This window comes from Salmo salar, chromosome ssa21 (assembly GCF_905237065.1).
Source record: "Salmo salar chromosome ssa21, Ssal_v3.1, whole genome shotgun sequence".
Classification (NCBI taxonomy): Eukaryota; Metazoa; Chordata; class Actinopteri; order Salmoniformes; family Salmonidae; genus Salmo; species Salmo salar.
Window position 1 is genome coordinate 25884385 of NC_059462.1, and position 72089 is coordinate 25956473.

General features: G+C 43.4%; 3 protein-coding genes and 1 pseudogene across 11 annotated transcripts in view; 3 read left to right on the forward strand and 1 right to left on the reverse strand.

Moving 5' to 3' along the window:
• LOC106582005 (collagen alpha-1(VIII) chain-like) overlaps window positions 1-12341 on the forward strand; it is a 27110-nt gene extending 14769 nt beyond the window's left edge. Inside the window, exons 2-3 of the mRNA XM_014164635.2 lie at window positions 9318-9645; window positions 9893-12341. Of these exons, the coding sequence (XP_014020110.2) occupies window positions 9321-9645; window positions 9893-11847 (2280 nt within the window). The 5' untranslated portion in view covers window positions 9318-9320 and the 3' untranslated portion in view covers window positions 11848-12341. The remainder of the gene's footprint in view (window positions 1-9317; window positions 9646-9892) is intronic.
• Window positions 12342-18827: 6486 nt separating this feature from the next.
• LOC106581992 (protein jagunal homolog 1-A-like) lies at window positions 18828-19809 on the forward strand (annotated as a pseudogene).
• Window positions 19810-21455: 1646 nt separating this feature from the next.
• On the forward strand, window positions 21456-44237 carry tfg (trafficking from ER to golgi regulator). Of its 5 annotated transcripts, none has more exons than XM_014164611.2 (8): window positions 21456-21643; window positions 25978-26191; window positions 26492-26575; window positions 31267-31413; window positions 32609-32779; window positions 32930-33076; window positions 42396-42479; window positions 42643-44237. In XM_014164611.2, exons 2-8 carry the CDS (start codon window positions 26008-26010, stop codon window positions 43053-43055), a joined length of 1230 nt encoding a protein of 409 aa, XP_014020086.1. In that variant the 5' UTR covers window positions 21456-21643; window positions 25978-26007; the 3' UTR covers window positions 43056-44237. The 5 variants fall into 5 exon arrangements, with proteins under 5 accessions (XP_014020086.1, XP_014020087.1, XP_014020088.1 ...); XM_014164612.2 differs by having other exon boundaries at window positions 42646-44237; NM_001173811.1 differs by having other exon boundaries at window positions 21532-21643; window positions 25981-26191.
• A 6621-nt stretch (window positions 44238-50858) lies between these two features.
• LOC106582004 (target of Nesh-SH3) overlaps window positions 50859-72089 on the reverse strand; it is a 38144-nt gene continuing 16913 nt past the window's right edge. Inside the window, exons 9-21 of one of the 5 annotated variants that reach the window (XM_014164627.2) lie at window positions 71931-72008; window positions 67370-67558; window positions 66161-66226; window positions 61651-61725; window positions 60998-61111; window positions 60452-60529; window positions 56540-56749; window positions 55975-56080; window positions 55161-55240; window positions 52539-52568; window positions 52268-52426; window positions 51984-52106; window positions 50859-51745 (exon numbers count right to left, since the gene is read on the reverse strand). In XM_014164627.2, coding sequence (XP_014020102.1) covers window positions 51630-51745; window positions 51984-52106; window positions 52268-52426; window positions 52539-52568; window positions 55161-55240; window positions 55975-56080; window positions 56540-56749; window positions 60452-60529; window positions 60998-61111; window positions 61651-61725; window positions 66161-66226; window positions 67370-67558; window positions 71931-72008 — 1424 coding nt within the window. In that variant the 3' untranslated portion in view covers window positions 50859-51629. The remainder of the gene's footprint in view (window positions 51746-51983; window positions 52107-52267; window positions 52427-52538; window positions 52569-55160; window positions 55241-55974; window positions 56081-56539; window positions 56750-60451; window positions 60530-60997; window positions 61112-61650; window positions 61726-66160; window positions 66227-67369; window positions 67559-71930; window positions 72009-72089) is intronic. The other 4 variants (XM_014164629.2, XM_014164628.2, XM_045704657.1 and 1 more) reach the window with 4 other exon arrangements.

Here is a 72089-nt window from a genome sequence, read left to right on the forward strand (position 1 = left end):
TCCAAATCGGGTCTCGTTGACTCGACTACGTGAGCGAAGCCTCGATGTCTGAGGCTGCTCTAACCCAATTACAATGTATTTACATACATTTCATAGAAGCAATTTGAAGGAGCTCATTCAGTGGATCCTTTAGCTAAATGCAATGCTAGTGAATGATGGTCTCTTTCATAGCATATATGTTGTGGTAACAAGCTGCATCATGTATTGATAAGGCAAGGGTTGGTTGCCTGCCCTACACCTTACGCAATAGAGCAGGTTTCATGATGTAGGTCTACACGTGTCTGACAGCTAACTCTTGGGAGTCGATGACAACAGGTTGGGGGGTCTGACACTGAACAGAAATCATGTTCCGCATCTCTCATGTTGTGAAAATGTTTCCTATCCTCTCAAGTTTGTCACACTCACACACACGCACATGTCCACACACACACACACACACACGTCAACACACACATGCACATGTCTACACACGCACACACACACACACACACACACACACACTATGGTTTAAGTTACAGACTGCTTATCATGTATCACTTTGGGTCGTTTTAATGCTTTCTCAGTGTACACTCTGGCTGTCCTTGTACAGTTGATCATTTGTTAGTATGAGGCAATGAAAGATTAGTCACACGGCCTGCTATTAGGAAGTCATTGAAAGTTTGCACCTACTCCACAAAACCCCCAAACACTTTCACACGCTTACAGTTTTTCCCAATTGCTAAAACACAATTTTGCAAACTAGGCTGGTTTTATCAAAATACTTAACACAACTCACAAAACCACACACCCAAACTGCAAAATACCTCATATATCCTGCAAAATGAAGCACTGCAACCAAAACTACATATAGCATTATCAAAATCAAACGTTTTCACGAAATGGCACACACTTCATTCATTTTACCAGATTTTTGTCTAATCAACTACACACTGTTGGGCATAATGAAAAGCACTCTCATCTTTAGTATGCTTTGCCATAATACTAAAATAGTTCAAATTGTAGAAAATTCTTCAGATGCACAGAAATATTTGCAGATAAACACACATGCTGTTGAAACATTTTATTTTTCACCAAACAAGTCAGTGCAACATATGCACAGCAGATATATTTACATTGACTGAACAAAAATATGCTCACAAAAAAACAGTAAACTGAAAAAGAAAATTGCAGAAAAAATGTGCAAAAAAAATATATATATAAAAAAAAGAGGCAAGAAAAATAATTAGGCAGCATCTTGCCGCACAGCTGGGTCTGGCCACAACGCCTCATCCACATCACAGGCAATATCTTCCCTTGCCAGACATTGAGGGATTTTATGGTGTTGAATATGGTGTTGTCTTGGATGATGTGGCTTTGAATTTCTCGTAATCTCATTTCATTATTTTCCAAAACCAAGTTTACAATGGCAGATTCCTATACCCCGGTGAACATTTGGCCCCTTCCTCCACCATGGTTGCTTCTCTCAGTCCTTTAGGAAAACTAAAAAACTAAAATATAGGGCTTGGACAATGCAGCCTAAAGATATTTCCCCCACAGTAGAGTAAATTCTTGTCACGTCCTGACCAGTAATATGGGTTATTTGTTATTGTAGTTTGGTCAGGACGTGGCAGGTGGTATTTGTTTTATGTGGTTCGGGGGTTATGTGTATGTAGAGGGGTGTTTTATTTATGTGTTCCGGGGTTTTGGTGTATGTTCTTGTTTTGGTATTCTAGGTTTTTCTAGTTTGTATATTTTTTTGTTGGTCTGTGTGGCTCTCGATCAGGAACAGCTGTACATCGTTGTTCCTGATTGAGAGTCATATATAGGGAGCTTGTTTTCACCTGGTTGTTTGTGGGTAGTTGTATTTTACACTGCTGTTATTTATAGCCTGTGAAACTGTCGTTCTTTGTTTTCACTTCACTTTAATTAAATTAAATAAAATAATAATGATGAGCACGCAACCCGCTGCGCCTTGGTCCCCTTCTCTCTTCAATGACAGCTGTGACAATTCTACAGGAAATTTGTGCAGTTAGTGTATGACATCAGCCATTCATGAAGTAAACAGGTGTCACCGAACTGATACACTATGACATGGGGTGTACTACATAGTGTGAAAGAAATTTTGGTTACATACTGTACCTGTACTCCAGTCTAAATGTCCGGATGCCACAGGCGACAGTAAAACGGCTCAAGTTGGGCTGCACTCTCTGTCCAGCCTCTTGCATTGTCAGCCCATGGTTGATGACATGATCAACTAAGGTTGCTCTGATTTCATTTTAAAGTTGTCTTCTTTGGCCATGAACTCCTCTACCAGCTCTACCCCTACCTCTCACTCTTCCTCCCCCTCTCATTCTCACCCTCCCTCTTCGTCTCTCTGCAACGGCTTCCATTGTTGTTGTAAAACACAAGGTGCTCACCTGTGGTCTTTTCATAGTGCTTTCTTCCTGATTGAAGTGGTAACAACTAACCATTGAGGTGTTTGGCCAGGTGGCGCATGTATTGGCCAATTAGCTCATGTAGTGTCATTTTGAATGGCAGTGTTTTGAAATGGCAAACATGTGACTTTATGTCAGATTGTTGTGTCTTATGCAGAGAACCGTGTGCAGTGCATTTAAATAGTGTCATTTTGAATTGCAAAATGTGTGTAAAGCAGAAAATGTGTTTAGACTTTTGAAGACTTGAGAAGAGGTTTTGCTCTCTGTGTGTCAGTTTAAATAATTGTGCTGTGCATGTCATTTTAGTGTGTTAGCAATTGGAAAAAACAAAGAACTTTTGATGGATCTATTTACTCTGAGTTACAATTTGGTGGCGGAAGTGTGTGTGACAGTTAAACTGACCCTGTCAAATGTCTCAGCATCTAGGCATTTCACCCAACCCTGGTCCTGGAAAGGAGTTTCAGGTTACTTACGTGAATACTCACTCAAAATAACTCTGTATACAGGAGTCTGCTGAATGGCCAAAATGTGAATGTAACATAAAATACATCTGTGTCATTTACAGTGGGACCCTGGCCAAGCATGGATGGCCAAAACGGAATATCTATAATTTGTCAGAAAACACATTTCTGCTACAAAAGCAGCGATGAACAGAGCATGTCCTTAATCCACCTCTCAATTCTACTGTATTACAGTCTAGACTGTTCTGTCTCCACCATAATGGACCCTTATACACACACACACACACACACACACACACACACACACACACACACACACACACACACACACACACACACACACACACACACACACACACACTGAAAAAGTGTGTGCGAGCAAGGAGGCCAACAAACCTGACTCAGTTACACCAGCTCTGTCAGGAGGAATGGGCCAAAATTCACACAACTTCTTGTGAGAAGCTTGTGGAAGGCTACCTGAAACATTTGACCCAAGTTAAACAATTTAAAGACACTGCTACAAAATACTAATTGAGTGTATGTAAACTTCTGACCCACTGGGAATGTGATGAAAGCTGAAATAAAAGCTGAAATAAATCATTCTCTCTACCGTTATTCTGAAATTTCACATTCATAAAAAAAAGTGGTGATCCTAACTAACCTAAGACAGGGAATTTTTACAAGGATTAAATGTCAGGAATTGTGAAAAACTGAGTTTAAATGTATTTGGCAAAGGTGTATGTAAACTTCCAACTTCCAACTTCAACTGTATATATATATACATATATACTGCTCAAAAAAATAAAGGGAACACTAAAATAACACATCCTAGATCTGAATGAAAGAAATAATCTTATTAAATACTTTTTTCTTTACATAGTTGAATGTGCTGACAACAAAATCACACAAAAATAATCAATGGAAATCCAATTTATCAACCCATGGAGGTCTGGATTTGGAGTCACACTCAAAATTAAAGTGGAAAACCACACTACAGTCTGATCCAACTTTGATGTAATGTCCTTAAAACAAGTCAAAATGAGGCTCAGTAGTGTCTGTGGCCTCCACGTGCCTGTATGACCTCCCTACAACGCCTGGGCATGCTCCTGATGAGGTGGCGGATGGTCTCCTGAGGGATCTCCTCCCAGACCTGGACTAAAGCATCCGCCAACTCCTGGACAGTCTGTGGTGCAACGTGGCGTTGGTGGATGGAGCGAGACATGATGTCCCAGATGTGCTCAATTGGATTCAGGTCTGGGGAACGGGCGGGCCAGTCCATAGCATCAATGCCTTCCTCTTGCAGGAACTGCTGACACACTCCAGCCACATGAGGTCTAGCATTGTCTTGCATTAGGAGGAACCCAGGGCCAACCGCACCAGCATATGGTCTCACAAGGGGTCTGAGGATCTCATCTCGGTACCTAATGGCAGTCAGGCTACCTCTGGCGACCACATGGAGGGCTGTGTGGCCCCCCAAAGAAATGCCACCCCACACCATGACGGACCCACCGCCAAACCGGTCATGCTGGAGGATGTTGCAGGCAGCAGAACGTTCTCCACGGCGTCTCCAGACTCTGTCACGTCTGTCACATGTGCTCAGTGTGAACCTGCTTTCATCTGTGAAGAGCACAGGGCGCCAGTGGCGAATTTGCCAATCTTGGTGTTCTCTGGCAAATGCCAAACGTCCTGCACGGTGTTGGGCTGTAAGCACAACCCCCACCACCCTCATGGGGTCTGTTTCTGACCGTTTGAGCAGACACATGCACATTTGTGGCCTGCTGGAGGTCATTTTGCAGGGCTCTGGCAGTGCTTCTCCTGCTCCTCCTTGCACAAAGGCAGAGGTAGCGGTCCTGCTGCTGGGTTGTTGCCCTCCTACAGCCTCCTCCACGTCTCCTGATGTACTGGCCTGTCTCCTGGTAGCGCCTCCATGCTCTGGACACTACGCTGACAGACACAGCAAACCTTCTTGCCACAGCTCGCATTGATGTGCCATCCTGGATGAGCTGCACTACCTGAGCCACTTGTGTGGGTTGTAGACTCCGTCTCATGCTACCACTAGAGTGAAAGCACCGCCAGCATTCAAAAGTGACCAAAACATCAGCCAGGAAGCATAGGAACTGAGAAGTGATCTGTGGTCCCCACCTGCAGAACCACTCCTTTATTGGGGGTGTCTTGCTAATTGCCTATAATTTCCACCTGTTGTCTATTCCATTTGCACAACAGCATGTGACATTTATTGTCAATCAGTGTTGCTTCCTAAGTGGACAGTTTGATTTCACAGAAGTGTGGTTGACTTGGAGTTACATTGTGTTGTTTAAGTGTTCCCTTTATTTTTTTGAGCAGTGTATATATTGAGTGCACAAAACATTAAGAACACCTTCCTAATACTGAGTTGCATCTCACTGAGTTGCATCTCCCTGCTTTTGCCCTCAGAACAGCCTCAATTCGTCAGGGCATGGACTCTACGAGGTGTTGAAAGCATTCCACAGAGATGCTGGCCCATGTTGACTCCAATGCATCTCACAGTTCTGTCCAGTTGCCTGGATGTCCATTGGGTGGTGGACCTTTCTTGATACAAACCGGAAACTGTTGAGGGTGAAAAAACCAGCAGCGCTGCAGTTTTTGGCACAAACCGGTGCGTCTGGCATCTACTACCATACCCCGCTCAAAGGCACTTCAATGTTTTGTCTTCTATACTGTATATATTGAACAAAAATATAAACGCAACATGAAACAATTTGGTAGATTTTACAGAGTTACAATTCATATAAGGAAATCAGTCAATTGAAATACATTCATTAGGCCCTAATATATGGATTTCACATGGATGGGAATACAGATATGCATCTGTTGGTCACAGATAAAAAATGATTAAAGGTAGGGGCATAGATCAGAAAACCAGTCAGTATCTGGTGTGATCACCATTTGCCTCATGCAGCGTGACACATCTCCTTTCTGTAGAGTTGATCAGGCTGTTGGTTGTGGCCTGTGGAATGTTGTCCCACTCCTCTTCAATGGCTGTGCGAAGTTGCTGGATATTGGCGGGAACTGGAATGTGCTGTCATACACGTCGATCCAGAAAGTTGTATTTTTTTAGTTTTTATTTAACCTTTATTTAACTAGGCAAGTCAGTTAAGAACAAATTCTTATTTACAATGACGGCCTACACCGGCCAAATCCAGACGACGCTGGGCCAATTGTGCGCTGCCCTATGGGACTCCCAATCACAGCTGGTTGTGGTACAGCCTGGATTTGAACCAGGGTGTCTGTGGTGATGCCTCAAGCACTGAGATGGATTGTGTATGTGTTCCATCCAGAGGGTGAATGGGCAAGACAAAATATTTAAGTGCCTTTGAACAGGGTATGGTAGTAGGTGCCAGGCGCACCAGTTTGAACTGATACACTGCTGGGTTTTTCACACTCATCAGTTTCCCATTTGTATTAAGAATGGTCTTTGTAAATACTATATACCAGTTCAAATAGGAGTGTACAATAAAGCATTACCCCCTCCTCTCCCAGAACCAGCCGGCCAGACCCAACCCCAACCACAGAACGGAATCCCCTCTGGCCCAAGCCAGAGACACAACTAGACAGGATCAGGACCGCCTTTAAAGCCCAAATTGAAACAGACAGAGAAACACACACACAGACACACATACACAAACACACAATCCTTCCATAGGAGCATCAGCCAAAGACAACCCAAATGTCTGTCTGCATTACTGACCTTCAGATGGGACTGCACAAGATGGAGAAAAATAGTGTAAGACCAGAATGCAGTCTGGACTGCCTCGTTGGACCGCTCTTCTATCTGTTGGACCAGAGCTCTGCTCGTTGGATTGGACTTCTGGGTCCTGGATGTGGATGAAAAGTTCGAAAATACAGACAGATGCACATATGCATTAACAAACATATTCTTGTTTCTCTCATGTACAGACAGCAGCCCCAGACAGATAAATGTAGGAGAGGAAGCAACACAAGATCAGTAGAGAAGCGGAGAGTGATGAGGTCAGGGAGGTTGCGGGCAGTGAGGTGTTCCTATTTCCATTTGGCATGCCTGTGGGTTGGCTTTGGGGTGAGAGAAATACCTCTCACTGCAGTAAGATTACGCATGAGTGAGTGACACGCAGTGCGTAACCTGCTACACACAAACACACGCACACTATCACCTATGCACCACACACACACACACATCGCATGGACACTTTTTGGTCGACTTCTTGGGTCACACTCACTGCTGTAATAATTCTGTGAATTGTTGGACTTCCTTGAGGAAGAATGGTGTGACATTTCTCAGATAGCCTGTACCTATCTGTGTTGACTCCTGTTCACAATGTCACAATTGCAGCCCAACATCTGAGGACCTAACAGGACCTCTGTTAGGCTAGGAGTTCACCACAACCACATGAACTGACAAGGAACGGATATCCCTTACGACTTGACTTACCCATACCCTCTGTATCATTTCTCACTGTAGACCTGCATTGCTGCGTTAGACATTTTTGTATGTCAGTAGTTCTGACATCATTCATTCATACCTGTGGTTGAATCTTGTGCATGACTTTTAAGTAGTAGCCTATCTATTGTAAAATGGTATGTGTTGTAAATGCTGCTGCTGTGATTCGGAGGCTTGGCAGGAAACATACTTTAAAAACCTGTAAGAACCTAAGAAAGCAGCAATTTTTCTTTATTTATCTTCAGAAAGTGTGAACTCTATGAACTCTATGGTAAGTATGAATAGACAGAAACACTGAATAATAGCCTCTCCATCAAATGTATTCCATCCTTCTTCCATCAGCTGTGACAACCAATTGGAATGAACTGGCTACCTAACTGGCCAAGCCAACTCAGAAAACTCATTCCTGCTGCATATTTTGGCCAGACCAGCTCTCTGAACAAAAAGCTTTGGTTTGGAGGGCTGATCTCTAACATACTGGTGTTTAGCCTACAGTACAGACTTTGACCATCAGAGCTCTTTGTTCTGTATGAGAGAGGTGCAGAGTGAGGGATAGACAGTGACAGAGGGATTCAGTGAGGGAGAGAGAGAAAAATATATAGAGAGAGGTAGAGGGAGAGAGAGAGTGTGTGAGATAAACTGTGTGTGAGAGAGATCAAACAGTCAAACTACAGTAAGTGACAACATATTCAGTTCAATGGCGTTCTTGACATTTCCCAGCCGTTGTAAGTACATCACTATAACAACATATTTCTGAGACTGCGTACCAATCAATCAGTATTACTTCTCACATAATCTTTACTATTACAGTCAAACTCAACATTTTGCATTTTTATTTTAATTAACAGTGTTTTAATGGGTTAAAAAGTAATTGGCTACAGTCACACAAAAGAGGACCAAAGCCAAGAAACACCGTCTCCCAGTTCCAGGTCTGATGCTCTTTGTCGTACTGTGGCTGAGACCCTCATTTTCCAGGAACATCTGGGAGGGTTCACAGAAGGTCAGAGACACACACAAAGTCTAGCCAAAAACAGACACATTATATGATTCATTATTTAATGAAAGAAAGAACATGTTAAGAAACGTAACAGAGAATCATTTCTTTTCCCACCTCCCTATCTTGAGTAAAACTGTTTTTTTTCTGCTGTGACCTGTAGGCTGAAACGCATTTGAGTTTTTCCTGATCTGGTAGGTGATTTTCAAAAGCTTTCATGTGAAGTATAAATGTTCTTGTCAGTTCGTTTGTCTGATAGTATGTCTGATAACAGGGCTAATAGTCATGTTATCATTTTGCTCCATCAGCTGTTTGAAAGCCAAGGCATTGCTCAGTCAGTTATTAGGGTCTTAAACCTGACCCTAGGCAACAGCATTGGAAACATTGTGTTAGGCAACGGTCTGCAGTCTGCCTAGGTCAAGTGTAGCTCAGTTGGCAGAGCATGGCAAGCTCCAGGGTTGTGGGTTTGATTCCCACAGGGGGAACAGAAAAAAAAGGATTAAAATGTATGCACTAAGTACTGGAAGTTGCTCTGGATAAGAGCATCTGTAAAATGTAAATGTAGTCAGTTAGCAGTGTGGTTACAAGATTGAGCATGTAAAAAGAAAACTGTTTTGTGGTTACCATATCCTACATCTGGCAATATATGCTATTTTTATAAAGGCTGGCCCATGGTTAAGTGTTGAGTGACTGGTTGTAGTCAGCTGCGGGCATCGCGGTCTGTGTAATATATTGCTCTTCAGTGTCCAGTAGGTGGAGCCAGAGCAATGCGAAGGTGTATCAGGGGCATGAATCCCTTTCTATGGGGAAAAGCTTTCATATTACCAGTCATTGGCTTTTATTGCCATCTATGTATGTTTGACTGTTTGCATTTGATTGAAAAATACATACTGACAGTGAATTAGATTCCCTTGACTCATTGATTGACTTTTTTGATCAATTGATCAATTTACTGATTGTCTAACATAGTTCTCCTCTGCTGTCTTCCCCAGGCCATGGCCGTGCCTTCTCTCTCAGCCCCTCTCCTCGTGGCTCTGTTTCAGCTTGCAGTACTACCTCTCGTCCACGCGGGGGTATACTATGGACACAAGCAGCACCAGCAGCACCCCCAGCAGCAACCCCAGCAGCACCAGCCTATACCACACCTGTCCCACATGGGCATGGGCGGCAAAGAGCAACACCCTCAGCAGCAGTGGCCAGGAAAGGAGATGCCCCACATGCAGTACCCCCATTACAGAAAAGAGATCCCCCAGATGCCCATGCACATGGGCAAGGAATACCCCCGCAAAGGTGTGGTAGTCAACAGTGGACAGGACAAAGGTGAGATCGAATGGCAATCTCAAAGGACTTGTGGCTCTGGTCAAAAGTAGCGCACTACTATGGAGTAGGCCAATAGTATGTTGTTTATGTTGAGACTATGTCAATCTTCAATGTTCATTACCTAACCTAACTCTAGTTAAGACATACACACAAGCAGATTGTACTTAATTTTGCTCTTGTGCTGAATATTGTGCTATGCCTGCGATCTTCCAATGTTTAGACTGACTGGACATCTTATCCCCTACAGGTCAGACCATCCCCAGTGGGGCTGTGGGAGGTCTCCCTGGAGGCCTGCCAGGAGAGCAGGGCCCAGCTGGGCCTGCAGGACCTGAGGGACCCTCTGGGCCACCAGGTCCTCCTGGGGTAAGACAGCCAGGAGGTGAAGGAAAACCAGGCCCCGCTGGTCCCCCAGGATTCCCTGGTGTAGGCAAACCAGGACTCCCGGGAATTCCAGGCAAGCCAGGGGGCATGGGAGACCCAGGTGTACCTGGAGAGCTGGGCCCCAGCGGTGGAGACGGTCATATGGGGCAGCCAGGGCCTCAGGGCCCCCCTGGTCCTCCAGGTCTCCCGGGGATAGGTAAACCAGGGGTTGGGGGGTTGCCAGGGCAACCAGGGCCCAAGGGGGAACCAGGACATAAGGGCCTGCCAGGACTACCAGGATTACCAGGACCCAAGGGTGACAAGGGAATTGGACAGCCAGGACAGCCAGGCCACAAAGGGCCAGCAGGACCCCATGGACCTCCAGGCCAGGGAGGGATGCCCGGTGTGGGCAAGCCTGGAATGAGTGGCATATCGGGGCCACCAGGAGGACCAGGGAAACCAGGCCCTCCTGGAGAGCAGGGGCTGGCTGGACCAGCAGGAGAGGGCGGCGAGACCGGTCCACCAGGGCTGCCAGGCCAGGGAAAACCAGGCCAGAATGGTCTGCCTGGACAACCAGGCATGCCTGGTGGGAAAGGGCACCCAGGCCCTCCAGGTATGCCTGGGAAGCCTGGATTGCCCGGATTTGGAAAACCTGGATTCCCAGGACCCAAGGGAGATAAAGGAATGGGTGGGATGCCCGGAGGCCCAGGACCGAAGGGAGACAAAGGCCATGGAGGACTTCCAGGTGTGATAGGACCACCTGGACTAATCGGACCAGCTGGTCCCCTTGGCCCTATGGGACCCCCTGGAGGTCTTGGCCAACCAGGGTCAAAAGGAGAGGCTGGAGAGGGAGGGCAAAAGGGGCTGCCAGGTGGCCAGGGTGAGCCTGGTCCTCCTGGACTGCATGGTCAGAATGGCTTCCCTGGAGAGGGAGGAGAGCCAGGGCCAAGGGGTCCCGCTGGGCCTATAGGACCCCAAGGGGAAGGCGGACACAAAGGGTTACCAGGCACCCCTGGCATTCCAGGCCTATCTGGGCCAAAGGGAGAGGGAGGACTTCCAGGAGAGAAGGGTCCCCAAGGCCCTAAGGGCATTCCAGGTCTGGGAGGTGCAGGTGGGCCGATCGGACCTCCTGGTGCCCCTGGGTCTAAAGGTGACAGCGGATTACCTGGTCTTCCCGGCGTTGAGGGTAACGGAAACCCAGGTGTCCCTGGTCCTCTTGGACCTCCAGGTAAAGAAGGTCCTGGAGGACCACCAGGAAATCCAGGCCAGCCAGGTCTACCTGGTCCCCCAGGCCCACCCGGACCCCCCACCCTCTCCCCTAACATGGGAGCAGTCCTCCCTGAGATGGGTATTCCTCCTGGGCTGGACGGAGTAAAGACCACCGGCTATGGCAAGAAGGGGAAATATGGAGGAAACAGTGGAGAGGTGATGGGCTCCAACGGCCTGGAGATGCCCGCGTTCACGGCTCTGGTGACCACACCCTTCCCACCAGTGGGCACGCCTGTGGTGTTCGACAAGATCCTGTACAACGGTCGTCAGAACTACAACCCCCAGACAGGCGTGTTTACCTGCGACATGCCCGGAATCTACTACTTTGCCTACCACGTCCACTGCAAAGGGGCCAACGTGTGGGTGGCGCTGATGAGGAACGATGAGCCTGTGATGTACACGTATGACGAGTATAAGAAGGGATTCCTGGATCAGGCGTCGGGGAGCGCAGTGTTACCTCTACAGCCCGGGGACACCGTGTACCTCCAGCTACCCTCAGACCAGGCCGCAGGACTATACGCTGGCCAATATGTCCACTCATCTTTCTCTGGGTACATGTTGTACCCTATGTAACAACAACTATAGAGTGGAAGAGACAGTGACAGAGGGAGAAAATGTTGGAGAAATGTAAGCATTGATTATAGAAGTCTTTAAATGTATATGTTTTTTTTTTTAAACATCAACTATCTGTTGAGATCGATGCTGTTGAGATTGACAGCGATTGGAGGACGAGTCGGACCGTCCCTGGGAAAATCTGAGAGAGGAGTGTGTATGTGTGTGAGTGAATGTACATATATGCAGTTTTTATAACCATTTTGTGGTTGTGGTACAAAGATTTCTGTGTCTATCTACCGCTCTTAAGAGTGTTACAACGTTACAACACTGCATTAAAAGATGCCATTACATCAACAGGGTTCACATATTGTGAAATGTAGTCAAATGTACAGTTGAAGTCGGAAGTTTACATACACCTTAGCCAAATACATTTAAACTCAGCTTTTCACAATTCCTGACATTCAATCCTAGTAAAAATCCTCTGTCTTAGGTCAGTTAGGATTACCACTTTATTCTAAGAATGTGAAATGTCAGAATAATAGTAGAGAGAATAATTTATTTCAGCTTTCATCACATTCCCAGTGGGTCTGAAGTTTACATACACTCAATTAGTATTTTGTAGCATTGCTTTTAAATTGTTTAACTTGGGTCAAACATTTCAGGTAGCCTTCCACTAGCTTCCCACAAGAAGTTGTGTGAATTTTGGCCCATTCCTCCTGACATAGTTGGTGCAACTGAGTCATGTTTGTAGGCCTCCTTTTTCAGTTCTGCCCACAATTCTTCTATAGGCTTGAGGTCAGGGCTTCGTGATGGCCACTCCAATACCTTGACTTTGTTGTCCTTAAGCCATTTTGCCACAACTTTGGAAGTATGCTTGGGGTCATTGTCCATTTGGAAGACCCATTTGCGACCAAGCTTTAACTTCCTGACTGATGTCTTGAGATGTTGCTTCAATATATCCACATAATGTTCCTCCGTCATGATGCCATCTATTTTGTTTAGTGCACCAGTCCCTCCTGCAGCAAAGCACCTCCATAACATGATGCTGCCACCCCCGAGCTTCACGGTTGGGATGGTGTTCTTCGGCTTGCAAGCCTCCCCCTGGCCAAACAGTTCTATTTTTGTTTCATCACACCAGACGACATTTCTCCAAAAAGTTCGATTTACAGTTGCAAACCGTATTCTGGCTTTTTATGGTGGCTTTGGAGCAGTGGCTTCTTCATTGCTGAGTGGCCTTTCAGGTTATGTCGATATAGGACTAGTTTTACTGTGGATATAGATACTTTTGTACCTGTTTACTCCAGCATCTTCACAAGGTCCTTTGCTGTTGTTCTGGGATTGATTTGCACTTTTCGCACCAAAGTACGTTCATCTCTAGGAGACAGAATGCGTCTCCTTCCTGAGTGGTATGACGGCTGCGTTGTCCCATGGTGTTCATACTTGCGTACTATTGTTTGTACAGATGAACGTGGTACCTTCAGGCCTTTGGAAATTGCTCCCATGGATGAACCAGACTTGTGGAGGTCTACAATCTTGGCTGATTTCTTTTGATTTTCCCATGATGTCAAGCAAAGAGGCACTGAGTTTGAAGGTAGGCCTTGAAATACATCCACAGGTACACCTCCAATTGACCCAAATTATGTCATTTAGCCTTTCAGAAGCCATGACATAATTTTCTGGAATTTTCCAAGCTGTTTAAAGGCACATTCAACTTAGTGTATGTAAACTTCTGACCCACTGGAATTGTGATACAGTGAATTATAAGTGAAATAATCTGTCTATAAACAATTGTTGGAAAAATTACTTGTGTCATGCACAAAGTAGATGTCCTAACCGACTTGCCAAAACGATAGTTTGTTAACAAGAAATGTATGGAGTGGTTGGAAAACGAGTTTTAATGACTCCAACCTAAATGTATGTAAACTTCCCACTTCACCTGTATGTATCAGTTTAATTTAAAGTGCTGCACAGACGGATGTGGAAAGAGATATATCTCTTGTATTGCCACAGAGTACCATGTGTTTTCTCAAGTCCCTACATGTTCCTTTGCAAACTGGCAGCTGCCATTAATGAAACCGTGGCAAAGAATGTAAATTGAATAACTAAAGAAAACAAATGTAATATCTAGTAAAATGGCACCTGCAATGTGCTATTAAAGTACTTATAGAAAGGCAACTGAAAGCCAATAGAGTTCAAGATTCAAATAAAATGGTGCAATGGTTTATTTCACGTTTTAGTTTGTTGCGTAACTTTCTTGTTGTGTTTTTGATAGATTTGTTTGATTGATTATTTTTTTAACTTTTGCAGACAAGCATCATCTGTGATGTTTATAGGGGTGATTTTGTTGCATTAAATGGTTGGCAATATAATGTATTATGGGTGTATTAATGTTGTGCAAAGCAATGCCTCTTGTGGCAAGTAAAGAATAAGGCTCCAACAAAAATTGGAAGACCACTGCTGTCCTTACAAACCCTTTTATTGCTGTATGTGTCGGTTCTCAGCTGAATAAAGCAGTAGTGTTATACTGACAGACGTATGAAAAAGATCTGACCAAGACCCAGTCCCTCATTAAGAGGGGCCTAAAGTTTTCTGTAAGTAAGAGATACATTGATCATCAATTGTGGTTCTTTTGAATAACCTTTGAATTAGCAAATTAAATGAATGTTAGACCTGAAAAAGGTGTGTAATTCCTCTTGTCTCAGCAGTACAGAATTAAAATAATCTGATTATAGGTACTCTATGTGGAGGTTAAGAGTTAAGAATAATAAATACTTTGATGTCAATCAGAGAACATGATGGCCAAACCAAACCAGGAGTAAGTGAGGAGACTTATGGAATTAGGTTTCCTTGTGGAGCCCAAAGAATAAAGATAAAGGGTGCGTTCATAAATTCCCTCTGGCTATCTACTTCGATTTCAGAGCACTCTCATCTGAGTGTGCTAGAGCGAGAATAACTGATGAATTTACAAACGCTCAACACTCGTTGAATATGGCCGGTGTCAGTAAACGTTGGCAAAAAAAACGTAATTAACTTATTGCCAGCAGCACAGTTCCAGTCACCAATGCTCTGGATAACATAGAAACAGCCTAACCAACTCTGCTAGGTCGGAGAAAAACGGTCAGAGAGGTGCTCTCTCCTTTATGTCTGGAAGTAGCTTTAGCCAGTTAGCTTTTTGACTACTGACCTCCTGATTTAAAATGTGCAGAAGTGGAATAACATGTAGTTAAAACATTTTTGAGAAAATTGACTCTAGATATGAATTCAGTTTTCTTTCTTTATTTGGGCCTATGGCGCTAAAGATTCAGTAAACCAAAAGAAACCCTGAGTTTTAATGTTTTTACTGTTATACTGTTGATGTTGTTTAAAAAAAGTAATAAAGATGATTTAACTAGAAGGTAATTTGTTACTCTTTTTTTCAACATTCACTGAGTACACAAAACATTATGAACATTATGCTCTTTCCATAAAATAGACTGAAAAGGTGAAAGCTATGTTCCCTTATTGATGTCATTTGCCCCGACGAATTGAAGCCGAATATTAGGAAGGTTTATTTATGAAGGTTTTATTTTTATTTAACCTTTATTTAACTAGGCAAGTCAGTTAAGAACGAATTCTTATTTACAATGACGGCCTACCCCGGCCATAACCCACGACGCTGGGCCAATTGTGCGCCACCCTATGGGACTCCCAATCACGGCCAGATGTGATACAGCCTGGATTCAAACCAGGGACTGTAGTGACACCTCTTGCACTGAGATGCACCGCCTTAGACCGATATGCCACTCGGGAGCCCAAATAACACAGGTATTATTTCATTGTGTGACCATAATAAGTGCACATCAGATAAGCGCAGTTCACCAGTCCAAATGTAATAAACTAATTGTACTTGTTCCTGATCTAGGCTACAGTAAATATGCTCTGGTTTAATAATGCAGTCATTAATTATAGTCATGATCATTGCAGCTGACTGGATATGCCATATGGTGTAGAGATGAGGATACTGTGCTGCCAGACAGATAGGCCACTCTACCTTGACTCGTTCAGATGACTATTAAAATAGTCTATTATATCTTAGATTCATCCTATAGTTTTCAGGCACATCTATGGGGACATATAGATGTATTTCCTCATAATAAGAGGTGCTTTCTTTCTTCCGCAAACACAAAAATACATGTTTTGGTTTCTTACCAACAGTTCACATATCTCGAAATGGATGCTGCGAGAAAAAAGCTCAGTGGAAAAAAAGGGATGCTGCGACTGATCTCCCGCGCGTACGCACACACGTTACTGTCATTTATTCACCCTGCTTTTATTGTGCCGAGCTACGATTATCACAATTGATAACTTCCAATTTAATTAATTAAATATGGCCATTAATAATTACATAATAACACAAGGCTACAACAACAAACTGAGTTATAGGCTATTTATTTAATCCGTTTGCCAGGTCAAGGTAGGCTACACAAGTGGCTCAAATTGATTTGCAATGACTCCAGTGATATTGTAATTTCAATATATATTTATTGTATCAAATGGTAGGCTACAGTAGTCTGCAACTGCATAGAAATGTATAGCCTACTTGGTGGCCAACAGATGCAAATTCCATTTCAAATTTCCTCTAGCTCAGCGACATCGTTTTCAAATTAGCCCAATTTTCAGGAAAACTGCGAACATGGCAACACTGGCTGGGCTCAATAGATGTAGCTACTTGCTGGGCCAGTCATATTTATTGAAATTATACTGCTCAGAAAAATAAAGGGAACACTTAAACAACACAATGTAACTCCAAGTCAATCACACTTCTGTGAAATCAAACTGTCCACTTAGGAAGCAACACTGATTGACAATACATTTCACATGCTGTTGCGCAAATGGAATAGACAACAGGTGGAAATTATAGGCAATTAGCAAGACACCCCCAATAAAGGAGTGGTTCTGCAGGTGGTGACCACAGACCACTTCTCAGTTCCTATGCTTCCTGGCTGATGTTTTGGTCACTTTTGAATGCTGGTGGTGCTTTCACTCTAGTGGTAGCATGAGACAAAGTCTACAACCCACACAAGTGGCTCAGGTAGTGCAGCTCATCCAGGATGGCACATCAATGCGAGCTGTGGCAAGACGGTTTGCTGTGTCTGTCAGCGTAGTGTCCAGAGCATGGAGGCGCTACCAGGAGACAGGCCTGTACATCAGGAGACGTGGAGGAGGCCGTAGGATGGCAACAACCCAGCAGCAGGACCGCTACCTCCGCCTTTGTGCAAGGAGGAGCAGGAGGAGCACTGCCTCCAGCAGGCCACAAATGTGCATGTGTCTGCTCAAACGGTCAGAAACAGACTCCATGAGGGTGGTATGAGGGCCCGACGTCCACAGGTGGGGGTTGTGCTTACAGCCCAACACCGTGCAGGACGTTTGGCATTTGCCAGAGAACACCAAGATTGGCAAATTCGCCATTGGCGCCCTCTGCTCTTCACAGATGATAGCAGGTTCACACTGAGCACATGTGACAGACGTGACAGAGTCTGGAGACTCCGTGGAGAACATTCTGCTGCCTGCAACATCCTCCAGCATGACCGGTTTGGCGGTGGGTCAGTCATGGTGTGGGGTGGCATTTCTTTGGGGGGCCGCACAGCCCTCCATGTGCTCGCCAGAGGTAGCCTGACTGCCATTAGGTACCGAGATGAGATCCTCAGACCCCTTATGAGACCATATGCTGGTGCGGTTGGCCCTGGGTTCCTCCTAATGCAAGACAATGCTAGACCTCATGTGGCTGGAGTGTGTCAGCAGTTCCTGCAAGAGGAAGGCATTGATGCTATGGACTGGCCCGCCCGTTCCCCAGACCTGAATCCAATTGAGCACATCTGGAACATCATGTCTCGCTCCATCCACCAACGCCAAGTTGCACCACAGACTGTCCAGGAGTTGGCGGATGCTTTAGTCCCGGTCTGGGAGGAGATCCCTCAGGAGACCATCCGCCACCTCATCAGGAGCATGCCCAGGCGTTGTAGGGAGGTCATACAGGCACGTGGAGGCCACACACACTACTGAGCCTCATTTTGACTTGTTTTAAGGACATTACATCAAAGTTGGATCAGCCTGTAGTGTGGTTTTCCACTTTCATTTTGAGTGTGACTCCAAATCCAGACCTCCATGGGTTGATAAATTGGATTTCCATTGATTATTTTTGTGTGATTTTGTTGTCAGCACATTCAACTATGTAAAGAAAAAAAGTATTTAATAAGATTATTTCATTCATTCAGATCTAGGATGTGTTATTTTAGTGTTCCCTTTATTTTTTTGAGCAGTGTATATTGTTCTTGATTTTTTTTTAAACTTCAAGAATAGAGGAGCTTTTAATATTCAATTGTTTTAGGGTAGAAATAGAAGCCTGATCATCACATCGGTGTGTGTGTCTGCATAATCATTTCTTTGAATGAAATACATGTGAAAAACCCATATGATACTCATTATTAAAGGATCAGATGTGGGCTTAAAAAAACTACATTAAATATATTGGTTTGGATGTAGAGTTACTACATAGAATCTTCTAGAATTTCTGCTGAAAATGCACACTTCGGGCTCTATTCAATCTCGTAAATGTAGCCTTTTACTGCAGTGGGCTAAATCAGGGTCACACAGAGTGATTTTTTTGTAGTCTTAAACAAATCTACTTTGAAACAAAAGTCTACACCTCGCACACATGGTTATGGGCTTAAAAAAAGAAGACACCTGTACCATGTCAGATATCGAGTTGAAATGTATTACATTTTGAGTTTGCATCCCAAAATTACACTGTATATGCAGTACATCACAGAAGACTGAAATGTAAGAGAACTGTTTGACATAGAAACACCAGATTGTTGTCGTTTAAAAAAACATATAATCTCGATTAATTATGAAATCATCAAAAATATGAATAATATTAAACCCATGAGGCCAAAGAGGGTGCTTTTTGTCATTGACTGCAGGAAAGGGCTACAGGCCATTTCCAACTGATCTGACATATGCAACATGAGTACCAGTTGAGGTAATCATATCTGTCTGTGCTCTTGTCTGTCTGTATGCTTGTCTGTCTGTATGCTTGTCTGTCTGTATGCTTGTCTGTCTTGTCTGCCTGCCTTTCTATCGGATCATTAAACATACTGTCTCAACTTTCTCTCCCCTTTTTCCCTGTGCCTCCAGTGCCTTGATAAAGTAGGAGTAGCGGAAGCTCAACTTTGTCCACCTTCTGCTGTGGCTCGTGGTGGCGGCCCAGGTGACTATCAGCAAACTCGACCTGGTGCCCAGCGACCCGGCAGCCAATCCCTACAGATGGGAGTACCCCTACCTGATCAGTTTCTTTCCACCGGTCACCAGCAGCCTGTCACTGTACAAGAACAACATCAGCTACCTGGTGATCTACATGATCAGCTCAGGCCTGTTCTCCATCGCTCCACTATTCTACGGCACTATGGAGATGCTCGGCGAGGCCCAGTAGCTTTACTGCCAAGGCAAGGCCTACCGCTTCATCTTCGGCTGGGCGGAAGTCATCGTCATGTACCTGGTGATAGTGGTGGCAGTGCAGGTGGATGCCTGTCAGATATACTACAGCAAGAAACTGCTGGACGCCTGGTTCGATTTCACACAGGAGAAGAAGAAGAAGAAGTGATGAAGATGTATTGTGGGTTTTGAGGCAAGGGAAGAACTGTGTTTTGAAGGAGGAATGAGGGCTGAACAAGTTTGTTGCCATGATTTCAGTAAATGGAAAATCCGTTGACTAATCTGTCAAATATTGAAAGCACTATAAGGCATGCACACAAGTACTGTGCAAAGCTTGAGACTTAGAGACATGAGATTCTGTGTTCCAATGGCAAAAAAAAGATTTATTATCTCACTAAGTTGGCTTGAAAGGTTACACTGTGTCTTGACTGCTATCAAGGGGTCTTGATTTGCCTCCGCCGTGTAATGTGCCCAAACTGTAATGTTTATCATTCATATACCTCTTAAATGACAGATTGTTGTGCCTTTAGTTGTCTTGATTGTTACTGACCTTGTGATGTGCTTAATTAGTTTTTATTACAGCTACTTACACCACATAATAACTTACAGTACCAGTCTAAAGTTTGGACACACCTACTCATTCAAGGGTCTCTCAACCAACTCCACAAGGTAGTCACCTGCAATGCATTTCAATTAACAGGTGTACCTTATTAAAAATTCATTTGTGGAATTTCTTCCTTCTTAATGCATTTGAGCCAATCAGTTGTGTTGTTACAAGTTAGCAGTAGTATACAGAAGATAGCCCTATTTGGTAAAAGACCAAGTCCATATTTTGGCAAGGACAGATCAAATAAGCATAGAGAAATGACAGTCCATCATTACTTTAAGACATGAAGGTCAGTCAACATGGAACATTTCAAGAACTTTGAAAATGACTTCAAGTGCAGTCACAAAAACCATCAAGCGCTATGGTGAAACTGGCTCTCGTGAGGACCACCACAGGAAAGGAAGACCCAGAGTTACCTCTGCTGCAGAGGATAAGTTTGTTAGAGTTAACTGCACCCCAGATTGCAGCCCAAATAAATACTACACAGAGTTCAAGTAACAGACACATCCCAAAATCAACTGTTCAGATGAGACTTGCTTGAATCAGGCCTTCATGTTCGAAGTGCTGCAAAGAAACCACTACTAAAGGACACCAATAAGAAGAAGATACTTTCTTGGTAAAGAAACACGAGCAATAGATATTAGACCGGTTTAAATCTGTCCTTTGGTCTGATAAGTCCACATTTGAGATTGTTGGTTCCAACCACCGTGTCTTTGTGAGTCGCAGAGTAGGTGAATGGATGATCTCGACATGTGTGATTCCACCGTGAGGCATGGAGGAGGAGGTGTGATGTGTGGGGGTGCTTTTCTGGTGACACTGTCAGTGATTTATTTAGAATTCAAGGCACACTTAATCAGCATGGTTACCACAGCATTCTGCAGCAATACACCATCCCATCTGGTTTGTGCTTAGTGGAACTATCATTTGTTTTTCAGCAGGACAATGACCCAAAACACACCGCCAGGCTGTGTACGGGCTATTTGACCAAGAAGGAGAGTGATGGAGTGCGGCATCAGATGACCTGGCCTCCACAATCACCCGACCTCAACCCAATTGAGATGGTTTGGGATGAGTTGGACCATAAAATGAAGGAAAAGCATCCAACAAGTGCTCAGCATATGTGAGAACTCCTTTAAGACCGTTGGAAAAGCATTCCTCATGAAGCTGGTTGAGAGAATGCCAAAAGTGTGCAAAGCTGTCATCAAGGCAAAGGTTGGCTACTTTGTTGAATATAAAATGTGTTTTGATTTGGTTACTACATGATTCCATATGTGTTATTTCACAGTTTTGATGTCATCACTATTATTCTACAATGTTGAAAATAGTAAAAATAAATAAAAACCCTTGAATTAGTAGGTGTGTGAAAACGTTTTACTTGTACTGTGTGTCACTGCAACCATTGAAATGAAAAGAACGACCTGCAAAACACAGTACAAAGGAAAGCAGTCACACAGTCACACATTTATAATATAAAACTCAATTTCCCAACCTGCGCCTATGCAGAAAAAAATCTGCTGATTTCGCTCAAATGTCACTGTCAAACGTGTCAAATAGTTGAGCAGCTGCGACTGCGCCCTCCGCGGTATGCCACGTACAGGTTGACGTCGACAAGCGGACAGACTTCCTGATGAGAAGCTGGGTTTCTGTGTTTGCCAGCCTGGGTAACAGATTTTGCCTGACACGGTCTTCCCAGAACCACCGATACCACAGCGGGATCAAGACGTCCATTTACAGGTGGGATTCATATAATTTGTCTTTTTCAATATTCCTAATATGTATGTTGACAACATGAATCAGATTCTAAACGCTAGCTATCGTTAGCATTTCTAGCTAACGATTGATGCTAGTATCGGGTTTGTTGTTTTTATAGCCTAATTTATTTGATGGTAGAAGTGCAATGAAATTGTATTGCTACATGATGATAGAAATACAATGAAATTGTGTGTTTGTGTTAAATTAAGTCGATGAACTTGCGTTCTTTGACGCCGGTAAGAATGTTCAGTTTGGTTAAATATTTTGCAGGAAGTCAACATTATAACCACGAATGGGAGTTTTGAATGGGTCTTTATTTGTCAGGGTTCTACATCCTGTCAGTGACACAGGAAAATGGCCTGGTTATGTTTATGATACAACTTGGCTTGCATACCAGTTAGTTTCCTTTCGACACCTATTAACGATACAATTAGTTAGCTATCTAGGTTATAAATATAGACAGTACAACTGATTTTTGAGTTAGCTAGTTTATTGACCTCACAATGAACTGTCAAGTTAGCAAGCTAGCTATATTGAATCTCAGACAAAAAGACTACAAACTGCAATCCTGAACCTCGCCCTTTCATTAACTAGTACTATAACTGCGTGATTTATGTAACGTTACAAGCCGTATTATGTTGTCCTCGTTGGCGTAACATAACTATTAGCTAAGTGTAATTGTAGATAATTTTAGCTAACCTTGTTTGACACATTGTTGGTAATTTAATTTAGCTAGCTAGATACTGTACTGTTAGCTCTAGTTTGCTAGCCACTGCTGGCCAGACCAACAAGTTGTTGCAGGTCACGTGATTTGAAACTATTGTAACTATTTTCTTGATGGGCTCATTTTAGTGTGGACTGGATAGGGAATAGATTGTTTATCCTAATCTAATCAGTTAAGCTGATTAGCTAGCTAGCCCGTATTTTATTCTAACGACATTAAACAGTAGTGTTCCATGATCTAATCAACACATTCTGGTAATTCCCTCTTTCCATTTAAGTTCCAGTACTAGGCCTATAGGCCAAAGTCTGGTTGAACCAGACTGACGGCTCAGGCTAGCTCAGCTGTGTTCAGCCTGTTGTACTTGAACCTTAGACTTTTGGAAGCAGAGTGAAACTGTAAACTATATAGTAGCACTTGAGCAATGTTGTAAAGGGCAGTGACGTGTTTGCCATTCAAAGGTAAAGATGAGTGAATCCTAGGTTGATAGATTAATGATAACACCATTCTTCCATGATCCAAGCACTTTGTCTGTAACTGAAGTTTTTTTTTTTAAAGTGATGATGCTTGTTTTTCAATGGTGGTTTGTTGGCTTACTAATCATCTATATGACTGTGGTCCTTTAGTGTAGAGTGGCTTATTTGCATCATAGGCTCCTGTTATTGTTATGCCCTCTCTTTCCTTAACCCTAAAAGCACCAACGGAGGTCATTCTTTTTACCCCAAATTGGTAATGATTGAAAAGACAGTCTATCAAGCATTAACACTTTTTATTTTAATCACCTTTTGTAACACAAATGGTTTAAATTCCCCAAAATAAGCATCAGTTTTTTTTTCATGTTTGCACATTTATAGCAGGGCGGGGCTTACTAGATACTGGAAATCAGCACAATGCCTCTTGTGGCGAAATTATGGAAGTAAGAACTGCCAATGAAAATACATGGTCACTAATCAGGTTTCCAACCTTTTTCTGCGAGTAAAGTACATGTCGGGTAACTTTTTTTAATGACAGGCCTGATGTCGACAAAACAAAATACACTAGACAAGCTGGGATGTTTTTGTGTCGATGAAATGTCGGTCGGAATGCTTTAATTCTTAAGGATCGGCGTCCCATCGACAGGACAGTTGTAAATCATGCAGCGCGTTATGTCAAGATCACAGATTTTAGAGAAACAACAAATGTCGGTACATATGTCTTATATCGGCTGAAAGCTTAAATTCTTGTTAATATAACTGCACTGTCCAATTTACAGTAGCTATTACTGCGGGGGAAAAATGCCGTGCTATTGTTTGAGGAGAGCTCCTAACAACAACAACTTTTTTTCTCTTTGCGATAGGTTTGATAAATTCACCTCTTATGGTGAAATGTGTACTTACATTCTGAAATCTTGTTCTGATTTATCATCCAAAGGGTCCCAGAGATAACATGAAGTGTCGTTTTGTTAGATAAAATAATTTTTCATGTCCTAAAAAGATCCATATAGCATGCACGATCGATTTTGTATTTCCACTTGTTCAATTTTCAAAGAAGGGAATCTGTGAAAATCTCACCCTAAACGTTGTTTCAACGAGTCAAGTCACGTTTGTATCTATTCTTCAGAGATCCTAGAAGGTAACAAGACTTCACTATTTTGTTAGGGGTGTAGTATATCCTATAGGACACCATATTTGGTCAGAGAGCGATGCCTTCATGGCACGCCGATGACGCGGGCGGCCATCATTTGAACGACTTTCTTTGTCAAATAAGCACCAATTGGGGTCAAACAAAGCTATCTAGATATCCAATAAGCTGGGCTTTACCAGAGTATCCGGAAACCATGTATATGTTGTAAAATGTAGCTACTAACCTTGTATGGCAGCAAAACGACATCATTTTGGACCGAAATTATAAGGATTTTCAGAGTTATGAAAACTGGTTGTTTTGCAAATGTTGAACTTATAATATGGCTACTAATACTTGGAAAGCTAAATTGAAGTCCAAGTATACAGATTTAGCGATATTCTTGCAGAAAAATGGAATATGACTGCAAATGTCTCCTTCACATGGTAGAAAAAGACCGGTTGTTTTTCTTTCTTTGTATTTTCTTCTACCAGATCTATTGTTATATTCTCCTACATTCAATTCACTTTTCCACAAACTTCAAAGTGTTTCCTTCCAAATGGTACCAAGAATATGCATTTCCTTGCTTCATGACCTGAGCTACAGACAGTTAGATTTGGGTATGTCATTTATTGAAAAAAAGGGGGCTATCCCTAAAGTTTTAATGCGCTAATGTTGATATAATCATATCGAAGTAAACTTGGAGTCACGCGATGACAGCCTGTCTGCTACCCCTACGACTCGTCGGGAAAGCATGCAGTTCATTAGGGCTATAGATGAAATAAGTGATTAACTTCACAGGGTGGTGAAAGTGCAAGGTGATGAGCTTGACGCTCCTTTCCAATAAATATCGAGGGTCTTATTCTGGTGACGTAATCATCGATACCTTGCTGCCGTTTCACTAATAAAACAGTCTTGCTCTTTTATCCATTTTAATCTTATAATGTAGGCCATTCGTGTGCTATAGCCAACAGCGTGCAGATGCAGTATATGTATACTGTTGGCTGGAGTGCATGTGCCAATACCGGAATGGGCACACTTGCTATATAATACAAATGTCAATGTGAGAACCATCAGTAGAGTTAAAAATGCAATGGAAACCCATTTAACTTTATTTGGTACGTGGGATTTTAACCGCAAAAGGTATTTTTATGTGCACTACGTCATCACGCAGAGACTAATCTCTAATTTCATGAAAACATCTCAGGTGGGAAAATGTGCATGTTTTTATGCAGATTTTAGAATGTTTGCATGAAAGTCTGTTGCCAATTGGATGGAAACCAATTGGCAACGGGCTGTCGGGGTGCGTCCCACGCCACTGCCTATAACTATAAGAAATCTAAGAAGTCATTTATATCCAGCTCAGGGCTCCAGCTATGCATTTGGTTTGCTAACTTGTTAGCCAAGTGGCTGGATATCAAGCTTATTAGTTACAGCAGAGACATTCAAACCCTCCTGGATCAAGATCCCTGTTGCCTAAATTCTTCAGTGTCCCAAAAAAATAGAGCTTGTTGTGTGAACATTCGGTAATAACCTATACAGTGGTATGGGAGGCAGTCTGTACCATACCGGTGTATAGGGTATTACCGAATGTTCACACAAGAGGCTCTATTTTTTTGGGACGCTAAAGAATTTAGGCAACAGGGATCTTGATCCAGGAGGGTTTGAATATACTGGATACTGCCCATCCCTACTCTGTTCCCATTGCATCTGGAAGATGACTCTCGACCTGGTATAGACATTGACTGGAAGCTAAATATCTATTTAAATGTTATAGTGGCTGCCACGCCACCTAAGGGCCAAATCTGATTATATGACAAATGTTTTTTGTCGCAATCTAGTTGCTTGACAAATCCCAACATTTCAGAGGGATAAAAAACAAGCCCTGTTGGCGCTTTTAGGGTTAATGGTGATATAATAAGACACCATGATCCAACTTACATGATTCTCCGCATGCTCTAGGTGTGTTAAATCTCTCATGTACCCTCCCCCCCAGCAGTGGGAGCAGTAGAGGGCGGACGGCACCATGAACGGACAGCTGGACCTGAGCGGCAAACTGATCATCAAGGCCCAGCTGGGCGATGACATCAGACGCATCCCCATCCACAACGAGGACATCACCTATGACGAGCTGGTGCTGATGATGCAGCGCGTCTTCAGGGGCAAGCTGCAGAGCAACGATGAGGTCACCATCAAATACAAGGACGAAGGTAAACTGTGCTGCTCTAGACCAGCACTGGATTAAGTTTTATTATCACAATTGTGTTAGCTAGATGTCATCTGACCCCTCAACATCTAGCTGTTTCCTGCTGGTAATGGAAACAGAGGTTCTCTTCCAAACACTTGAGAATGCATCCCCCCCATCCTCCAGTAATCATCAGCCATAATAGTAGAGGTTACACAGGGTTCACCTATTCAGCCATTTCAGAATAGCCATTATCTCAAGAAATGGTGGAAAAAAGGACTGGAATGTGACCTGATTCTGATGCTGTTCTCTTCTCTTCCTGCAGATGATGACCTCATTACTATTTTCGACAGCTCGGATCTCTCCTTTGCCATCCAGTGCAGTAGGATACTGAAACTCACTCTGTTTGGTAAGATATTATCAGACACATACTTAACCATCCCTCCCTTTTTAAGAATAGGCCTATGTGCTGCTGTGCCAAGCATACCCATTTTGTAATAATCAAACAAACTTGATTTGTCCCATTAGAAATTAAAGTAGGTTCATTCTGTTATTCTAGTCTATGGTACCGTAGTATAAAGAACTTCTATCCTTTGTATCAACTTGAATACTCAGGCTGACTGTTCTGTTCCAACAGCCCCCTCTCCAATAGTTTTATGGTTCATGTACATTAACATGCCACTGGGAGGCAGTCTAGTCTCATATTTTGCCATTGAACCCGACACTCCTACTTCGACCCCCTTGACACTCATTCTCTCATGCTGGTATCGTCCCAAGGTCGGCGTCTGTGCTGCTGCTTGGGTAGTAGAGGCACCAAGCTATACTTGTGAAATTCTCTTTTCACATGACCCTCCTCAGAAGTCAAGCTCCAGCTTGCGCACGCTCCATGGCTGGGTGTCAACCCATTTTAAGAGTGTTCTGCAGAGGATGATAGATGGATTGACAATTGGCTTTTGTTTTTCAACAGAACACTTTAGGTCAAAGGGAGAGTTATGCTGGCTTTACTGCTTTAAGCATAATCATCATGATGCCCTTGTGTGTGAGAGACTTCAGGTGTGGTCTAGCTGTGGGTCCATTACACTGAATTGTACACTGGCCAGGTGTTATGGATCCACCTTTGTTTTACAGTGCAGATATGTGTTACCGTTTACACCACACACACACCTCTGCTCCCGCTCATCTCCAATGCTGTCAGACCTCATTCTGTTATTTCATGTGTTCTGCTCCCAATTGTACTGCAGCACAGTGTCCCTGAACTGTCCCTGCTATTATTAGATAGGGAGTGGCAAAAAAGACAGACAATGAAGAATGAGAAAATAAATGTTTGGGGATTTATTTATTTTTATTTTTTTACTCCATCCCGAGACCCAGAGCATCAGCATGCGCCGCAGTTGTGACCTCACATGGAGCCCATATTTCCAGACGTGTGCCAGGATTGGGAGCAGGAGGGAAGAGTGGGATCATCCCAGTGGGATGTGTCTCAATACAGGATCTTCTCCTGAACCCCTGGGTCTCTGCTAAATGTTACACACGCGGGGTTCTGGGATCCTGTCTGTAGAACGTTAAGAGAATTCTAAAAGGATTTCCACTCTCCTATTTGAGATTTGGTCTCCTGTAGTGTTGGACAGTGCTTATCTCTGTCTGTTCTAGTCATGGTCCAGGAGTTGAGTCCTCTCAAATGACACCCTGTTTCCCATATAAATAATAATTTGGTGGGTGCTTATAATTGTCCTATTTCTCACATGTATAAGTGTGTATTAATAGGCATGTGACTTAGAACATTTTAGTTGCGTATCCCACCCCTGAGACGCCCTCGGAGAGTGGGCTCACGGCAAGGATCTGCCATTATCAACGGCGACCCTGGAGCAATTCGTGTTAATTGCCTTGCTCAAGGGATCGACTGAATTTTCGCAAATGTTTCACCTTGTTGCCTCAGGGATTTGAATTAGTGACCCTTCAATTAGTCCCAACTCTCTAACCTCTAGGCTACCTGCCACCCATATCGTGCACTACTTCTGAACAGAGCTACAGCCTTCGTCTGGTTTGGGTCATATGGGGTTGCTGTGTCAAACCAGAGTCTACTGTGGGGCTGATTGTTCCCCTACTGGTACCAACTGACCATGTCCCATGATATCCCTGGAGGCGAAAGAAACGCACACCTGTTTAGCTGAGGTGCTGGCTAGCGGGGTAGAACACCTGTTTAGCTGAGGTGCTGGCTAGCGGAGTAGAACACCTGTTTAGCTGAGGTGCTGGCTAGCGGAGTAGAACACCTGTTTAGCTGAGGTGCTGGCTAGCGGAGTAGAACACCTGTTTAGCTGAGGTGCTGGCTAGCGGAGTAGAACACCTGTTTAGCTGAGGTGCTGGCTAGCGGAGTAGAACACCTGTTTAGCTGAGGTGCTGGCTAGCGGAGTAGAACACCTGTTTAGCTGAGGTGCTGGCTAGCGGAGTAGAACACCTGTTTAGCTGAGGTGCTGGCTAGCGGAGTAGAACACCTGTTAAGCTGAGGTGCTGGCTAGCGGAGTAGAACACCTGTTAAGCTGAGGTGCTGGCTAGCGGAGTAGAACACTTGGAAAGGAAAAGGAGAGCCGCACACTCTAGGAGCTCAGATACAATCATTTAATAACCAACGTTTCAACAGACAAGCTGTCTTCATCAGGGTTGAAATACTGGTGGTTAGGTTATTAAACTATTGCATCTGAGCTCCTAGAGTGTGCGGCTTTTCTTTTCCATGATATCCCTGGACCGTATTCTTTCCTCTGTGCCCCTATAACTCTTTCTCACCCCCATTCAGCCCTCTGCACAACACTGTCCCTGTGAGGTTCCTGTGTGGTGATTTAGCACCTCTGGCCTTCTACAGATGAGGCTCATATGAGGGATGGACGCCTTCCTCTGTTGAATTATCACTCTGCTAATTCCATCCCCGTCCAGTCAGTGCTGGTGAGGATTGTGGTGCTATGGCAGCCTGTAAGGCCTCTAGAGCAGCACTGGGACTCATCGAGATGAGACATGGTTCCTCTAGTCTCTCAGGCCCAGATGTATGCTGGGGTGTTTAGCACTAGGCAGGGATCCATCTAGGGCTGGGCAGTATGGCCTAAAAATATTTTTTATCTTCTCAAACTTAAGGCAGATTCACAATATATACAGTGCATTCGGAAAGTGTTCAGACCCCTTGACTTTTTCCACATTTTGATACGTTACAGCCTTCTAAAATTAATTAAATTGTTTGTTTTTATCAATATAAAATGTAGAATATTTTCATGCCAGTGGAATGGAAACCTATCTTATTACAGTAAAATAATGTCTAAGAGTTTGTTTCCAAATGACCGATTACATTTTTACATTTTAGTCATTTAGCAGACGCTCTTATCCAGAGCGATTCTGTTGGACCATACCTCAAATGCAAATAGTGAGTTTAAACTGCTTGTCAGAGGAAGAAGTTGTCTTTGTGAGTGGCAGGCGGAGTGGCTTGGTGTCAGTGTGCGGTGGGAAGGTGCACTGTGCACACAGCACGGACGGAGACAGAACGCTCATAAAGAATGTGAAATAAAAACCCAGATTCTTGTGATACAGGCATTTGCAACATTGCGCTAAAACATACATTCATATGAATTTGATATCGGCCAGCCCTAGAGCCATCACTGTACAGCAAACACACAGTTAAACGTTCTGTCTCATTCACTCTAACACACCCACACACAGAGCTAACAGCATAACAGACCCAGTGAGCAGCAGAACTGTACTCGTGCATCTTCAAGGCCCAGACTGTAGCCACTGTCAGCACTGTTCATCACTCTTGTCATGCATAGTAGCCTTTGTTTATTTTTCCTGGATGATATAATTGCCGTATCCCGTATATCACTACAGCATGCTGCCCGTTAACGGTATTACCTGGCTCCTCTCCTCTCTGGAAAAGCGCTCTTGAATAACCTAGTACTTCCTAGTACGTTGACATTTAACCCACTCTCATTGACCATGACCTGGATGGATCTGTCTGGCCTAACCATCTCTGACCTCATGTCAACAGAGTAGTTCATTTAGGAGTTTGCCTAAGAACACAGGCTATATATTAGATGGTGCTAACAGCTGTTATGTAGTTGTTATTTCATGGAGACATGACTCCACATTTTCTGTGCTATGTACTTTGACCTCTGACCCAGTGTTGTGGTGGTGGAACCAGGGGACTACTACTACTCTCTGAGACTGCAGGTGTCTGGGGCCCTATGTCCAAGAAACGGCCCTAGTGTCTGCCTGTCTGCAGTCTACCCCCTTATGACCCGCCACTAACAGGACAGGTGCACAGCATAAACACACACATAAATAACAGAATACATGGACAGTTATGTGAGAGATTGAGTGTGTGGATGTTGCTGAGGGCTGGTGTGTCCAAACCGCAGGATTCCTCACTGGCAAGAAGCTTACAGATCTCTCCCACGCTGGGAGTCTGTGATCACGAAGACGCTGGGAATCCCCCACCACACACACACACCACACCTGCAGGCATGCTGACTTATCAGACTGCAAATGTCTATGTGTGTAACAAAAGTAATGTGTTTACTAATGACACAGCCTACGTTTGATTTTAACGGGACAAGGTTTATGAGAGATGGGAGGGACTAGTAATAATCTAATAGTAATAATGGTTGTTGGTTTGTTCGGGTGCCATGTTGTTCCTGGCTCCACAGCTGAACATCACGGTCTGTTAATCCTACTTACCCTGAACAGGCCTGCTGCTCGGTTCCTAGATCATTTTATCTGGTCTGGACCCCAACCCCTGGTCTGGTTTCATCTATTTTGGTTTAGTCTGGAATTGACTTAACTCACGCAGGACCATAAGAAATGTACAGACCTCAAGACTCATCTGTTACAGTGATCAGGAGCGCTGTCTGGGGGAGATTACTCCATCACTGTCTTCCATGGCTCTGGAGTGCTGCAGTGGGGATGGAGAGAGATGGCTTGTGGAAGTGGTCCACCCCCCCCTTCACCCTCACCTCCTTCTCCCACATCTTGAAATTCCACACCGAGGCGCCACATTCAGTATTTTAAATGTATTGACGTTGAAATCGTCTCACACGTTCTCTTCACACTCTCTCCCCCCGACAGTGAATGGTCAGCCGAGACCTCTGGAGTCCAGTCAGGTGAAGTATCTGCGCAGGGAGCTCATTGAGCTCAGGAACAAAGTCAACAGTCTTCTGGACAGCCTGGAGCCCCCCTCAGAACCTGGCCTGGCTGCATCAGCACCAGACCGGGGTAGGTACACACATACACACCCCTATCTGTTTGCTAGTGTGAAGTGTGTTTTACGTCATTTAATTAAATACAGACATGCACACATCTAGCATATTTGTTCTAACTTTATGAAATACCAACAGCTACAGGCCGTTTGTTTTTATCAGTTCATTCATTTCTCTCTGAAAGAGATGGTTTGTCCTCCTTCCAAAACATCCTTCACTTCTAATCCAGTGGACCAATCACATTCCACACCTGCCCCATGTTTATTTAAAAAATGTAACTAGGCAAGTCAGTTAAGAACAAATTCTTATTTACAATGACGACCTACCAAAAGGCCTCCTGCGAGGACGGGGGCTGGGATTAAAAATGAAATATAAATATAGGACAAAACACACATCACAACGAGAGACAACACTACATAAAGAGAGACCTAAGATGATAACACAGCATGGTAGCAACACAACGAGAGACGACACTACATAGAGACCTAAGATGATAACACAGCATGGTAGCAACACAACGAGAGACAACACTACATAGAGACCTAAGATAATAACATAGCATGGTAGCAACACAACGAGAGACAACACTACATAGAGACCTAAGATGATAACATAGCATGGTAGCAACACAACGAGAGACAACACTACATAGAGACCTAAGATGATAACACAGCATGGTAGCAACACAACGAGACAACATGGTAGCAGCACAAAACATGGTAAAAATATTATTGGACAGACAACAGCACGAAGGTCAAGATGGTAGTCACCACAATATATCAAGCAAAGCAGCCAACTGTCAGTTAGTGTTCATGACTGAGTCTTTATGCCAGTGGCAGTTTCCCAGGATGCGTTGCATCAGCGTTGTTAGCTTGCTGGCGTGTGGCGGACGGCAACAGGTGGATTTGTTTATCCGAGGCGTAGAGGAGAGAAGTGTGTAAAAGTTTTTATTTTTACAAGGTGTTTCCTTTGGTGTGGTAACATCCTTAACCCAGGGTTAGGATAATACACCAATTAAAGCCCCTCGTAAGCCCTACTTACGCAGTGGTTTGACGGTTCAATGATTAACGATAATTGAACTATTTATGAACAACTCTCTCTGCCTCAAACTGACGTGTGCTTCTCTAGCATCTTTGTCCATGTCTTTTTTGTGATTGTGTGTTGACATGTGTCGTTCTCTCTCTCCACTACCCTCCACTCCCTCTCTCCAGACTTGGTGGATAGACATGAGGGGAGGGCGGTGGCAGCAGAGGCAGCAATGAAGCAGGCCCCGGTGCCAGTCAGCGCGGCCAGCATGTCGGCCTTCGACCCCCTGAAGAACCAGGGCGAGGTCAGCAAGAACGTCATCTCTGCCTTCGGCCTGAGTGAAGACCAGGTTCCAGGTCATTCCATCGTTGCCTTGCAATTTCTTTTTTTCGCTTTATGTTTGTACTTTCATTGCAGTCTACTGACTACATTGTTGTCACATACCTTACCCTCACTCTCCACCCGGTTTTATTTTTCACATACCCTTTCGCTATCTCTTATCTAGCCCCCCCCAGGTGTCTTGGCTGAGGAGCGGTCAGGTACTCCAGACAGCATTGCCTCATCCTCATCTGCCGCCCCCCAGCCCGGAGTGCCCCCCCAGCCACAGGCCCCCTATGCAGGGGTACAGCAGGGACCCCCAGCAGCCATGGACGGTTAGGAACACACACAAAACACACACATTGTAAATGACCATGAAACTCACACGCAGACACACCATAGCTCTGCATGAGTGAATATATGTAGGAAACGGTGTAATCTGAGGAGTTGTGCAGTAGGAGAGTACAACACCTGTGGTGTCTGTAAATAACGTGGGTTTAATGGCTGTTTATATCCCTGGAAACGCATCACATAACCATGACAACTTAAGTGTGGGGGTGTTGTAATAGCTGTTTATGACCTCTGAGAGGGAGAGATTATCAGTGTGGGTGGTTTAGCACCTCCAAATACCTGGGGTCCACTGAGACCCCTAAAAAGTGTGTGCGTGCATTGACTCTGTTGCTTTGTCCTGTCAAAATAGGAGAACGAATTTGGCCCAAGAGTTACCCCATTTCAGTTTGTGCTTTAAACTGATCCTAGACCTGTGCAGTGCCTAAGGGCAGCCTTGACCCAGTCAGTGTGTTGTGGAACACTTGTCTTGCGTGGCAGCATTGGGCCGTTCTGCTCCAGTAGAGTTGTCACTACTCCCAGTCCCTACCACAGTTGTTTTTTTGTTCTATTTTCACCTCATCGCTACAGACATTTATAACTTTATGGGTGAGTCAGTTTCACAATGGTTTAACCCAGATGTTCACTGCTCGGGCTTGTCTACAACCACAAACAGGAGGAATAGATTGCCCTACTTGTATTCATTGTTTGTCAAGCTGTTGAAATGAAATGGAACTGCCATCTTGGTAGGGGATTTAATGCCATTGATGCAGCAGAACTCTATCTAACTCGGTGATGGCTAGATGTTGCACTTGGATTGGCCAGTTCCCCAGTCCTGAATCCGGTACCGTATTTTTGTTACACTCTGCATGCTGTGATTTAGTGGGTGATGTATCTGTAACATAAGACTGTATGTAAGCACATTTTAGATTTAATGAGGAATTCCATGTTATCACAGACACAGAGAAACTGTTCACGTAAGTAACTTAATCAACTGTATAAACAGTGTATTCATGATCTTGGCATCCATCTTAGTCAGCCAGACAACTCTTCATGTAGAATCCCCTCCTTCTGCCATCTGCACTCCACCATGAACATCACGTAGTTCTTGGAAAATGGGATGTCCGCCGTCTCCGGCCCCTCTAACGGAGGGATGCATGGACGAGGGATCAGATCAGACTGAGGTGGGGAAATTAAAAAACAAACAGTCATCCCTCTGTAGTCTCTAGTTGCGTGCCACTTTGGGCTCGTGTTTTTAGGGGGAAATGTTTTTTGGTGTTAATCTTGCCTTCCCGACCAGAACTTTCCCTCTAGGACCTACTGGGTATTCCCATAATGGTGGTGTTCTGGAATCAACACAGAGGTGTGCTCTGCTGGCGAGTTAACTCCTACTAGGTGTGTGTGTCCTAGGGTTTGGCATCTCAGTATATGAGACGGACAGGAAGGGAGGGGACAGAGGAACATTTTGCGAGTCAGTCCTCTTATTTAGCGAGTTCGTTATTTTGGATGTGATGTTTCGTCATTGGAATGCGCTTTTTTGTTGTTGTGGCTCTCCGTAGCCTCCATCTCTGGAGATGTATCCGTTTTCACCCAAAAAGACCCACAAGCAGCACGCAGACAACCACACCACGGGATCCAAACCACAGCTGGAACACACACATCCACACGGTAGGTTCGTTGAGCTGTGACTCAGAGGAACCATACCAGCACCTCCAAACCACACCTGGAACACAGACTGTGGTTCCACATGGTCACGGTTTGACCGTGTTCCCCAGACCAGTGGTTTTGGCTCGGTCAGTGTTCAGGCTTCTCCAAGAGGTTGGGGTTGAGTTTAGCAGAGCCAAGACACCCATAAGAGTCTTAAGTTACACAGTAATTCTTCCTTAGTTCTTACTTGTAACTCAGTGATTCTCTATAAATTCCAGACCTTTGTGCTGGTCACTTTTAGTTTGTCCATCAATGACCGCATGGTCATATAATGGTCATTGGCAGTTATTAGGTTCAGTGTGACCTCGCTTACCATGTGGTTGGCTGTCCTTTTAGATGTTGAGTCCAACCCTGTCATGGCAGGGCATCTTCTGGATGTCGTCATGGGTTCATCCTCCTCTTTTCTTCGCTGTGCTTGTCCCTCCATCCGGTTCTCCCAGACTTCCAAGGAGGAGAGCGGCTCTGGGCTGCAGCTGGTAGGCAGACAGCCTCGTCAGGCTGCATGGACATGTTTTCACCAATCCCAACACTTCAATGGTGTTTAAAAAAATAATAATGTTATTGTTGACCAGGAATAGTCTCAAAGGAACAGTGCACTTCTACCAACATGTTGGTAATGAACACGTTGATTAAGGGTGTGGTGCACTGGGAATATGCACAGAGAAGACTTCAGAAAGTCAACGTGGACACAGATCATGTGCTTTGAGGGTAGATGGCCAGATAGCTCCCCCTCTTTCTCTGACAACACATGGTTGGTTTGTGTGTGTATATAAGCAAACTTGGCACTAACAAGATCCCTTGGCAGAATATGTATAGTGGCGCTCTTTCATATCAGACGATGATCAACCATAGAGGGAGGAGTGTTCTCTGGGTGAGAGGGCAACCAACAGAGTTATAGCACACCTGTTCACCCACCTCAGTAAAGACGGTGATACTTTCAGACTACCAATATACTCGTTTCCTTTTTGAAATCATCCCCAAAAGTCTAAAACTACAGTCAAGCAATGGCATTCCAGAGAAAGATTTTTCCAGCTGTTTTTTGTTCAGTTGAAGGAATACATGTGCAGGCAGCCGGTCTCTCTCCATAGAGACCCAGTGATTTCTCTTTCCTTTGGGATTTATATGTACTGAGCAGAGATCAGAGATGAAGTCCTCTGGCCAATGAGGCCTGACGGCAGCCCCATCCATCCCTCCATCACATTATGTAATACACATGATGGATAGCAGGCAGGAGACCAGAACAGCCAACCCACACACACACAAACACATTGTCATTCTCACTGGAGCACCATTGTGCTCACATTACAGGGGTTGACAGTGGGGTTACAGCTGTTGTCCCCCTTCATTATAGGCTCATTAACCCGTGAACCTTAGACTGACTGTCCTGTTGTAACTTATTGTTGAAGTAACTGATTTTAACTTGACATTTTCCATAGATGTTGTCTCAGAGCAATATATCTGGTTTCATCATATAGGCTTTTCACAATTTGCATCATGTTATAATTGAGGGAAAAGCAATGGTGGAGGAATAAAACTGTTCATTCATCTGGTCCAGACCTGGGAAGAATTAACACCTAAAGTATCCTGAACAGAAATATAAACACAACATTTTAAAGTATTGGTCCCATGTTTCATGAGCTGAAATAATAGATCCCCAAATGTTCCATATCCACAAAAACCTTATTTCTCTCAAGTTTGGGTACAATTTTTTTTACAACCCTGTTAGTGAGCATTTCTACTTTGCCAAGATAATCTATCCACCAGACAAGTGTGGCATATCAAGAAGCTGATTAAACAGCATAATTACTAGGGATGCACTGATATTTTCCTTGCCAAAAAACCTGATACCGATATTACATTTTTTTGCAGTTTAAGCATTCTAGTACAGTTAAATAGTTACACACACACGGACGCAGCGGTCTAAGGTACTGCATCTCAGAGCATGTCACTACAGTCCCTGGTTTGAATCCAGGCTGTATCACATCCAGCTGTGATTGGGAGTCCCGTAAGGCGGCGCACAATTGGCCCAGCATCATCCGGGGTAGGCCGTCATTGTAAATAAGAATTTGTTCTTAACTGGCTTGCCTAGTTAAATAAAGGTTACACACACGACACTGACCAAAAAGTTATTTTGTTGGCACTTGTCCCCATTACCAGTAAAACATAATCAAAACCTATTTCTTTCACTTACTTGCTGTTTTGTTCATTCGTTTCATTCTCAACCAGGATTTCATCATACATGTCAAGCAGTGAAGTTTCAGCTCTGTCCGCGGCCTCTCTTCCTTGGTGCGCACTCACTGTTTCCATCTTGTCCAGCTGTGCATGAAAACATTTAATGTAAACCCGGTTTCTTGTCTGTAGCAGTCCTTGTACCTAGCATGGTGGGGACACAGTAAAGGGGCAGAGAGAGAATGCCACCGACTCGCTTGTTCACAGCCTCGAGTACTTTTTGTACGTTTTAATCTTAAGGCTAGGCGTCCCGCTAGCGTGACAACTTCCGGTGAAACGGAAGGACACACAATTCAAATAAATAATCATAAATATTCTGGATGTTAAACATTTAGGTAAATATAAGTGTCTTACGTCGGTTGAAAGCTTCAATTCTTGTTAACCTCTTATGGCTAGGGGGCAGTATTTTCACGGCTGGATAAAAAAACGTACCCGATTTAATCTGGTTACTAATCCTACCCAGTAACTAGAATATGCATATACTTATTATATATGGATAGAAAACACCCTAAAGTTTCTAAAACTGTTTGAATGGTGTCTGTGAGTATAACAGAACTCAAATGGCAGGTCAAAACCTGAGCGATTCCTTTACAGGAAGTGGCCTGTCTGACCATTTCTGGAACTTCTTTGCCATCTCTATCTTTTACTAAGGATCTCTGCTCTAACGTGACACTTCCAACGTCGTCCGTAGGCGCTCAGAGCCCGGGAAAAACCTGAATGTCGTCATCCCAGCCCCAGGCTGAAACACATTATCGCCTTTCTCAAGTGGCCGATCAAGGGACTGTGGGCTTAGGCGCGTGACCTGGCCGCCCCCGTCTTTGTGATTTTTTTTTTTTTCCCCTCTGTTTGCCGAAAAGGAGATTCCCGGTCGGATTATTATCGCTTTTCTACGACAAAAATGGCATAAAAATTGATTTTAAACAGCGGTTGACATGCTTCGAAGTACGGTAATGGAATATTTACAATTTTTTTTGTCACAAATTGCGCCATGCGCGCGACCCTTCTTTACCATTTCGGATAGTGTCTGGAACGCACGAACAAAACGCCGCTATTCGGATATAACGATGGATTATTTTGGACCAAACCAACATTTGTTATTGAAGTAGCAGTCCTGGGAGTGCATTCTGACGAAGACAACAAAGGTAATCAAACTTTTGTAATAGTAAATTGGAGTTTGATCAGGGCTAAACTTGGTCGGTGTCTAAATGGCTAGCCGTGATGGCTGGGCTATCTACTGAGAATATTGCAAAATGTGCTTTCACCGAAAAGCTATTTTAAAATCGGACATATCGAGTGCATAGAGGAGTTCTGTATCTATAATTCTTAAAATAATTGTTATCTTTTTTGTGAACGTTTATCGTGAGTAATTTAGTAAATTCACCGGAGGTTAATCTAACTGCACTGTCCGATTTACAGTAGCTATTACAGCGAAAGCATGCCATGTGATTGAGGACGGCGCCCCACATCAAAATATTTTCCCACCGGCACAGGTTTCATAAATTCACAAATAAAGATGAAATATTCACTCACTTTTGGAAAATCTTCCTCTGATTTGTCATCCAAAGGGTCCCAGCTATAACATCTAGTGTCGTTTTGTTAGATAAAATCCTGCTTTATATCCCAAAAGTCTGTTTAGTTGGTGCCATCGATTTGAGGAATCCACTCGTTCAACATGCAGAGAAAGGAATCCGAAAATCTACCCCTAAACATTGTTTCAACAAGTCAAAATGCATTTCTTTTTACTCCTCAGATATCCTAAAATGTAATCAAACTATAATATTTCTTACGGAAAGAAGTATGTTCAATAGGAAACCAATTTTTAGCAGGTGCGTCCTTTCTTCATGGTGCGCGCAAACACGAATTTCCAAGGCCCCTGTACTAAAACTGATATTTCTTCTTCGTTTTTGAAGTTACAAGCCTGAAACCTTGAACATAGACTGCTGACACCCTGTGGAAGTCATAGGAATTTCCAGTATGCCCTTATACGTTCCATTGTAAGAGCATGGTCTCACAACAACAATAAATCCAGTTGGTTTTTCTTTGGATTTTCTCCTACCATATCTATTATGTTATACTGTCCTACATTATTTTAACATTTCTACAACCCTCAGTGTTTTTTTTTTTTCCAATGCTACCAATTATATACATATCCTTGCTTCAGGGCCTGAGCATCAGGCAGTTAACTTTGGGCACGTTATTCCGTCAAATGTAGAAAAAAGGGGCCTAGCCCTATAAACCCCACGGTCTGTGTCGGCAGTTTTGTTGAGCAGGCGTTTCAGTGCCATGACAGATGGTATCACGTCTGCAGACAGTTGATTAGCTTATTTCTCCAGTCAGTTGTTCGAATGGTGCTAGTAGTGTGTTCATGTTTCAAACATGTTCTCAAATGCCATTGAAATGGCAGCAGCGGTATGATAACCAGCCCATTCTTGAGCATGTTCTTGAGCATGCAATACGGCTTTCCTCAGTACGAAATCCTCGTCGACCCACAGTGCCGTCAGACTCCGGATGCTCATGGGGCTGACATTGCTCTTACAAATGTCAGTCATGAAGCTAATAACAGTGACGCTCGTGGATGTTTCAACGGTACTGTGTAACTCTAGAGCTGTTGCCAGATAATGTAATGTTAATTTCTCTACCAAATGCTGCCTCCAACTTCGTTTTAGAGAATTTGACAGTAGGTCCAACCGGCCTCACAACCGCATACCACGAGTAACCACGCCAGCCCAGAACCTCTACATCTGGCTTCTTCACCTGCGGGATCGTCTCAGACCAGACTCCAAGACAGCTGAAAAGTGTGGGTTTGGACAACTGAGTTTCTGCACAAATTGTCAGAAACCGTCTCAGGGAAGCTCATCTGCGTGCTCGTTGTCCTCACCAGGGTCTTGACCTGACTGCAGTTCGGTGTCGTAACCAATTGGGCAAGTGCTCGCCACTGGCACTCTGGAAAAGTGTGCTCTTCACAAATGAATACCGGTTTCAACTGTACTGGGCAGATATGGTGGTGTGTTTGTGAGCGATTTGCTGATGTCAGTGTTGTGAACAGTGTCCCCCGTGGTGGTGGGGTTATGGTGTGGGGTTATGGTGTGGGCAGGTATCAGCTACGGACAACAAACACAATTCCATTTTATTGATGGCAATTTGAATGCACGGCGATACCGTGACGGCATCCTGAGGCCTATTGTGCCATTTCATCCGCCGCCATCACCTTATGTTTCAACATAATGCATGGCCTCGTGTGCGTTATGCACAGGAGACGTGTCGCGCTGCATGAGGCAAATGGTGGTCACAAGATACTGACTTTTTTTTTGATCCACCTCCCTACTTTTATTTTATTTTTTATATAAAGGTATCTGTGACCAACAGATGCATATCTGTAGTCATGAGAAATCCATAGATTAGTGTCTAATGCATTGATTTCAATTGACTGCTTTCATTATGTGAACTGTAACTTAGTAAAATCTTTGAAATTGTTGCATGTTACGTTTATTTTTGTTCAGTGTAGTAATACAATGTATTAACAGAAATGATTGTAACCAGATGACGGGGATTAACGGTACATTTACTACAGGTGAAATTGATAAAGAAACAATCAAAGGGCAAACAATTCCCACAATGAATACATAAGATTTGTCAGGATACAGCTGAGTGCATTCTGGAGAGAGACACACCTATAGGTTATCATCGCCACACCTTGTCTTAACATTTAAAAATTATACTCAAGACACATTTTCAATGCTTTTCACTAACAGCCGCAACTTAATAATCAGCTAGGCTTTTTGCCACACGCGCCGCCTTTTGAAAGACTTCCTCATCATATGCCATTTCTCTCCTGTTCTATTGGTTTTCATATCAACTTTCTTTTGTTGTCCAGGAGCCGAAGACACAATCCTAGTCATATCAACCCATCCTAGTTGTTGCATCTTTAGATTCCCCCTCTAAGATTCTAACAGATTTTCATCTCTGTCATATACTGCTGGCATCAGGTGCAGTGTTTAGAATGGTGTTTTCCTGCAAATTACATTTTGGCAAATGTTAAATTGTTTTATTGTCTGCTTCATTACAGGAGTGTCATGTTCTGTTAACATGCATTACCATAATGTAAATGTGGTTTCTGTTATTCTGAACACCGTGGGTGGACGCTCTAATGGGTTACTCACCCAGTGCATATGGGTCTGGTACATTTCTCAAATGGACAGTAAATTGAAATCTTCCAGATCACGTTGTCAGGCACCACTTTTTTTTTTTTTTAAATGGAAACCCTGGTGTGGGGGTTGTGAGAGCTGGGCAATATGGAAGAAAGTTAAACATAATAAATTGACAGAATTATAACCATATTGAATGAAAAATATTAATATTACCCCTTAAAACTACTACAACTTTAAAAGTTGTAGCTATCAACTGTCCCATCAACAATCACCCATATTAATACAGTTATTTCATTTCGAACTTCACCTTTTTCTCGTAGGTCATTATTGGTTATTTATCATAATGAACTGCTGCAAATTTTTGGATCTTTCTGCCGCTTTCTTGAGTGAACTATCACATAAATTACTGTTTCATTAGCTTACTGATAGCCTAGCATCAATCTCCAGGCCCTATTCCCTCACAAAGGAGTTCCATAGGGCTCTGTTACGAGCCCTCTCTAAGAGTGGAAAATCAACGCTCTGCTTTAACCGGCAGATGAAAAACCAGTGAACCGTAAACCAGCCTTCTCTCATTATCCTTTTACTCTGTGTTTTTAATACGTCGTCGCCCTACTTTATACGCCAGGGGCTTTGGGTGTGCGATACAGGCCTTGTAAAGGGAATACACTGGTGGCCAACTCTACATGTTTGCTGAACATGGTGAGACTCACTGGAAAACTTTAGTTGGCCAACGGTTTCAGTGTTTTGCGAGTGTAGTTTGCTTTTATTTTCAGACTCTCTTAAACCCACTCCTCAGTCCACGTTATTAAGGGGACATGCAATTCTAGACTTTAAAAAAAAAAAAGGTTTTTTTAAATGGGACACGACTACACACACCCAGTTAGACGTGAGGTCATGGCTAATAAAAGCTGGGAGGAAAGTGGCTGTCTACTGACACAGACCTGTTTAGACAGACGACACTCGCTTTGACCCAATACACACATTTATTTGGATAGACCAGTGTGTAAGTAAGAGCGAGCAAGGGAGCGAAATTGTGTGTTTAGCTTGGATCTGTACAGCTGACTGTGATGTGCCATAGAGCGTTGTCTGGGTGCAGGGCTTTGAGGAACCAATCCTTTTTTAATTATAGCGGTTGGAGCTGTTTGCACTACGCCCATTCTGTCTGATTCTAGCCAGGTGTGTGTGTGTGTGTGTCTTCCTTCCCCAGCAATCATACTAATGTCTTTCTTTCTTCCTTCTCCAGGTCAGATGTACCAGTACCAGGCCCCAGGTGGATACCCACCCCAGCAGCCAGCACCACAGCAGCAGTATGGCATGCAGTACCCTGGTAAGACACACTCATTCCTCATCACACTTTCCTTTAGAAAAGGTCCAAGAAGGACAGGCTAATCTTATAACAATGGCCCAGAGCTTCACAGAAATGATGCTATGAATCACAACTAAAAGTTATACTCTACTTCTCTCCCCAACTCTCTTTCTCGCTCTCTCAGCAGGATACACCCCCCAGCCCGGGGCCCCGCAGCCTGGCGGCCCTCAGCCCCAACAGCCGCAAACTTTCCAGAACTACCCTGCCCCCACCTCCCAAGCCCCCGCACCTGGCCAGACCCCAGCCCCCGGCTTCCAGGGAGGCCAACAGCAGGCTCCTCCACCTCAGGGTGCACAGCAGTACCCCCCAGGGGTCTTCCCTCCCCAAAACTACACCTCCCAGGCCAACCAGCCTGCCAACTACAGCCTGCCCCCCGGCTCCCAGCCCCAGCCTGGCCAGGGGTACCAGCCCCGTCCCGGCTACACCCCTACCCCCGGTAGCAACGTCACCCCCCCTCCCGGGGTGTCAAACCCCTACGCCCGCAACCGGCCCCCCTTCGGCTCGGGTTACGCCCAGCCTGGTCCCGGGTACCGGTAAAAGAGGGGAAGGAACGGGGAATGTTATCCACCCACCTCTCCCCTGCGTGTCCTGGCTGTTAGGCTTGGGTTCGGTAAACATGGTCTGCTAATCTGTCCATCCCTCTCAGTCCTCCAGATATTGAGGAGTGTATATCCCAAACAAGCTACAAACCCTCAGTCTGATCGTCTGTTTGTATTCTGTCTCGCCCCTTCACCACACACACCGATGTGTTATGGCCCTGCTGTACGACACACAATGTACTCTAATAGAGCTGGGACGATAAACCAAAAGTTATCAACACTGATCACACTGACCATTTATCGAGGACATTTTACTCATATCAATAACCACAATCAGTAGCCTATACTAGAGAGAGGTGAAGTTTGAAATTAAATAAGTTTGCTAATATGGGCTATTGCCAACATTACTTTTGATAGTTACAACATTTTAAAGTTGTAGTAGTTCTAAGGTTATGGTAAAATACAGATGTAGGCTTACTGGTGCACATTAATGTTCAAAACTTATTGTTCTATTAATCGTTATGGTGATAATTCAGTAATTTATCGTAATATGGATTTGTGTCCATATCGCCCAGCTCTAGGCCTCACTCTCCAGCCCTGTGTGTCTGTCATTGTGAACATGTAGTCAGTCTGTAAGTACTCACCTGAAAAGACCAAAACAGGCTGGTGTATGAAAGCTGTTTATTCTTTTCACACATTTTATTTTGCTAGTCTGACATCTGTAATGCATACATGCATCTGTATACGCTGGTCAACAGAGAGGACGTTGATTCGTATTGCATTTAACTGGTTTTGGGATAGACAGTAGTTTGCGGAAGCGCGTCTAAAGATGTGTGTATGAGAGACTAGTGAAATAGTGTTCAACTCTTATTTTTATTTTATTTTTCTTTGTTTTTTTTCTTTGTTTTCCTCACCGCCATGTTGGTATTGTGTCATGGAATCTTGCCCTTGATTGAGAACACTAGCTGCGTGTTAAATTATGGGAGGTGTAGTTTTGATCATCCAGAAGAATCCTTCCATGTTTAGCCTCTTAAATCACCTCATTGTTTATTGCTATTGGCTCTTTATTTTCCTCACTGGTTTGTACTAATATCAATCAGAAATTCCACCTTGAAGTGACATTTTAGTTTATGTATGAACTAGCATTTTCTCTGGAACCTAATAAAGGCTTTGAAACCCAGCTTGAAGTTGTCTGTCTTTGTTTTGATTCTTTCCCTCTCTCCGTCCCCTCACTGGTTTGTGAGTTCACAGCTCTGTGTTGAGCTTAGCTTTCGAGAGCCTTTCCTCCCACCTAGGTGGATTTGGAAAAGTGTGGTAATGCTGGTGTTGCTATTTGTTTTTCTAATCAGGCATTGTGGTTGGCTGGCGGTGAAAAATGTGCTTGTTCCCTCAGCTGTGCCTGTCTTTAGTCAACTAAGGCCCAAAAGAGTGAAATGTGTTTTTGTGTGTGTCCACTTGCTAATTCTATGACCATATGAACACCACACATACAGATATGCCCAATGCATTTACAACAGTCAGAGCAGTAGTTAAAAATAACCATACTTAAGGATTTATTGTAGAAAATAGATACAGGAATGGTTGTACATATCTGAAACAAAAATACAATTTTCTGTTCAACATTAACATAACAATTGGGATTGAAAATAACACCTGCAGCCATTTGTGAGCAGCTATACACAATGTAAAACAATCTTAATTAGGTTGTTGGTTTCCACATAAAAATAAGCCTTTACTGACATGGTTGTCTAATATTTAAACTCAAACAGGTTGGTCCAAATGTAGCAAAAGATTGCAAGGCTAAAGACAAAGGGTGTCATTGGTGAGTTGAAATGTTCAGCATGTTGTAGATGGATGTACTGTATAAAATGGACATTTCCTCATTGTACATACACAATACGTTTCCATTTGAACACCGATGTTGCACCCTCCTGAACAGGCCCCAGAGGTGGACAATTTGGGTCACTTCCAATGTGCATCAGTCCACATAACATTACATTCCTGGCACATTCTCTAAATTGAAATGACTCCAGATGAGTGAAAGAACAAAGCATCCCGTATGCTGTTCTTTCCAACTGAGCCCTTGAATCTTACAAGGCCTCAGTATCTGATGCTCGTTTCTCTTATTTGGTCGTTCATTGGCTACAGAACCCATTCAGGTGTTTTTCCAAGTGCTTGACACACCTGAAGTCAGTAGAACCACCTTGCAGTACAAACTTTATGTTGAGACTTAATGGGAGTTCAGAAATATTGTTCTGTATATTACCTTGTAAATAATGGACTAAGTAGTGTCAATTTACCGGTAGAAATACAAAAAAAACGGTTGATAAAAATTTAAGAGAATTAAACTTTTGAATTTTTCTAAATGTTGCTAGAGGCGCGACCCAGTTTGTTTGTTTATTGATGGGTGAGCCACAGTTGTTCATTCTATATGTTCCGTTGCCATGCTCGCTGGCAATGTCCTTGTCCCTTGCTTGCTAGCTAGCCAACTAGCTACGGTTAACACCATCACGACCTCTGCAGCCAGAATAACAGCAAAGTAGCTGCATTTGTTTGTTTAAGTTGTTTTCTATTTAAATTAATTTTGATGCATCCATAACAATGAGCTGATGATACCAGATTTTGCCTGGCATAGCTAGAAAAGTTTGCCTTCTCGTCAGGACACTCACACTGTTCATTATGAGGAGATCACATTGATATCAAACGATAGGCTAGAGCTAGCTAAGTACAGTGCATTCAAAAAGTATTCAGTCCTCTTGACTTTTTCCACATTTTGTTACATTACAGCCTTATTCTAAACTGGATTAAATTGTTTTTTTCTCATAAATATACACACAATAACCCATAATGACAAAGCGAAAACAGGAATTCTGGAGTGCTATCAGAGTGATCATTGTGTTCTTGGTCACCTCCCTGACCAAGGCCCTTTTCCCCCGTTTGCTCAGTTTGGCCAGGCAGCCTGCTCTAGGAAGAGTCTTGGTGGTTCCAAACTTCCTCCATTTAAGACTGATGGAGGTCACTGTGTTCTTGAGGACCTTCAAAACTGCAGACATTTTTTGGTACCCTTCCCCAGATCTGTGCCTTAACACAATCCTGTCGCTGAGCTCTATGGACAATTCCTTCGACCACTTGGCTTGGTTTTTGCTCTGACATTCACTGTCGACTATGGAACCTTATATAGACAGGAGTGTGCCTTTCCAAATCATGTCCAATCGTTTGGATTTACCACAGGTGGACTCCAATCAAGTTGTAGTAACATCTCAAGGATGATCCATGGAAACAGGATACACCTGAGCTCAATTTCGAGTCTCATAGCAAAGGGTCTGAATACAAAAATTTCAAAAAATCTGTTTTCGTTTTGTCATTATGGGGTATTGTGTGTAAATTGATGAGAAAAAAACAAATTAGTCAATTTAATAAGGCTGTCACTTAAAACCTCTTCGGGATAGGGGGCAGTATTTTCACGGACGGATGAAAAACGTACCCAAATTAAACTGCCTGCAACTCGGGCCCAGAAGGTAGAATATGCATATTATTAGATTTTGATAGAAAACACTGAAGTTTCTAAAACTGTTTGAATGATGTCTGTGAGTATAACAGAACTCATATGGCAGGCAAAAACCTAAGAAAAATCCAAACCGGAAGTGGGAAATCTGAGGTTGTAGTTTATTCAAGTGATTGCCTTTACAGCATACAGTGACTTAGGGTTCATTTTGCACTTCCTAAAGCTTCCACTAGATGTCAACAGTCTTTAGAACCTTGTTTGAGGATTCTATGGTGAATATGATGGGAATAACAGCCCAAGGAAGTAGGTGTCCCATTATAAGGCATGGGTACAGTCACGCGCAAGGACTTGGGAGCAAGCTGAGTTCAAATTCACTCCTAAAGAGAACGGATAGGTCCGGTTGGAATTTTATTGAAGATATATGTTAAAAACAACCTAAAGATTGATTCTATACATCGTTTGACATGTTTCTACAAACTGTAGTATAACTTTTTTTACTTTTCGTCTGGACTAAGTAAGCACGCGCGTTGTGGATAGTGAACCTAACGCGCGAACAAAATGGATGTATTTGGACATAAATATGAACTTTATCGAACATTTATTGTGGAGGTGGGGTTCCTGGGAGTGCCTTCTGATGAAGATAATCAAAGGTAAGTGAATATTTATAATGTAATTTCTTAGTTTTATTGACTCCAAGATGGCGGGTTTCTGTTTGCTAGTTGTTGGTGTCTTCTGGGCTGTACTCAGATTATTGCAAATTGTGCTTTTGCCATGAACCTTTTTTGAAATCTGACAGAGCGGTAGCATTTAGGACAAGTCTATCTATAATTCTGTGCATAACACTTGTATATTGATCAAAGTTTATGATGAGTATTTCTGTAATATGTGTGCTCATTGCTCATTCCACGGAAGGTTTAGAGGGAAAACATTTCTGAACATTACGTGCCAATGTAAAATGGGGTTTTTGGATATAAATATGAACTTTATCGAGCAAAACATACATGTATTGTGTAACATGAAGTCCTATGAGTGCCATCTGAAGATCATCAAAGGTTAGTGAATATTTTAGCTGTACTTTTGGTTTTTGTGATGCATCTAGTTGCTTGGAAAATGGCTGTGTGGTTTTTCTTGTGAAGTTTATGTCCTAACATAATCTAATTTTATGCTTTCGCCGTAAAGCCTTTTTGAAATCAGACAATGTGATTGGATTAACGAGAGTCTTATCTTTAAAATGGTGTAAAATAGTTGATTGTTTGAGAAAATGGAATTATGAGATTTTAGCTGTTTTGAATTTGGCGCTCTGATTTTCCACTGGCTGTTGTCAAAATCAATCCCGTTAACGGGATCCTATCTTGAAGGGGTCCTCAACAGGTTAACAAAATGTGAAAAAATTCAAGGGGTCTGAATACTTTCCGAATGCACTGTAGTTTGTTGCTAGTAAACCTTCCAATATGATAACCAAATTCCAAAATATCAGTTGCTGAAAACGACGGGTCAAACTAGGAACGTGGGAGGATTTGACAGCATAGCTCCACTTGCATCATGACTGCAACAGTAGGGAACACAGAAATTCATGTTCACATCACTCACCAGTGGTTATTACGAGGAAATTCAAATACAAATTCAGTATAATTGTAGGCCAACTCTGAATTTGTTTATTTTAAGCTAGACCAATTATGTACCAAATGTCAAATCAGTATTTATTTTATTTTATATTTTTGGTCAGGGGGCCGGAACATAATTACAAATTTGTAGACAGCAAATTGCCCGCAATAAGGGCAAACAGATATATTTGACTAAGTATTAATAATTTCAACCCTTGCTTACATTTATATGCGATTATATATCTCTCTATTATGTGTGGGAATACATTGGAACCGATTGCCAAAATTAAGATCACTTGGAGCTGATTTGCTGTTTTCAGTCTTTTATGTCCCCCCCAAAAAACTTGGGGCCTTGGCTTATAAACTCAGCAAAACAAGAAACGTCCCTTTTTCAGGACCCTGTCTTTCAAAGATAATTCGTAGAAATCCAAATAACTTCACAGATCTTCATTGTAAAGGGTTTAAACACTGTTTCCCATGCTTGTTCAATGAAACATAAACAATTAATGAACATGCACTTGTGGAATGGTCGTTAAGACACTATCAGCTTACAGACGGTAGGCAATAAAGGTCACAGTTATGAAACCTTAGGACACTAAAGAGGCCTTTCTACTGACTCTGAAAAACACCAAAAGAAAGATGCCCAGGGTCCCTGCTCATCTGCGTGAACGTGCCTTAGGCATGCTGCAAGGAGGCATGAGGACTGCAGATGTGGCCAGGGCAATAAATTGCAATGTCCGTACTGTGAGATGCCTAAGACGGCGCTACAGGGAGACAGGACGAACAGCTGATCGTCCTCGCAGTGGCAGACCACGTGTAACAACACCTGCACAGGATCGGTACATCCGAACATCACACCTGCGGGACAGGTACAGGATGGCAAGAACAACTGCCCGAGTTACACCAGGAACGCACAATCCCTCCATCAGTGCTCAGACTATCCGCAATAGGCTGAGAGAGGCAGGACTGAGGGCTTGTAGGCCTGTTGTAAGGCACGTCCTCACCAAACATCACCGGCAATGACGTCGCCTATGGGCACAAACCCACCGTCGCTGGACCAGACAGGACTGGCAAAAAGGGCGCTTCACTGACGAGTCGCAGTTTTGTTTCACCAGGGGTGATGGTCGGATTCGCGTTTATTGTCGAAGGAATGAGTGTTACACCGAGGCCTGTACTCTGGACTGGGATCGATTTGGAGGTGGAGGGTCCGTCATGGTCTGGGGCGGTGTGTCACAGCATCATCGGACTGAGCTTGTTGTCATTGCAGGCAATCACAAAGCTGTGCGTTACAGGGAAGACATCCTCCTCCCTCATGTGGTACTCCCTCATGTGGTACCCTTCCTGCAGGCTCATCCTGACATGACCCTCCAGCATGAACACTGACATTCCTGTCTTGCAGGAAATCACGCACAGCCATTCTGTGCATGATTTTCTGCAAGACAGGAATGCCAGGTTTCTGCCTTGGCCAGCGAAGAGCCCGGATCTCAAACCCATTGAGCACGTCTGGGACCTGTTGGATCGGATGGTGAGGGCTAGGGCCATTCCCTGCAGAAATGACAGGGAACTTGCAGGTGCCTTGGTGGAAGAGTGGCAAATCTGGTGCAGTCCATGAGGAGGAGATGCACTGCAGTACTTAATGCATCTGGTGGCCACACCAGATACTGACTGTTACTTTTGATTTTGACCCCCCCCCCCTTCGTTCAGGGACACATTATTCCATTTCTGTTAGTCACATATCTATGGAACTTGTTCCGTTTTTGTCTCAGTTGTTGAATCTTGTTATGTTCATACACATATTTACACATGTTAAGTTTGCTGAAAATAAATGCAGTTGACAGTAAGAGGACGTTTCTTTTTTTGCTGAGTTTATATAGGACTACATGCGTAAGCTCTAATATGCATATGGGTGTTTTGAATTAGTCATCACCTTTGAAAGCGTCCATTTCGTTGTGTTTGGCTTTGAAGCAACATCCACAACGTCCATGTTTTCCACTCAGTTTCAACCTGTTGCTGAACTTCTTTCTTCAAATTGATCATCATAGTGAGGTGAGATTTAAATGCATCATACTGTTCTGATGATAAGTGTTGTGATTTTTGATTGCATTTGCATTGTTGTCAGAGTGGTTAGAGAGAGTCCTGATCACCAGGCCATTAGGACCTGTTGATCATTAGCGAGTTGGGTACTACTAACACATGTCCAGAGTGCATAAGAGGAGAATAAGAGGAGAATAAAATCACCTAGGATTTTACTGCAGTCATGACTCATGACTGCCGGTGTGGCGATAATAGTCACCTCAACAGCCCTACTCACCACGTTAGATCATCAGATGCTCCAAAATATATGTCTCTGCATGAACAAATCAATGCTAGCTAGCTATGTTTTTCCTCGTTGGACCTTTATTTTGAATGTATCCAATTTCCGTTACTGTGGTTGATGGTTTAGATTTCTGTAACTTTGTAGCAAGTACGGTCTGCATGTGTAGGCGAATATTGCGTCATGATTGCAAGGTGTCCTGATATCTTGTCCAACTGTCCCGTTATGTTTTTTTATGTCCATTCTAGAATGCCCTTCTAGCATATCAGAAACAAGTAGTCAAAAATGCTGTGGTAAAATATAAATAATAATTTCATATTGTGCAAACAGCAACTGTTAATCCTACAGGACCAATCAAGAAAGGGTATTGAGTATGTGTGTATGAGTGACGAATTTAGTGTGTGTGTGCGTGTGCGTGTATAATGCTTTTTTTCTTTTTTTGCAGAGGCTTTTGTGTTATAGCAACCCTTTTAGCAGACTGGCTAATATAAACCACAAGAAACATTGAATAACAACTGCTTGATAAATAACATCATACACGTTATTACATTTTTAGGGAGCCAGCTTCCCAACAGTTTCCGGCGTTCATATGTAACCTCTTGAAGCACTCTGAAATACCTTTATCAACTTCTCTTACATTTTTACAGGTTTTGAGTACTGCCTCATGTTGTGTTTGATAAATAGTGAGATGAGATTTAGGGCTCGGTTCAATCTGTAAAGCTGAAGAGTAACAGATTCCGTGATGGAAATTTAAAGGTCATTTCGGATTTAGCCGACATAAGCAGTGTTTACGTAAAAGCAGTCTCTGCTAAAGCAGGAACATTGCCTTTAAATTTCAATCACACTGTAATGCTGAACTTCCGTAATGCGGATTGAATAGATCCCCTAAGGAGATATGACAAAAGAACTCAGAGTTCCATGACAAGGTATGGTCCTGTAAACTTTTATACAATGGAATGTGGGCCATCACCATCTGACAGACAGACAGATGCATCTCCATGGTAACATACTGACACAGTCTCCATGGTAACAAGAGGGAGAAGCCCACCTCAAGGGCCACTGAGACCTCCTCAGTCCTCCTCTCACCCTGGTGAGATCATCATTCTTCCAGTCAGGCATCTTCCTGGCCACCCCTCTGGTGGAGGGGTCTTACCATTTCCCAGGTATGGGTGTTCCGCACTCGTACCAGCCAACATAGGTGGCGTGCGAGTTCCCTCCGATCTCGCCGAAGTTGACCGGTTCCTGACGCATAGCCCGGTAGAAACCTGAGACAATAGAGCAGAGGGAATATGAGAACCCTTCTTTTACAAATGGTTTGGAATGTGAATGGTCTTTTAACATAGTCTAGAGATCAGTGTTTCCCATAGTTAACCCTGAAACCGCAAACTTCAGTAGTCATTGAAAAGTGACCAAGAACCGTGGTTATGGGCACCTGTACATGTGTCTACGGTTCTTTCCCACTAATGTCTCTAACGGGTTCCAGTATTTGGCCCAGTACTCTACCTGATCGGCTGGGTAGTTGGTCGGCCAATAGCTGGCTGCCTGTTTGTCCGTCCAGGAAAGAATCTACAAACTGGCAGTGGTCCTCCCCATGACCAGTTTGGTCCCCGATGTTGTAGAACTTGCCTGCACAAGGTCAGAGGTCAAAGGTTATGGCTCTGGTTAGTTAAACCTTGTTCAAAATTCCAATGTAACCTATAAACTCTTCATATACGTACATGCACAGATACAAGGTATAGCATAGACAGAAAAAACATAGACAAACACTCTTACTATACTATACTGACCGGTGAGCGAGTCGCTCATGTAGATCTTGTATCTAAGGGAGTTGCACAGCTGAATGCCCACAAACTTGCGGTACCAGGTCCTCTTCACATACTGCTTCCCGTTACACTCCGAGTAGGAATCTGCCTTGAAGGGGAACTGTGTCCAGATAGCATCTTTACCTGGAGGCAGCAGAGAAAACAAGATCTAAGGATTGATATGATAGGCACAGAGAATGGGATACAAACTAGGGAGGAAAGATGTGTGAACATGACATACTGAGAGTCCACTCACCTGAGACATTCTCACTCACCCGAGGGTCCGCTACAGAGGAGAGAGAGTAAAAGAGAGAAGGCATCGTTAGTCACACATCAGTCCATTATTACCACATTAATACAGTAATAGAACAATACTCACGCTTGGGCAGTAACAGATAATATTAAAACCATGGTTCAGATTACAACAAAAACACATATTGTTCTAGTTAGCACATTGTCCTGGTTAGCACATTGTTCTAGTTAGCACATAAAACGTTGTGTCTCCCAGGGATTTCACTACAGGGAAAAGAACCATTGGACCAATCACTCTTCTCTATTAGCGCTATCACCACAGGGTTGGACATTAGCCCAGCCCAGTCCCATCAGTGGAGTCTTATTACTGCTTGGACACAATGTTGCTTTGGAACAAATTAGCTCATTGAGTTGATTTAGTATTTTAGTGTGCATAACGGATATGATATGACTCCGAAAATCTGGTCCATCTGTAACTATTATGTGACTATGACTTGGGTCAAGAGTTTTCCCTGACCATGAGGGCTTAAACTCAATGCCTATCAATGTCCAATATGATCAGGTCCCTATACACTCCCTTCGGAATGTTGCACCCTGGCGTTAGCTCTCCATCTCTTCCTGGAGTGTGCTGTGTACGGGAGTAGGGCAGTGGAGGCTCCTCAGAGGAGGAAGGGGATTCATCCTCCTCAGTGAATTTCATCAAAATAAAAATAGTGAAACATTACTAAAAACTATACTAAATATATTCACATCACCAAATAATTGACGAAAACACACTATTTTGCAATGAAGGTCTACAGTAACCTCAGCACTCTGTCGGGTAGCACCATGGTGTAGCTGGAGGACAGCTAGCTTCTGTCCTACTCTGGGTACATTGACTTCAATACAAAACCTAGGAGGCTCATGGTTCTCACCCCCTTCCATAAACTTACACTGTAATTATGACAACTTCCGGAGGATGTCCTCCAACCTATCAGAGCTCTTGCAGCATGAACTGACATGTTGTCCACCCAATCAAAGGATCAGAGAATGAATCTTGTACTGAAATCATAAGCTACAGCTAGCTAGCACTGCAGTGCATAAAATGCGGTGATTAGTTGACTCAAAAAGAGAGAAAGACAATAGTTGAACAGTTTTAAACAAATTAATTTATTCCAAAATTAAGAAGCGAGAGAGAGATTTGGTTTTATTATTTTTTTACTTTCACTTAGCTAGCAAATACAGCTAGCTAGTTTAGCCTACTCACACACCCTACTCAAACAGAGAGGAACTCTATGTTAGCTAGCTGGCTATGGCTATCCAACACTGGAACTGCTATGAAAGTGAACTGTTTGCGTGTTGTCAGTGGTGTATTCATTCTGCCAATTCTGTTGAAAACCGTTTCTTAAACGGAAGCAAACGGAACGAAACGGGGATAAACATACCTGAATTTGTCCAATAGAAACTCTTATTTGCAACTGTTGGACTAATGATTACACCCTAGATCAGCTAGATGCAGCAGGTAAGCAAGGCGGTATTGAATGTCTCACTGTCTGTCATCTTGATTATTCAAAATTCTCTAGACATGTGCACCTATGTTGTAAATGTTCATTCATAGGCTAGGTTGTAGCTACCTCATGAAGGATACAGGGAAAATTTGAGTATAATGTAGTAACCTCAACCTATCGATGTTACATTGAGCTGGGTGAATGGAATATGAATGACAAATATGGTGTAATAGAAATAAGGCCCTGCTCATAAAAAAGGCACCGACCGCCACTGGAGTAGGGGATTGATGAAAAACCTGGCTGAAAGACAGGACCGAAAGACAGGATAGGTCTCAATCAATAACAGCCCAGTGGTCGCAGAGGTTATTTTTCACCCTGGGTCTCGTGTGGCTCAGTTGGTAGAGTATGGTGCTTGCAATGGCAGAGTTGTGGGTTCAATTCCCACAGGGGACCAGTTTAAAAATAGTATGAAAAATGTATGCGCTCACTACTGGAAGTCACTCTGGATAAAAGCGTCTGCTAAATGACTAAAAATAGGTAGCAAGCAGCTAACTATTTACACATATCCATTAGCTAAAGGCTAAGATGTCCTATTAACAAGAGACTAATTTGAGACACGTCTGGAAAGCTATCAGGGATCCTGTTAGATACTTAGCTTAGAGGCTAAGCCAGGCTAATGCAAAGTATTACAATTGAAACAGACAGTGTGGTTGCTGATTGACATTTACTAATTCACCAGCGCAACTAATGGGGCTCTACGATGCTAATGGTGGGAATTGTGGTCCTAGGTCTAGACACTGATCTAACGTCAGTTTTGCATTCTTTCCATCAACGCTTCAGTGCTAGATGATATCAGATCTAAGAAAGAAAAGGTGTGGTTTGTGACATATAAAAGCAGCCGCTCACTGATTTGTCAGGTCATACCGCAGTTACACCTCCAACACCACCAGAACATCCACTATGCGGTTGTCGGCCAACGCGGATCAACGCTCGATCTGATTGAATCAGGGACTAATGTTAGGTTATGGGAAAGATAAGCTAATCCTAGAACTTCTATCTGGAGCTGGCCTCCATTCCGGCTCCATTACATAAGTGTAATCCAATACATTGGCTGGGTGTCCTTTCCGCTCTACACCTACCTGACTCTGTGTTGAACAACACTGGCTCGCTGGCAGGCCCTTCCCCAAGCTCATTCTTGGGTTTCACTTTGAACTCGTAACTGAAAAAGAAGGGAAAGATAAATAGTCAACACGGTGTCAAGGCACCGGTGTGCCTAGCTCAGTAAATACCGAAATCTCATTTTTAATATACTTTCAATCCCGAATGCCATGCTGATAGCTTTCCCAGTAAAGGAAACCTTAGTCACTCTTGTTCACCATAATGGTAACTTTTGTGGAGCTTGAGTTTATATTCCACCCATCTCCAACACTGACACTTGATATTTTTATTCTCCAGACAGCCTTGAGTGCATCGAGGCCATTCCCTCCCTCTCTCTCTTTCTGCCTTAATCTCCCCTTCTCTCTTTCACAGACACACACACTAACACTCAATACCTCTCACACACACACACACACACACACACACACACACACACACACACACACACACACACACACACACACACACACACACACACACACACACACACACACACACACACACACACACACACACACACACACACACACACACACACACACACACACACACACACACACACACACACAATTCTAATGGCTGTTCCATGTGTGATGTTTAGATGGTGGTCTGTGGGTGAGCAAATCCAGCCCAGTGGTAGGTTCTGGTAAATCTGGTTAATACTCTGAATCTGTAGATCCCAGCCAAAACCAAGACCAGGATCCAGCATCATTAATAAAGCCATTGAGCCTTACCAACCCAACCCTGCTCCAGCAAGCCTCCACACACCACTCAAAAACATACATAGACACACACCTGTTCTCTGGTTTTAGGTTCTCCACTGCAGTGTGAGTCTGGTTGGTGGTCAGGATGGACACCTCTTCTCCATTGGGTCCATGGGTTCTTGAAATTACCTCATACTCTATCAAAGGGGAAGCAGGAAATCCACACATGGAATCCACACATCCACACACAACATGTTTAATTACATCTTTACAACTTCATATCATACAGATGGGATATTAACATAAAAAATTTCATTTTAAATGGGCACAGCAGCATCTTAACGAGGCAAGTATAAACATTTGACACAGGATTCAGAGGATTTGGGTGGGGTTGGCAAGGATTGGCCCCAAAGAAAGCGCTCTGAAAATATGTAGTCTCAAATCTCCACAACTTGTTTTCATTGTGGAGAGAAATATCCTGATTGAGCACAGATGGAGTTTCATAACGTTATTAAAATACCCATTGTAACAGAGTCTTATGAGTTAGGACTTCACTCTTCCATAACCAGGAGTGTTTTATGAACCTCTTTGGGTATGTGCTGCTGCACGCACACACACGCACGCACGCACGTACACAAGCACACTTCCCCCTTAACCTGTGGTGTCGTTGTCGGTCTTCTCCCAGTCCAGGATGACGAAGGAGGGGCATCCCTCTACAGTAACCACGGTGAGGTTGGAGGGGGGCAAGCGGGGGGGTGCGGTGACGTTCTGCTCCACCCCCTCCTCCTCAGGGAAGAAGCTGAGGGACTTTGTTATGGAACACGGTTCGTCTGGCTTCTTGTCAGTCTTATAGATCACATGAGGGGCTGCAGGAGAAATGGAAGAATTGGCGTTCAAACAATAATAACTTAAAAGACAGAAGTCTGTAGAATTAGAAAAATATATGCCATTTTGCAGACGCTTTTATCCAAAGCGACAACCAAGCGTACATACATTTTACGTAAGGGTGATTGCGGGAATCGAACCCGTTACCCTGCTGTGGCAAGGCCAATGTTCTACCAACTGAGCTACAGAGGAACACAATTGGATAATGAAAAATATTGCAACTACAGATTTACTTAAATGTATTTCAATGCACTGTAATGTAGTGCCACATATTGTATTCCTTCTGGGTTCAAGACACATTAATTACAAACAGGAAATTAATTTAATATTTGTCAAATTCCTATACTTTGCAGCCACTGAAACAAATCTCAAACAGCTTATGATCAGCAGTATAGTTGTATTATTGTTTACATCTCTCACATCAGAGGGGTATACTACAAAGCAGTATAAAGGAGTAAGTAAGCCCAGCCTGGTCTCATAGACTAGACATAACATAGTAAATGTAAATCTGGGACATTGAAATCAGTATTGAAATTGTTTTTTTATTTGAAAGGAAAAGTGGCCATTGTGGCACTGGCCAGTTAGTTGATTTTTCGTCTTGCTTTTCAACCGTTAGTCTGAAAAATGGTAACCCTGTTTTTAGTTTCCAGAAAATAACCGAAGCAGAGGTTCTCGCTGCCCTGTGTGCCATTGATACTAAGAAATCCTTAGGCGTTGACAATTTAGACCCGTACTTACTTAAGTGTGCTGCACCTATCATTGCTGGTTCAGTGACACACATTTTTAATCTAAAATTAAGCACAGGAATTATCCCTAAGGTGTGGAAAGCAGCTTTTGTTCTGCCATTACATAAGGGAGGTGACGGTAGTGATTTGGATAACTATCGACCCATCTCTAGGCTCCCTTGTCTGGCAAAGATCCTAGAATCTATAGTCAACAAACAGTTATATTCTTTTCTTTCTGCTAACAGTATTCTTAGCACCAATCAATCTGGTTTTAGATCTAAACACAGTACCACATCAGCCACTATGCTTGTTGTAAATTATATTGCAAATGCCTTAGATGATAGAAAGCACTGTGCTGCGTTGTTTGTAGATTTGTCAAAAGCTTTTTGACACTGTAGACCATGCTATCCTTTTGAGTAAGCTGTCATCTATAGGACTGGGCACTGATGCCTGCCGATGGTTTTATGACTATCTTAAAGATAGAACTCAGGCCGTCATGGTCGACAGGGTCAAGTCTGACCCCTTATAGTTACTTAAAGGTGTCCCTCAGGGTTCAATAATTGGCCCACTATTGTTCTCACTTTATATAAACAACATTGGTGATGATGTCAGATATTGTAAATTCCATTTATATGCAGATGACACAGTGATGTACTCTATTGCTCCAACAGCGGACCAAGCTTTAATGCAGTTGGAGTCTGATTTTAGGATACTACAGGGGTCTCTTTTACAGCTTAAACTTGTTTTAAACGCTAAGAAAACAAATGTCATGTTTTTTTCTAGGTCTAAACTCTCAGTTAGAAACACTTTTGTAATCACTAGCTTGGATGGTACTGAAATCAAACAGGTCTCTGCATATAAATACTTAGGGGTATGGTTAGATGATAGGCTTTCTTTTAAAAAACATGTTACTGAATTGGGAAAAAAGCTCAAATTCAAGATAGGGTTCCTTTACAGAAACAGGGCTTGTCTGTCCTCCGTAATTAGAAAACAAATTGTGCAGGCTACTTTTATGTCCGTTTTAGATTATGGTGATATTATCTATATGCATGCATCGGCAAACATATTAAAACCACTGGATGCTATTTACCATTGTGCACTCAGGTTTATCACGGGTGATAGTTACAAAACTCATCACTGTATCCTATATCAACATGTGGGTTGGGCCTCTCTATCTGTGAGACGAGAGCAACATGCTCTCTTGTTTATTTATAAAGCACTTCTTTTAAAACTACCTCCATATATATCATCATTAATTTCCACTAGATATACTAATTTTAAAACCAGATCACAGATGTGGATTACATTAGAGACTCCTGCGGTCTCCACAGAGTTGGGTAGGACTGCCTTTAGTTCCTTTGCACCTTATTTATGGAACAAACTGCAGATCCAACTTAAGTTAGACACTCTGGTGTCCCTTGCCCATTTAAAAAATGTTATGGAGGATCAATATGATGTTGTCTGTGATTGTTTCTGTTGAATTGTGTCTTTGTTTTGTATGTTTGAAATGTTCTTGTCTGTATGCCTAAAACTGTACATGTCAACATGTTTACACAGGGCACAGCCGTAAAAGAGATCCAGGTCTCAGTCTGTTTTCCCTGTTAAAATAAAGATTTTTTTTTTTAAAGAAGAAAAAAAAGTATATGTTAGGTTTGGTATGGTTACATAAGACAAAAGGTTACTTAAGGCAAACCAAAAGGAAAGGAGGGTAGACGTGTGGGTGTATAACACGAACGTCTATCGACCCAAAGGTTGTGTGTTTGAATCTCATCACAGACAACTTTAGCTCATTTGCAACTACTTACTACTTTTTAGCTACTTTGCAACTGCTTAGCATGTTAGCTAAACCTTCCCCTAACCCTTCTAGCTAACCCTTCCCCCAACGCTAACCCTTTAACCTAACTCCTAACCTCAACGCTAACCCCTAGCATACCTAACTTTAGCCACAACAAATTGAAATTTGTAAAATATTGTACGTTTTGCAAATTCGTAACATATCATACGAATTGTAATTCGCAACATATCATACTAAATGATGTGATAGTTTGTGTGTATGCATTGATATGTAGGCTACATGTGTCTTTTTAAAAATGTATGTAGTTCTGTCCTTGTGCTGTTCTTGTCTAATGATGTTCTGTATTATGTCATTCTGTATTATGTTTTATGTTTTGTGTGGACCCCAGGAAGAGTAGCTGCTGCTTTTGCAACAGCTAATGGGGATCCTAATAAAATACCAAATGGAGTGCTTCGGATTTACGTACAGAATGATATGAAATGCTCTAAGACCAGGTTGGTAAGCCAGCTAACTTGCCTAAATACTATATTATGAAATAACGTTACATTTTTTTTTAAAGATAAGCTTGAAATGAGCATAGTCTAACTGACTCAACAACCAAAAACACATATCGAAGTTTAGCTTTCTTAATGAACCTGAAAATGTGTTGTTATCAAAGTTAGCTGGCTAACTCATTGATCCTGCTTTGTAGTATACCCCTCTGTACTCCGTAAACAAGAGCTCTAAGTCAACTGGAGCTCATCCAAGAATCTGGATAGTGAATACAGGCAAGACAATCCTAAACAACTGGCGTTAAGAGGAAGCACGAAAGGTTATTGTTCTCCAGGCTAATGTCCACAGTGATACAATACAACTTTCATTGTCCATTGTCACAGCTCCCTCCTGCACACATCATACAGACACACAGGTGAGAGGAGCACAGGGTCAAGCTGCAGTGCAGCGCAGCGCGCCTGGATGGAGCGCATGTTGTGGAGTTAAGGGACTTGCTCAAGGGCCCAACAATAGGGGATTGTTGTTAGGATTATTAACTCAGCAGCCATCCAGTTGCAAGATCAATTTCCCCCCTTTTGTACCAGCGCCACAGCCGTGATTCCCCGGCCCTGTCCACTGTGAGTTTAATCATGTGGGTTTGTTGAAGAATGTTATAATGCATGTGTCCTTACCTACGAAGCGCTTCTTGCCCATGGCGTCCACTTCCGAAGCAGGGAGAGAGCTGAACACAGAGGAGTTGTCACCCGTGGCTACAGAAAGACAGATGATGAGATTGAGAACCGCAGAGTGAGAAGTTTGTTATGAATAGCGTACTGTGATGTGTTAGCATTCCCTGGCAGCTCTCTCAGCTTCTGTCTGTCTGTCTGTCTGTCTGTCTGTCTGTCTGTCTGTCTGTCTGTCTGTCTGTCTGTCTGTCTGTCTGTCTGTCTGTCTGTCTGTCTGTCTGTCTGTCTGTCTGTCTGTCTGTCTGTCTGTCTGTTTGTCTGTCTGTCTGTCTGTCTGTCTGTCTGTCTGTCTGTCTGTCTGTCTGTCTGTCTGTGTGTCTGTCTGTCTGTCTGTCTGTCTGTCTGTCTGTCTGTCTGTCTGTCATAACCATTCACAAACTATTAAACTCAGATGTAGCATGATTCAAACACATACATGGTCACACACATGTACAAACATGAATGCACAAAGACATTATTATAAACGAAAGTGCACTCATCACTGAATCTTACCATTCAAGGCCGGGGCGAGGGTTGTGGTCTTTTGTTTGGTGGGCTTAGCCGTGACTGGAGGGAAGGACTTCAAGATGGACGCATTGTCTCCCTGCTTCAGGTCCATCAGCTTATCTGAGGACAGAACACTGCTCAGTCATGTAAACTACAAATACAGTTATGGTCATCTGCTGCAGACATCACCCAGGTGAATCTGAGTGGTTTTCCTGCTGAGGGAGAAGATATGAAATATGTGTGTTGCATCGTGTTGGTGTTTCGTAAGAGAAGTCAGTCAGAACAACACAAACATACTGCATTCACACAGGCACACGCACTTACACGCACTCAGACAAACATGCGCGCGCACACACATACACACACACACACACACACACACACACACACACACACACACACACACACACACACACACACACACACACACACACACACACACACAGGTGTTGCGTCTCAAGCTGTGTGTGTATTCTTCAGAGAAGTGCAAGGTGCTTTAGAATCTAAATAAAACTTAACTGAGGGAAGGTTGTTAAAATAGAATCATCAAGATGACAGCAAAATTAAGAAGTGCAAAACGTGGAACATTTTGATAAAGTGTTGCTTTAACAGAAGTCAAAGTATTCAGTAGTCAAAACATTGGTCAGTGTTGCCCTCACCCTTGTCCCCTGATTTCCCCACCAGGTTGGGCCTCTTGTTGACAGGAAGAAAGGGTTGCAGAACTGCAGGGGAGCCTGGGAAATAGAGGCCATGGTAGGGTTAGGAACTGCAACAGCAATGGAGGCTGCTGGAGTGCACTGAAGAGAGCCCTAACTCATAAGTGAGGATGGATGTTGTGCTTTTGAAAAAGGGGGATATAGAAGAGAGAAGCTGCAGTGTCGACTGAAACCATGGAGAGAAGATGGGGTGGAGGAGAGTGCTAACTGTGACTACACCCGAGGAGAAATGCTCTCCAGGCATTTCAAACAGGTTCAATAGATTGGACTTGAAATGTAAAAAAAGTATCTTGAGAACTAATTAAACTGGGACAACATTTCCACTCACGGTTGACAAAAACAAACAACTTTAAAGCCCACACTAAGCCACACCTCCAATATAATTTCCCAGTCTGCCTTGACTTTTCAAGTGAATTGTAGTTACCACCCATGAATGTATTTGTTAGTCACAAATAATTCATTCATTTTCAGTCCTGTGACGTAGTATGGAAGGCAAATGATACCATTAAAAGTAAACTGTTTATGACAACACATTATATACAGTACGAGTCAAAAGTTTGAACACACCTACTCATGCAAGGATTTTTCTTTATTTTTACTGTTTTGCACATTGTAGAATAGTAGTGAAGGCGTCACAACTATGAAATAACACATTTGGAATCAGTTAGTAACCAAAAAAAGTGTTAAACAAATGTATATTTTATATTTGAGATTTTTCAAAGTAGCCATCCTTTACTTTGATGACAGCTTTGCACACTCTTGGCATTCTCTCAACCAGCTTCACCTGGAATGCTTTTCCAACAGTCTTGAAGGAGTTCCCACATATGCTGAGCACTTGTTGGCTGCTTTCCCTTCACTCTGCAGTCCAACTCATCCCAAACCATCTCAATTGGGTTGAGGTCGGGTGATTGTGGAGGCCAGGTCACCTGATGCAACACTCAAGCACTCTCCTTCTTGGTCAAATAGCCCTTACACAGCCTGGAGGTGTGTTGGGTCATTGTCCTGTTAAAAAACAAATGATAGTTCCACTAAGCGTAAACCAGATGGGATAGCGTAACGCTGCAGAATGCTGTGGTAGCCATGCTGGTTAAGTGTACCTTGAATTCTAAATAAATCACTGGCAGTGTCACCAGCAAAACAACCCCACACCATCACACATCTTCCTCCATGCTCCATGGTGGGAACTACACATGCCGAGATCATCTGTTCACCTACTCTGCGTCTTACAAAGACACGGCGGTTGGAACCAAAATTTGTACTCATCAGACCAAAGGACAGATTTCCACCGCTCTAATGTCCATTGCTCATGTTTCTTGGCCCAAGCAAGTCTCTTCTTATTATTAGTGTCCTTTAGTAGTGGTTACTTTGCAGCAATATGACCACGAAGGTCTGTTTCACGCAGTCTCCTCTGAACAGTTGATGTTGACATGTCTGTTACTTGAACTCTGTGAAGCATTTATTTGGGCAGTTAACTCTAATGAGCTTATCCTCTACAGCAGTAGTAACTCTGGGTCTTCCTTGCCTGTGGCAGTCCTCATGAGAGCCAGTTTCATCATAGCGCTTGATGGTTTTTGTGACTGCACTTGAAGAAACTTTCAAAGTTTTTGAAATGTTCTGGATTGACTGACCTTCATGTCTTAAAGTAATGATGGACTGTCGTTTCTCTTTGCTTATTTGATCTGTTCTTGCCAAAATATGGACTTGGTCTTTTACCAAATAGAGCTACCTTCTGTATACCACCCCTACCATGTCACAACACAACTGATTGGCTCAAATGCATTAAGGAAAGACATTCCACACATTAACTTTTAACAAGGCACACTTGTTAATTGAAATGCATTCCAGGTACCTCATGAAGCTGCTTGAGAGAATGCCAAAATGTGCAACATTGTCATCAAGGCAAGGGTGGCTACAATGAAGAGTCTCAATATAAAAATATTTTGATTTGTTTAACACTTTTTTCATTACTACATGATTCCATATGTGTTATTTCATAGTTTTGATGTCTTCAATATTATTTTACAATGTAGAAAATAGTAAAAATAAAGAAAAACCCTTGAATGAGTATGTGTGTCCAAACCTTTGACTGATACTGTATATCATAAAGCCTTAGTTTTACCCTACCGTACTACAGGTTACCTCCTGGTTTACATGCCACGTCAAGCCTGCAAGCACATTATGCTTGAATCCAGCCAGGGATAAGACATCCAAAAGTTGGAATTTTTATTCACCTGTAACCTGCATTCAGAATGACTGTCAGGGTTAGTAATATGAGACTACTATAATCCATTTAGGCTGGAACAACCATTTTAGTAACGGGTGCAATAAATCTAACTAACTGATTGGATTAGTTTAGAAAAATGAATGAAGCAATCAATGTACATGCAAGAACACGTATTAAAAATAATCCTTAAAATGTTTTAATGCAGTAAAACATTCTGGGAATAATGATAATGATGGCCTTGGTTTTGATGGGAACGTTTAGTTTCCACACAGTAAAACTGACACAATCACACTCTCACATTCAACACTGGTTATTAACGCCAACACTGGGGCTATTTTACACGAATGAGTGTTAATTTCACTCTTAGAGAGTTAATTTAACTCCTGAATCAACACTAGAAATGCTACACTGAAAAGTCTGCTCTAGGTAACACTGGCCAATTTACTATGTAGAACCAGCTTTCATATAAAAACCAGAACAACACTGGGGCCCCTCCTGTACTCCCTGTTCACCCACTGCTGCGTGGCCAAGCATGACTTCAACGCCATCAGCCTATAGGGGACAACAACCTTTCCCTCAGTTTGAGCAAGACAGAGGAGCTGATAGTGGACTACAGGAAAAGGAGCTCCGAATAGGCTCCTGTTAACGTTGACGGGGCTGAAATGGAGGGGGTTGAGAGTTTCAAGTTCCTTGGTGTCCACATCACCAACGAACTATCATGGTCCAAACACACCAAGACACATTTTCCCCCACAGGAGACAAGATTTGTCATGGGTCCCCAGATCCTCGAAAAGTTATGCAGCTGCACCATGGAGAGCATCCTGACCAGTTGTATCACTGCCTGGTATGGCAACTGCTCAGCATCTGACCGTAAGTGGCTACAGAGGGTAGTGCGTATGGCCCAGTACATCACTGGGGCCATGTTTCCAGACATCCAGTCTTCATCACAGAACACAGCTCTGTGATAAAGACACTGGAATATCAAACACAGAACACCACCCCACTTTGGGCACTTTGGGTGCCAAACACCTCACTGCTGCACTGTTTTACAACAGCAGTGACACACATGCTCTTACGCACATGCTCACACACTGTTTTGAAGTGTGGGCGTTTTACAGCAGTAAAGTGTTGTGAGTGCTGTTTCTGTCAGACTCCTCTCTGGCGAGACAGTGAAAAAACACTGTTCAAAGCTTTATGGTTTGCCTAGAACAATATTACCAGAGAAAATATTCCACTGTTTTACATCTTCGCTGTTATGGATGTTGCAACACTTACTGAAGGAACTCAAGGACACTATCCACTGATAGGCTCATAACACTGTAGGGTTTTAAACCTATTTAGAGGACATTTACAGTTGAACAACATCAAATCAAACATGAGACTTGCAATCCATTTAGTACAGAATTCACCCTGAGCAACACATGCTTCAGGAGGCTGATGGAACCATATAAATAGGATGCAAATAAGCCCAAGACAGACAGACAGACACCACTGACGGATTGTTTAGACATCATGACTACATCAATGATTGACTTTTGCGGTGTGGTGTGTGTGATGACGGCGGGCAAAGACAAAGTGTGTTTTCATTGAGCAGAGCTGCTTCCAGCGAGCCCTGCGGCTCCTTGAAGACCTCTGAAACCGTCCCAGTTTCACAGAAACACACACTGGCTGAGACTGAAGCAGAAACTGAAGCCACTAACTCATTAGAGTGAAATGAGGTGTAGATATTGGTGAGTGTGATCATTTTGGGCTTGAGATATAATACATTTTCGAGAAAATCATGCATTGATGTCAATGGGAGATTTGTGCGAAAATTCCAGCCATGCTCCCAGAGCTCATGTTACTGTAGGATTCGGTCCTTTTTGACCTGAACAATAGGTCTAGGGTCAGACTGTAGCAATATGATGAGAGGGAGAGAATTATTCTTCAGTCTCAGTCATATTGACAGTGAAAACATGGACAAACACGCCTGCAGACCCACACCAACAATAACAGGCACAATACGTGAGTGGACGGTGATGCTGATGGACAGACAGGCTGTCCAATAAGAATGGACAGTCACACGGACATACAGACAAGCTGGCCAATCATAGGACAGGAACAAGTTGTTGTGACTTAAGCGCATGGAGGGCTCACTGCAAGGAAGTAAAACAAAATGGCATCTCTCGGGGGAGATGGGTTAGTGGGTGAGAGACACACTGAGAAGTAACGACCGTCTCTGTTTTTTACCCAGTCGCTTTCTGGACCAGATGGCAGGTTTGGGAAGAGCAAGGCCCTTATTGTGCTCCCCGTCGGCTGTTGGAGGGAGAAGAGGGCTCATTGAATTAAACACGTCCGCACACCTCAAAAACACAGCAAAGACATGCTAAGAACACACGAGAGGACAGCTCAGTACCAGACCTGTCGAGGGAATATTCTAAACCAAGGGACAGAAAGGAAAATAAGGAAAGTTTCAGATTTTAGTGTGATCCAACATAATACTCTGTCTCCTTCAGAAGCACCAACATAATCCAACTCAATATACTCAATATACTTCAAAATGACTAAAACCAAATGGAAAATATGTAGAAATGATAACAGACCTACAGTCATGCAGCTTCTTGACTGTGTCCAGCTCGCTAACAATCACCAAAATAAAAGCTTGACAGTCAGGGAGAATAAAAATTCCCAAAACAATGGATAGAGGACAATTCTTTGCACATTTTGACAGTGAGCAAATATAACCAATTTTCAGTGTGGCCCTGGTTGGACCTGGTTGAAGACCGAATGCAGGCCCAGAGGCAAAAGGTGTTTGACACCCCTGCTTTAGAGCATTCTCCTCTCCCTCTCTCTCCCCTACTCTCCCCCTTTCTCTCCCCCTCCCTCTCGCTCTCTCTCTCTCAGAGGGATCTGGAAGTTCTATTTCTGTGTGTGCCATGCTGTGGTGGTGCTAGCTGCCCAGTGCTGGCTGCCCAGCGCTTGGCTTGGTTTGGCATGACTGGTGTAAATGTGATCTATGTCCTAGTTAAAGAGCCGGCCGACCTTCCCAGATAAATCGGTCGACCATAGGGAGCGTAAATCACGTTAACGACCCTGACCTCTGAGACGCCGCTGTTCCTAGAGGTACAGGCGTGAAACGTATGCCAAAGGGGAGGGCCTCTGAGTATGGGTGCAGGGAAAGAGGTTTTGGAGAGACTTACAGTCTGGACCACATGTGCTGGACACACACACGAATGCAAATATGCGTCCAAAAACATTGGCAGACATTATTAGGCCTACACATTCTCTGGTCCACTCTGGACCAAGAGCCCATGCCACCCAGATCGGTTAATCTGTGTGTGTGAGAGAGAGTGAGAGGAGGTAGAGAGGGTGAGACCCAAGGTAGTGCTGGGGAGGAAGAGAAAGATAAGGAAGAGGAGGGGGAGGAGGAGGAAGAAGAGGAAAAGATTGCTCCATTACCCCCTGGTGTGTCGGAGGTGAGGGAGGAGTTGGTGTCCCTGGGTAGAGAGAGAGGTCTGATGCCGTTAGGGGTGGAGTAGAGAGAGGCGCGACTGCGAGGCAACGTTGTGTTTCTGGCTGCCGTGGTAACGGCAGAGCGTATAGGAGAGCGAGGTTCAGTAGGGGTCAAAGGTCTCAGGAAGCTGGTACCTAGATTAACAAAAAGAGGTGTAGTAGAGGGGTTAGAGAGAGAGGGGATCCGATCCCATGGAGACAAGGTTCAAGGGTCATTCAGGTGAGATGGTAGCAGCCCTGGATGATAAACAAATGAATGAGTGAAAGATGCAGATGTGGAAAGGAAGAGTGAAGTGAAAAGAATCCATGGAGATGAGAAACAAAACTTCAACAGCCCTTCTATTATATTCCATAAAAGTTGGGTGATTTAATAATGCCAGTGAGCAAACTCTCCAGTGTCTGAAATGATCAGGAATGGGGTGAGTGTGGTGGAATGAAGATGGGGGTGGATAGGCACGAGTGAATGAGGGGTAGAGGTGTATAGTTTGTTGTAATGGTAGGCGGCAGGTAGCCAGGTCTCTGGTGACAAGGTGAAAAATCTGTCAATTTTCCCTTGAACAATTTGCTCAAGGGGCACCGTACTACTATGGCTGACCCTATAAAACAACACATTTCACTGCACCAATAAGGCTGGAGAAGGGGTTGAGGGTACAACAGACCTGGGTTCAAATATCTCAATTACTTTTGCACACATTCAAAGTAAGTGTTCAGATACATTTTATTTGAAAAGACAAGTAGTTGAATATCTTAAGTGTAATTGGATATACACTTGGAAAGTATTTGAAAATAATCAAATAATGCATTTAACCTGCAAGTATTTGAAAATAGCATTTGAAATAAGTATTTGAAAAAAATACTCTCAAATACATTTGGTAGACGATTTGGTTTTTACAAATAACCATACAAATTCTCAAATAAAAGTACTTGTTTTGAGCTGTGTATTTGAAAATACTCAAAAAGTATTTTAAATACCAGATACTCAAATACACATGTATTTGAACACAGGTATGTGGTGCAACACAAACAACTTCAACCCATAGCAACGGTGTATGATCTATGATGACAACGGTATTATGTGTAAGCTACGATGACATCCAATGAATGATTGATTGATGGTGAACAGACATGACAAATGAGAGCTTTGGGTTTCATGAGGTTGGATGACAACAGAGATGGTGATAGGACTAAATGTTGTCATCGTTACTCTGGCTGTTACTATTGGCCCTCTCAGTGACGAGGGCGGGTCTTGGTAGAGGTTGTCCTACCTGATATTGGCTGGGAGCTGTGTGAGAGAGAACTTTGTTTTTTATCAGAGGATAAGAAGCTTGGACACAATGATCCATTATACATGTTTTATGGCTCTGTTACAGCCTAGGTGAGGGGAGAGAGCAAGATCTTTACCCGTGGGGGTCTGTAGGTTCTGAGTGACCTTAGCAGGCTGTTGGGGCTGGGCCTGAGGCCTGGGCCTGGCCTGTTGGGGCCTGGCCTGTTGGGGCCTGGCCTGTTGGGGCCTGGCCTGTTGGGGCCTGGCCTGTTGGGGCCTGGCCTGTTGGGGCCTGGCCTGTTGGGGCCTGGCCTGTTGGGGCCTGGCCTGTTGTGGCCTGGCCTGTTGTGGCCTGGCCTGTTGGGGCCTAGCCTGTTGGGGCCTAGCCTGGGCCGGTCCCCTGTGTCTCTGTCCGTTACGATTGGGGTTAAGTACAGGGTCAGCTGGGGAAGTCATGGGAAGGCTGGGGGAGGGCAGGAGCTGAGGGGAGGCATGGGGGAGGGTGGGGGAGGGGAGGAGCTGAGGGGAGAGTAAGGAGAGGTTGGGGGAGGGCAGGGGGGTGGCAGGTGAGGCACGGGGGACATCCACAGAAGGAGAGGAGGCAGATATGATCTGATCTGCTCGTCCTGGGGTGGGTGAGAGAGGAGAGTGGTACAATGAGGCCATAGAAATATAATCTAATAGAACAGACAGTACTCCAAGGACAGGTCTTTGACAATGGAAAACGAAGAGGAGAAATTGGCATGGGAATAGAATGGCTTAGAGAAACCATAGAATCCATTAACAGATGAAATAGAAGAACCATAGAGAATAGATAGAAAGACTCTCAAATAACCGGGCTGATATGTGTTTATGACTTGGGCTATGGAAACTTATCTTGGACCTCAATCAGCACATAACATATACCTGGCAAGAGGTTGATAGAGAGGGTTGGATTTCAAAGGAACTGAGCCCATATGGAGCAGTTTACAGTGTAACGACTGTGTAACTACACACATACGCTGCTACCAGGCCTAGGACACCTGTGAGTGACGGCCATCCAAAATACATTTGGCTGTGTGCCACTGGATGACTGTGAACCATGAAGTTTTAACAGAGGGAGTATTGATCACCTAGCAAGGGATTTGAATGACCATCTTTGATTGATTGTTCAATCCGATCAGGTACTTTACCTCAACTCATAGAAGGATAGAAGAGAGGAGAGAAAGAGAGAGCGAGAGGGAGAGGAGAGAGAGAGGGGGGGAGAGAGGGGGGAAGGTTGTAGATGAGTAGATAACAATGCATTCCAGTGTTTTAGTGTCACTTCTCATGTTATTGGCCATGTAATGGTGATGCTAGCACAGTTAGGGTTGTGGGGTGCTTGTGGTGTAGTTGTGTTATAAACAGACAGGTAGGGCTTTAAATGTAATGAGTAAAAAGCAAATCACCAATAAATGTATTGTTGTTATTAAGATATTTCAGGTACTTTATCCTTTTCCTGACGTTTTGCGAACACTTGTTCCAGAGGGACAACAGGAACGATAGACAAATAGGAATACAATGAAGGATTGGATAGGAAGGGATAGGAAGGGAAGGGATAAGATAGGAAGGGATAGGATAGGATAGGATAGGATAGGATAGGATAGGATAGGATAGGATAGGATAGGATAGGATACGATAGAAAGGGAAGGGATAGGATAGGATAGGATAGGATAGGATAGGATAGGATAGGATAGGATAGGAAGGGAAGGTGTAGGATAGGAAGGGATAGGATAGGTAGGGAAGGTATAGGATAGGATAGGAAGGGATAGGAAGGGAAGGGATAAGATAGGAAGGGATAGGATAGGATAGGATAGGATAGGATAGGATAGGATAGGAAGGGATAGGATAGGATAGGATAGGATAGGATAGGATAGGATAGGATAGGATAGGATAGGATAGGATAGAAAGGGAAGGGATAGGATAGGATAGGATAGGAAGGGAAGGTGTAGGATAGGAAGGGATAGGATAGGTAGGGAAGGTATAGGATAGGAAGGGATAGGATAGGAAGGGATAGTATAGGATAGGATAGGATAGGATAGAAAGGGAAGGGATAGTATAGGATGGGAAGGGATAGGAAGGGAAGGGATAGGAAGGGAAGGGATAGTATAGGATAGGATAGGATAGGATAGAAAGGGAAGGGATAGTATAGGATAGGAAGGGATAGGAAGGGATAGGAAGGGAATGGAATGGATAGGAAGGTATAGCATAGGAAGGGATAGGATGGGAAGGGAATGATCAGAATAGGATAGGAAGGGAAGGGATAGGATAGAAAGGAGGTACAGAGTGTACAATATGAAAAATTAGGACATTTTATGGTAGAGCCGAGGCTCTGTTCCTGTTGGGGAGAAAGCGGGATCATTTTGTAGCATGCTACTTTATCATGCAGACTGAACACCTTCTAGACTGCAACTGGCTGAAAGCAAAGCACTGTGAATTAAAACAATGATTCTAAATGAACAGTTGTGTTGGGGAATGTTGAGTGGAATGTTTTAAATGTCTTGAAATCAACAGATTAATGAATGTGGACAGGTATCATGGTATAAGATGCTGATTGATACACAGTATGGACAAATGGATGCACAGACCGTAAAGAAGTGAGACAAAGTTAGCACCTTATTTTCTAAGAGTGTATCTAGAACCTAAAAGGGTACTTCGGCTGTCCCCACAAGAGAACCCTTTGAAGAACCCTATCTGATTCTAGGTAGAACCCTTTTGGGTTCCATGTAGAACCCTTTCCACAGAGGGTTCTACCTGGAACCAAAATGGGTTATCCTATGGGGACTGCCAAAGAATCCTTTTGGAACCCTTTTTTCTAAGAGTGTAGAGGAAGACAGAAAAAGACGATTGACTTGTTTGTGGGACGAAACTGATGAGAAACGCATTGCAGGAACAAGCAGCGCTTATGCAATGTGCTCAAAAGGTCATGGGATGTTCTCAGTAGGACCATACAACCACGTGGCTAAGTCATGCTGCCATGGCAACCTACCTCCGCCTCCTTGGGAATTGTCTGAGGCAGTATTATTGGAACTGACAGCCATCATCTCCTGAGATCCGGGGCTCTCTACTTACTGTACTCAGTGCATACCAATCTTACTCATGCAGCCAATCATAAAAAAGATCCCTCTGAAACCACGCCCACCCACCCTTTCATTGGCTGCAGCCAAGCTGACTGACAGTTAAGCCGTCCTGTCTCATTAGGGAGTAAAGTGTCTGTCTGTTTACCAGTTGGCTCGTGCTGCACCTGAGGCATTGTGGGTCGGGGAGTGGACACGAAGTGCTGTCTATTGACCGAGGTTGGCACTGAGGAATATAGCAAACTTTAAGAATCACACACAATCTGTGGAGAGAGATTTGATGTCCTGCTACAGGATATAAACTGTG

Excerpts from the sequence above, each read along its gene's own strand:
- tfg (XM_014164611.2), top strand. The coding sequence starts at position 26,008 with ATGAACGGACAGCTGGACCTGAGCGGCAAACTGATCATCAAGGCCCAG. Across the intron at positions 26,192-26,491 it reads CATCAAATACAAGGACGAAG|ATGATGACCTCATTACTATT; the intron begins GTAAACTGTGCT and ends CTCTTCCTGCAG. Across the intron at positions 33,077-42,395 it reads ACCCCCAGCAGCCATGGACG|GTCAGATGTACCAGTACCAG; the intron begins GTTAGGAACACA and ends TTCCTTCTCCAG.